Source organism: Lygodium microphyllum, chromosome 5 (genome assembly GCF_053477565.2).
Source record: "Lygodium microphyllum isolate KBCC chromosome 5, Lygodium_microphyllum_v1.1.10, whole genome shotgun sequence".
In the NCBI taxonomy this organism is placed as follows: Eukaryota; Viridiplantae; Streptophyta; class Polypodiopsida; order Schizaeales; family Lygodiaceae; genus Lygodium; species Lygodium microphyllum.
Genome location: NC_141139.1, coordinates 42,197,396 through 42,269,484, shown reverse-complemented (window position 1 = coordinate 42,269,484; position 72,089 = coordinate 42,197,396). Strand labels below are relative to the sequence as shown.

At 39.5% G+C, this 72,089-nt stretch overlaps 1 protein-coding gene and 1 pseudogene across 2 annotated transcripts; both read left to right on the top strand.

The window, feature by feature from the left end:
* Nucleotides 1-15,410: 15,410 nt before the first annotated feature.
* LOC148035737 (chitinase-like protein 2 pseudogene) lies at nucleotides 15,411-16,132 on the top strand (annotated as a pseudogene).
* Nucleotides 16,133-19,395: 3,263 nt separating this feature from the next.
* On the top strand, nucleotides 19,396-59,788 carry LOC148035736 (uncharacterized). 2 transcript variants are annotated; one of them, XR_015690865.1, is made up of 5 exons: nucleotides 19,396-20,007; nucleotides 20,794-21,022; nucleotides 57,735-58,447; nucleotides 58,890-58,947; nucleotides 59,086-59,788. XR_015690865.1 is itself a non-coding variant. In XM_087677754.1 (3 exons), exons 1-3 carry the CDS (start codon nucleotides 19,693-19,695, stop codon nucleotides 58,124-58,126), a joined length of 936 nt encoding a protein of 311 aa, XP_087533880.1. In that variant the 5' UTR covers nucleotides 19,396-19,692; the 3' UTR covers nucleotides 58,127-58,519. The 2 variants fall into 2 exon arrangements, 1 of the variants encoding a protein (XP_087533880.1); XM_087677754.1 differs by lacking the exons at nucleotides 58,890-58,947; nucleotides 59,086-59,788 and having other exon boundaries at nucleotides 57,735-58,519.
* The last annotated feature ends 12,301 nt before the right edge of the window (nucleotides 59,789-72,089 follow it).

Below are 72,089 nucleotides of genomic sequence, written 5' to 3'. Positions count from 1 at the left end.
TGTAATATTATCCTTGACCTTTGTCACCCAAAAGTATTGCTCATACCTTGGTGAAGAGGTAGTGTGACTTGCATACCTTAACACAAAATAGAGTTAGCTGAATTGGAGAAGCATTACAATTTTAGGATAAGAAAGTACCTAGGATTGATCCATGGTTTCCAATTGACTTGGTTAAATACCATTTTTTGTCATAATGAAAGCCTTATAACATTCAAAGGAAACATTCTAGTTGTTAAAGAAAGTTTTATTTACAAAACTTGAGATAAGAAGACCAAAGTTTACATATGAGCTTTTCCAATTAATACTAGATCTAGTAACGTCAAGTGTTTCTTTTGATATTAGCAATGTTTCATAGAATGTTTGGGAGAGAAAAGTTATAAATTCTATCAAAGAAGAGCTTAAGGATGTATTTATTAAAGGAGTACTCTAAAAAAAGGAATGAACCACAAAATTGAGATAGTTCTTAGAGTGATACTTGTCAACATTCCCTTGTGTAGCCTTAAGGGGCAAATGAGCTCATTGTTAGGTTGCATGGAGTAGAGCATTACCAAGCTTGACTTGTTGCAATTTATATGATTATTCTGCACTTTTTCTATTGGTTAGTGCTCGTTTTGCATTATAGAAGAGGGTATTTTGAAGATTGTTTTTAAGACTCGATATGGCCATTATTAATTCTTATGGTTGACTTCATTAGCTACCTTTTAGCAAATGTTGAACTATGTAATGTCTCCAACTAACAAGCCCTCAGTGGCATGATTTTAGTGGCCCATCAAGAGATAATCCTAAGTGGCAATGCCTAGTACTCCTTAGAATAATGTGGGGTTTGTCATATAGATTCACTTGAATCTACTTCACAAAGGTTTCAACCATAGCTCACAAGGATCGACCTATATTCGGGTTCTGAATTTGATGCTAAGGCCATCTAATAGCTTATCTAGCATCTATTAGCCACTACATTCACAAGTCAACTCGAACCAAAGTAGGTCAATGTCATTCTTAGTTTATAGTGAGTGAGAAATGAGGGGGAGTGATATGCATTGACCCCTCTATCTGTAGGGTACAGTCTCAACTCTAGTCCCCTAAAACAGAATTGATCAAGATCAAAGATGATACACTAGGTAGTTAAGTGTTCAACCTTTTCCTAATTCTAGCACCCTAAAGGAAAACTCTCAACTCACCAAGACCCATCCATCCATAGGATGGACCCATCAGGGATTCCACCCTCTCACTTTTCTCTTAGTTATCTAATTAACTACCACACTTATGTTTCAACACATAAAGGTAGCTTCCTTAATTAACATTTTAGGGCATTGGATTCCTTCACATAAATTAATCCACAACATAAATATAGTATCAAGCATTTTTTTAAACAATCAAATAACGTGAAGATTTATCTGCACCTTTTCTAAGGTGACCTACTTGGTATTCCATCCCTTAATCTGGGACTCGTGCCCAAATCTCATGGCATACAATCCACCAATCTGCCCTTATCTAGCATCAAAGCCTTCTAGGAAGTCCAGCCCAAGCTTGTAAGGAGACCCAAGGGATTTTTGGCTAGAGCCCCCCTAGCTCCCTTGTCAACGTCCTCTCTGTATAGAGAGACCTCTCACATCTAGGGCTAGTCCTAGTCTCCAGCATGGTAAACCAGCCTCTTAATGAAGGGCTCCTACCACTAACCTTGGAGGAGGTTTAGTGCGTAACCAAAAATCCACCCATGAGGGCACAAGAACTTTTTTACAAATACACAACCAAAAAAATGGACCTATCCTCAATAGCTAGGAAAACAATCCTTTTGCAAAAGAAGATGCAATCCATAGCAACTTGTTCTTCCTTAGAGTGCAATCACATAAATTGATACACATCATTCTCCTAGTACTTAAATCACATGTTAAAATAATACATCTCTAGCCTTTTCTTTATATCACAAGCTATTTTCCAAACTGATTCAACACTTTATCATGCACAACTCAAGTGTAGCTCTCTTCATTCAATCCCTATGGATAACCTTTACTTTCAATGAGTTGTCGTTTCTTCATGTGATAGTCATGACCAATTTAATACCATTTGGACTCAAACTAAATATAAGAATCATTTCCATAGAAGACAACTTGTGTCCTTTCCCTCTTAGGATTAAAATTAGAGGACAAATTTTCTTCCTTTTCTATTCACTCACATTAAGTAGGGTTTAGAGCATGCATATACCCATACGAAGTTGAAGTCCATAACCATTTAAGAACTACAAATGGAAGAGCTCTCTTTGATGGTCCTATCTTTGTTAAGGTATATGTCATTCCTTCCTAGATCTTAAGCTTTATCAGCATTGCCCATTACAGCATATGCTATTACAATGGTGTGGTAACAAGATGGTGCCTGCTCCCAAAAAAATTACCTAGGGTTAACTTGAGTTGAGCAGCCTAATTTTAGAAGTATTTCCTTTTAAAGAAGAGTTTGTGGAGTGGCCTAATTTTAGAGTTATTTTATTTAAAGAATAGATACTTTTTTAATACATTTGCAAAAACATCTACCAAATTCTTCACCATCCATACATGTTCTTTGGTGCTAACTCTTTCTTTCCTTTTGGCCTTAAGTGCATCTCCTACATTGGATTTTTTCCATCTTATGCTATACAAAGATACACAACATTCACTGTTGTTGCAAACAAACTTCAATCAGATTTTGAGTTCAAGCACACTCTAGATGGGGACTTCCTTCTTTCAAAGTCCTTAACTATCTCAAGTCCCATGATTCAACTCTTCAAAAATTTTGATGAAGGCTTTAATGATTTGAAAGTGAAACCTTTTGACTGGATTTCATGTGGAACTCCTTTGTTTTGCATCATGCTCTTTAAGGTTTCAATGTATGTTGCCTTCTTGTACATGACTTCTCAACTAAAGTAGTGACATGAAAGAAATCCAAGACACATTCAAAAATTTAACCAACGAATACAGAAGCAAAGGCTTGAGGTTTCTCATGGCAGACATTGAGGAGGGTCAAAATGTAGTTCAAGTTAGTATACTATTGGCATTGCAACATGATAATAAGTAAAATGAAATATTGGACATCAAAAGTAAATCATTTATATTGCAGTATTTTGGTGTTAAGAAGGAAAAGCTTTCTTATATTATGGTCCAAGGCATGGATGAGAAGAAGTATATTTTGGAGGAAGCGAAGGCTTCACAAATTGGGTCTTGACTACATGACTATGTTGTAAGTGCCAAATTTGATTTGTTTTTCTTTGTTAACATTGGAGTCCTCCTCACAATTTTTCATTTCTAGTTTGACATTTTTCGACTCCACATTTGCTCAATTATGGGTTTCTAGGAAAGAAAAGTGCCGAGTTTATCAAATTAGAGTCTATACCCAAATTTAATGATGTAGATGTGGTGTGGTGGAAAATTCACTTGATGACATGGTCTTCAAGTCCAAGAAGAATGGTATGTTGATAGAACATTCAAAAGAACTTGATACACACATAGTGCTATGAAATGGGAAAATTGTGTGTTCTAGGGTGTGGGCACGGGGGCAACCATGCGGTTTATGCATGGGGCTTGCATGTGCATAAACATGCATATGAACATTGCATGTTCTTGCTTGTGTTGGCCAAGCTTTTAACATGGTATAGAATGCATTTGTCCAATTTATATACTTTTTCTTATTTGTCATATTTTTTGTTCATGTGAAATTATATGCTCCTATATGGGCATTGTAAAAAGCTAGCACCCATTTTGGAGGAGGTTGTTGTTTCATTGCCACTACTAGAAGTGGATGTTGTGATAGCAAAATTTGTAAGTCTTCTACATGCACATTTTATTTTGAGAGGTCATGTTTGGAAAATTTTCTCATGCTCAATGTGTTTTAAGAAGATGCATTAATTGAGAAGCGACATTTTATTTGTAAGAAATTTGATCTTTATGGCTTGAAAGAGGAAAGTCATACCATATTTCAACATTGGAGCATTGTAAAGTCTAGCATCTAGAGTGAACTTGTGTAATCAAAGGTTGATTGATATTGCTAGTTGAAGGGTCTTGAGGGATGGTCATGTTGAAGGATCTTGAGGGACAATCGTGTGAAAATCACTTGAACCAACTATTGACATTACTAATTTTTCATATTCCTATTAATTTATTGCAGTTCACCCTCAAGTTTCCAATATTTGATGGTAGCTTCTTTGGGTGAAAGGTCATAGCCTATGTCACTATACCATGTAACATTAGTATGATATCAAAGGTACCATGATACATTTCCTCTTGTTCTTATTTTACAGCACCTTGTTCATCTCAACTCAAACTGTTTTAAGTAAAGTGGTCAGCTTATCCACTTGCTTCTACATTTGATACTTAGGTTTGCCAAATCGGCAAGGTCTAAAGTGTGATTATTCATGTGACTACATGGCAATGTATTCAGTCATGTGAATATTCTCAAGACATGGAGAAGCCATGTCCCACATTAAAGCACATGGAGATATTAAGAAACTCACCTGCTACAATAGGTGTGCAACCTTCTCCCCCCATATCTAGCATTCAAAGCTCATTCACCAAGGGAATAAAAAAGGGTATATTGCCCAACTAATTACCTAAGCTATTGCTTCTACACTCCTATGCAAGGTTCTTCAAGTTGTGTCTCCACTTTATCTCACCCTTCATCAATTGGCACATGACTATAGTTCACATGTGTTGTTCCTTAAAAATCTAGTCTAATATCTATATCCCCTTCAATAGGTTATACATGCTGGGAACTTTACAATGTCCTTGAAGTGCAATTTCTTCTTACTTTTCTTTTTTGGTGTTATATGTTTATGTACTTTTGATTATGGACTTTCTGATGCCAAGAGGCATATTTCACGGTGGATTCCGTGCCACGATGGATTCCGTGAGGTTTTACGGTGGATTCCGTAAACTTTGTTGACCGGGACTCATACACAAAGTGGATTCTTTGTGTGAGAAGTTGATGGGGACGCCTATCCTTTTCGGGCGTTTCATTAATTTAGTGTGTACATGGGTGATTCCATAGCGGGTGATTCCGCAAAATACATATTAAATTAATAAACGTTTATGAGTTTAGAGTGCGCACTCATAATAAATTAAGGTTAGGATTGATTTCTAACCAGTTGATTTATTTATGTAGCTGAAGGCTGCTAGGTATTCACTTTTGCCGGTTTAATCGTATTATTTTACTAACAATTGTGAATGCTTCAGTTGATGTGTAGAGATAGCAGCAGTGGCGGAGGAAAGCATTGGAGGATAGCGTGTATTCGAGTTATCACTTATATTTTGATGGGCGCATACCTTAGGCATGGCGCCTATATTTTGTCGCGCCTATTTATTGAGGCGTTGGATATTTATTTATTATTTTGTATGCGCATGGGCGCACGATTATGATATTTGTATTTGGACATTGTATTGGGTATGCCTGACTCTTTGGGCGCCGCCCATTAGCTTTATTTCTATTTTGTGCTAAAGCAAACTCAAAAGCCAAAAGCGTGCTATTTTGTAATTTGGGCTATTATTTGAGCTTGAAGATTATTAATACATAAAATACATGCTTTGTGGAGCGCTCACACAAGCCATGGGGGGAGATTGCACCCAATTAGTCTCTTGTTCATGTTGTGCATGCTTTTTACTTTTGTGCAAAAGTAGAGTTCTTTTGTTCTTGGGGACCTTTCGGCATTCACTATGCAAGCACACAGCATCCGATCTGCGCACCAATGGTATCAGAGCAAAGCTGAGATCGAGAGCTTCCAATCGCTACCTATCTTATGCGAAGGCAGAGCTCTTGGAACGATTGAGCTCTACGGTCAATCTCATCGCGAACGGTCGATACGGGTGGATTCCTGGCGGTCAAGAACCTCTGTTTCCAGCCTTTGATCGCGAAGGACCAGCCTGCAACGGTGGAGGACCACTCCTACATCCTCTTCTCCAAGTCGTCAACATACAGAGATAAGCCATATCTTTCAAATAGTTAAGCTTGAGTTTTAAGCTTTAAAAAGCTTAATTAGAAGCTTACTAAGCTTCAAATCAACAAAACGGCAGCAGGGCGGCATCATCCGAAATTTTCGACGTGAAAAACGCCCCCCCCCCCCCACAATTCGACGTTTTTTATTACTAAGCTTAAAGCTTAGTCCCTTAAGTCCTTAATCACATAAAGCTCTATAAACTCTGCAAGTTTCATAAGTTCTGCAACTTCTGAAGTCAGTCAAGTAACCTGAAGTCAAAACTGACTTGTGCTCAAAATTCTTATAAAGACTGTTCCTGCACAGAAGTACTAAACTGCAAAGTTGTTCTCTGGAAGGTATTGATCGCATACGCAGACTTGCTGAACCAGTTTCGGCACACGCAGAAGGTCAAAACGCAGATTTTTCAAAGATTTCAAATCCCCAAAGCCACACACAAAAATATATAAACCTTGTACACCCGATCTTGAGCTACGCTCATCTCGCTAATTGGATTTTGAGAGTGTGAGGTCTTTTGAAGTTTTGCAGGATGACAGAACAAAATATGGATGATTTAATGGCTGAAGGCGATCTTCATGAACCTACGATGGAGCAAAAGCTGGATTTAATTATGATATAGTTGGACGAAGAACGAAGAGTCCGGCAAGCATTGCAAGTTCAATTGGCCAATTTACAAAGATCGACTATCGACAAAGAGGAACCACAATCTGAAGATCTTATCCGACGTACCATCGATGCGACTCTCAAAACTCAATCCATCCGCAAAAAAACAAAGATAAGTAAAAGAAATTTCAAATTCTGTACTTTCAATAGCACTCGAGATGGAAAAACTGTTCTTGCATTCATCAGTCAGTTTGATGATTACTTTCATGAGGAAACATATGCTAAAAAAGATAAAATCAAGTGTGTCACTAATCATTTATTGGATAGAGCATCTCTTTGGTGGACCGTGGTTTGTAAGAGCATAGATTGTCCCATTACTTGGGAGAATTTCAAGAAGAAGTTTATGCAGAATTTCCTTCCTCCACAATTCCATGAAAAAGCCATAAAGCAATGGGACCTTCTTCAGCAAAGAGATCGTGAGCCTATTCCCCAGTACACCGAACGCTTTTGGAATGCATTACTCCAATTACGCATGCTTGAAGACGTACCTGAAGCGACTCACAAGCGCAAGTATATGTCTGGATTACTTGGGTATTAGTACGCTGAAGTCAATATGTTCAAGCCTGCAACTCTTGAAGATGCAATTTCTTTAGCTCATAACACTGAAGACAAGCTTCGAGGAAGAGACAAGCGTCCACAACAATTTCAAGCCAATGGTAACTATGGATCTAAGCAATTCAATTCAAATTTTAGAAAATTCAATCAAGGTCGATTTCCTTTATCATCTTTTCGTAAATCTTGGGCAAAACCACCTGCTTTACCATCGAATACCAATCAAAACCCTAAGCCAACTTCACAGCCAAATCTTAATATTCCTAGACTTCCTGCCATTGCAAACAATGTATCTAAAGCCAAACCTATAGTGTGTTACAAATGCCACCAACCTGGACATCTAGCAGCCAATTGCCAATCGAAGAAGCCACATGTCCATATCAACTATCTTAGAGCAATGGAAGAAGAAGAACATGAAGAAATGTCTGACTTTACAAAAGATGAAGACAACATTGCTACTCCTTCAGATACTTTACCAGGTATGCCAACTCCACATTCTTTATTGACAATGAAATGTTTAGTGCATGGAAAAGAAAAGATCATTTTGCATGATGATGGTAGTACTCATGATTTTATTTCTGCAAAGTTAGTGAAAGAATTGAAATTACAAATTATTCCTACGCATTATCGCATTAAAGCAGCATTCTTAGGCACAAGGTATAATGGAACACAAAAGGTGCATGATTTAGAAATTCAAATTGGTGAATATATTGAAAGAAGGAATTTTCTAGTTGTACCATTACAGTCCAGTAATATTATTTTAGGTATGCCTTGGCGACATCAGCATAATCCTGATATAGATTATTCCACGCATTCAATTAATATTCATTTTCAAGGAAAACATATTACATTGTATGGTATGCATGCATCTAATGCTTTTCCACTACTTTCTCATACTCAAGCTAAACGTGCATTACGCAAAAGTAGTAAATCTTATCTAATTTGGGTGAATGATCTGCAAGCTAAAGAAAAACATATGCACCCTAGGTATAAAGAATTTCTTGCACAATTTAGAAACTGTTTTGCAGAAGATCTACCACCTGGTTTACCTCCTTCACATCCTGAAGACCACAAAATAGATTTGATTCCTGGTACACAACCACCTTGTAAAGCACCATATAGGTATAACTAGATAGAGCAAAAAGAAATTCAAAATCAAGTTGAGGAATTACTAAATAGAGGATTGATTAGACCTAGTAGTTCTCCATTTGGTGCACCTGTTTTGTTGGTAAAGAATAATAATAATACTTATCGTATATGCATTGATTATCGTGCTTTAAATAAGATTACTGTAAAGAATAGATATCCAATTCCTAGAGTCGATGATCTTATGGATAAACTGCAAGGTTCTGCCATATTTAGTAAAATAGATCTTAAATCTGGTTATCATTAGGTGAGATTAGATAAGTCTGACATATTCAAGACTGCATTTAGAACACAATTTGGTCATTATGAATTTTTAGTGATGCCTTTTGGATTGACTAATGCACCTGCTACATTTAGTAGAATGATGAACCGAATATTTTTGAAATATCAGCATTGTGTTATTGTATTCTTTGATGATATCTTGGTGTTTAGTAAAAATGAGAAAGAACATTATGAACATCTGTCCCTGGTTTTCAAGTTGTTGAAAGATAATCAATTGTATGCTAACCCGCAAAAGAGTGAGTTCTTTCAAACAGAAATTGAATATTTAGGTCATATTGTGTCATCAGATGGTATTAAGATTGACCCTAAGAAGATAGAAGCAATATTGAATTGGCCTATACCTAAAAATGTGCATGAGTTACGATCTTTTCTAGGTCTTGCTAGTTTTTACAGGAAATTTGTGCAAAATTTTTCATTACTTGCTTTGCCTTTGACTAAACTTCTAAAAAAAGGTATTGTTTATCATTGGTCTGATAATCAATAGAAATCTTTTGATTTATTGAAACATGCATTAACCCATGCTCCTGTATTACAACTCCCTGATTTTAATAGACCATTCTTTTTAGTAGTTACCGATGCTAGCGGATCTGGAATAGGAGCTGTACTTATGCAAGATAATCATCCCATAGCCTATACTAGTTGTAAACTGAAACCTTCCGAACTTAAATATTCCACATATGATAAAGAATTATTAGTTGTGGTACAAGCTTTAAGACAATGGAAACATTACTTAATGGGTTCTAAGTTTATGATTAAGACTGATCAACAAAGTATTAGACATTTACTTAGCCAACCTCAAATATATGACCAACATATCAAATGGGCAGCTTTTATTCAGAGTTTTCATCCCATTATTCAATATCAACCAGGTAAAGAAAATGTAGTGGCCGATACATTAAGTAGAAGACCCACCATTCATAATATCTCTGTTATATCATTTGATTCTCTAACTCCTATGAAATATACTTATCATCAGGACATGACTTTTCATGCTGATTGGAATAAATTAGTTGGAAATAACTGGATTCCTATTGATTCACTGTCTTATAATGATGGATTCATGTTTTATGAAAAGAGATTATGTGTTACATTTCCATTTAGATCTTTTGTTTTGAATGAGATTCATTGTCCTCCATATCAAGGTCATAGAGGTATCATATATACTTTACGTACATTGACTGAAGATTTTTATTGGCCACATATGGACATTGATGTATCTAACTTTGTTTCTGAATGTTTGATTTGTCAAAGAGTTAAGAGACATCATGGTAAACAATATGGATTACTTATGCCTTTATCTATTCCCTCAAGACCATGTGAACAGATTTCTATGGATTTTATTACTGGTTTACCTAATACTAAAGCTAACCATGACATGATTTGGACTGTAGTAGACAGGTTTAGTAAACAAGCATATTTCATTCCATGTAAGAAAACTTTAACAGCATCTCAGGCAGCACAATTATTTTTGAAAACTATTTTCACTAATCATGGATTACCAAAAGTTATTATTTCTGATCGTGATTCTAGATTTTGTAACAACTTTTGGATTACTTTGTTTGCTAACCTAGGAACAAAGATTGATTTCTCATCTGCATTTCATCCTGAAACTAATGGACAAACAGAAGCTACTAACAGTACTACTCTAGATCTTTTACGTGCTTACACTATTTCTAAACCATAGACATGGGATACACATTTGCATTTACTACAGTTTGCATATAACAATACACCACACACATCTACAAAGAAAGCACCGTTTGAAGTGATTTATGGTTATAGATTGTCTACACCTGTTGCATCATTATCAAATAGAATTCAGAGTGCTGATGATATTGCTACTATGCACGCTACTATTTTTGATGAGGTTAAAGGCATGATTGCCAAAGCCCAGCAATCATATACCAAACAAGCCAATAAAAAAAGACAAGCAATGAATTTCAAAGTTGATGACTATGTTTGGTTGAGAATAGAAAAACGTAGATTACAAAGTGTAGATAAACACCCAGTTGTGAAACTAGCACCTAGATTCTATGTACCATTTAAGATCATTCACAAAATCAATGACAATGCATTCAAGTTAGAATTACCACCTCACTGGAAAATTCACAACACATTTCACATTAGTTTATTACGACCCTTTAGAGGCCAATTATCTGTACACCCTGTTTACGAAAACCCACCTTTGTTAGATGAAGAGATTGAAATACTTGAACCTGAAGCTATCATAGATACTGACTTTATGACCACTAGAACTAGCCGAAGATATTCTAGATATTTAGTTAAGTTTAAGAACCATCCTATAGAGGAAGCCCAATGGATGCATGCTAGAGACTTAAATGCTTTCCCTACTCTGTTAGCTCCACATTGAGCTAATAGCAATTGAGGACAATTGCTATTCCACCCCGGGGGTATGATGCCAAGAGGCATATTTCATGGTGGATTCCGTGCCGCGATGGATTCCATGAGGTTTTACGGTGGATTCCGTAAACTTTGTTGACCGGGGCTCATACACAAAGTGGATTCTTTGTGCGAGAAGTTGATGGGAACGCCTATCCTTTCTGGGCGTTTCATTAATTTAGTGTGTACATGGGTGATTCCATAGCGGGTGCTTCCACAAAATACATATTAAATTAATAAACGTTTATGAGTTTAGAGTGCGCACTCGTAATAAATTAAGGTTAGGATTGATTTCTAACCAATTGATTTATTTATGTAGCTGAAGGCTGCTAGGTATTCACTTTTGTCGGTTTAATTGTATTATTTTACTAACGATTGTGAATGCTTCAGTTGATGTGTAGAGATAGCAGCAGTGGCGGAGGAAAGCATTGGAGGATAGCGTGTATTCAAGTTATCACTTATATTTTGATGGGCGCATACCTTAGGCATGGCGCCTATATTTTGTCGCGCCTATTTATTGAGGCGTTGGATATTTATTTATTATTTTGTATGCGCATGGGCACACAATTATGATATTTGTATTTGGACATTGTATTGGGTATGCCTGACTCTTTGGGCGCCGCCCATTAGCTTTATTTCTATTTTGTGCTAAAGCAAACTCAAAAGCCAAAAGCGTGCTATTTTGTAATTTGGGCTATTATTTGAGCTTGAAGATGATTAATACATAAAATACATACTTTGTGGAGTGCTCACACAAGGCATGGGGGGAGATTGCACCCAATTGGTCTCTTGTTCATGTCGTGCATGCTTTTTACCTTGAGTTTTGTGCAAAAGTAGAGTTCTTTTGTTCTTGGGGACCTTCCGGCATTCACTATGCAAGCATACAGCATCCGATCTGCGCACCACTTTCTATGGTCCTTGTCATTACATCATGTTCATGTGTTTATTTTGTTTTGTTTTGTCTTGTTTTTTTAAAGGGGAGAAAAAAGATGATTTTGAAACTACCAATGCTTGAGTTCATCCAAGTGTTTTCTCCTGAATGAGATAAATGTCATTGACAAGAAGTTTTCTTAATTTTTGTGCTTCTAAATGTTTTAATTAACATAGGGTCTTGATAAAAAAATGCAATTTTATTATTAATCACTTTTGCATGGTCACTTGAATCTATATGAATTCATGTTTAAATACTATTTTGGAGATGTAATTACTGGCCTATGAGAATGATTAAGAGAGAATGTTGAAGGGTGGGAAAAATTTGATGCTTGGAGAGATGAATCGTGAAAGAATTACCTAGAAGAACCAAGAATTTCATGATTTGGTTTCACAAGGTAGGGGTGTCCATGGGTAATGGTGGCCTTTGGTGAAATTATCTTCAATGATCTTAAATAAGCATACACATACATCTGGCCCATCTAGATTGCACATTGCATTATGTACTTTGGCCCATCTGCTTATGCAAATTGCAACTATTGCATGCAATGCCTATCAATTGATCACCATGGTTTTCTCATTAGGGATGAAAACAATACGAATCAAAATTGTTATTTGTTATCTTTATGTACATTGAGGTCCAAAGCTATCTGGGAATATTTATAGTGCATATTCATTGTACAAGGTCTACAATGTCAATATAACATTAGACATTTGGAGTAAGTCCTTCTACATTCTTTATTTTCTTAATGTTGAGCTATGTTGCCAAAACTTAACCTCACCCACATTTGAACTATGCCTCTAACTTGATGATTGTGATTCTAAAAGCTGATATATTGAGGAATGATTGAGAGAGTTGGTTGTTCTAATGAAAACAAAGTTTAACAATAATACTAGTGAATGGTGATATTGTAGGATACTAGATTGGCGACTTTGATGTTGAGAGTGTTTCCTTCCTTGCCCATAATTATTACATCAGGGAACTTACCATTGACCGAAATCATGAGTTGGTGTGGCAAAGACAGATAACATTTGCATATTGAATCTAGAAGAAAAAGATAGGTTAAGTTGGGCTAGGGGGGAATAAGGTGCAGTGATATTAGAAGGTAAAGTGAAGCCCAAATACTACAATCACATCAATGAAAAGGCTACAAATTATGCATTACCTACCATTATTAGTATTTCACATCCGATTGCATTGATGTATTCCATCATATAAAACACTATTACTACTATCATTAGCTATATATCATACAATGGAGCACTGGTGTACATTTGATTGCATTGCACATGCTGAATATCCTGTGAAACTAACTCCTCCACATTTAGAGGACATTGAATCTTGAAATGGAAATGGAGCTAAATCAAATCGAGTTAGGCCTTCTTTAGGTCCATAAGACAACACTCATACAAGAAGACTTGTTCCTCCATAGTTCCCACTTGTATCCGTTCATATTTTAAAATGCATGTATGAAGATTTAATCGTGTGGTCTATATTTAGACTACAAAGAAGTCATGCATGTCAAACTATTGCATTATGCTATTTTATGTGATATCAATACTATAGTCTATTTGATGTTCAGTGTAGGGTTAGCAATCAATCTAACTTCTAATCAAAATACTAGACATAAGGGGGATGCTTGATAGCCAACACTAAAGAAAGTTGCCATGATGATCTATATGAGCTACTAAGCTGTAAGACCATGCATGATTCTAAGAGCAGGAGGCCAACATGCAACACATACACAAAGAGTAGCCACAAATAACATTGTGAATCATCAAAGCTATGTCCAAAGCTTCTCCCACATCCATCTCTAAGTAGAATCCTAACTTTGTCCATGCACTTTCTAGTTTTTGATTATTTGTACTAATAATATAAACTACTATAGATGATATTTCACTTCTAACTACTAGTAAGAGTTTACGTAATTTTTAGCAATAGATATAGGAGGGGGCATCGATGTATGGTGGGGAGTACCTTTCATTGAGTAGATATGGGGACAATTTGGCAATCATCTCCCACCACTTTCCCTGCCCCCCTTTCATCCCTTGCATCTTGCTCTTACATCCATAGATCTAATACATGGGAAGTTGAACACAAGTGTGTATGCCATAATCTCTTCCATTCATTTGCTCCTCCATTCTTAAAACCAATAGAGTTGCACCTCCTCCATTGTAGTTATGCAGTGTCTAGGAGCTATGCTTAACTGCTTGGGTTGTACCTTATCCATTGAGCTATGCATAGTTTTTAGGGTTTTTGCATCCAAGGTATGTAATAATGTATATGTTTCTTAGCTGGAGTAGCCGCATTTTAAAATCTCCTTGAAGAGCATTTTGTGACCTCTTTTGTCATTCTTTGTTTAATTATTTGCTCTAATCTGTTGGACTAAGCCAATTGCTTGCTTTTCATATTATAGTTGTAGCCACAATCCTTCTCTTAGACACATTCATGAGAATAAAATCATGGAATTTTTTCTGTAGTTTCCTCATACATGATTTTTCATTTTCCCTCCTTCCCCTCCTATTCTTTCAATTTGTATACTTTGTTCATCCATTCATCCATCCCCTCATCTTGCCTTTGAACATGTGCAACAATTTGTTCAAATACTTAACTGCCTACATTTCCCAATCCCGCAACAATGTTGACATTTTAGGAGAGCACAATGAAGGGTTCATGGGGCTTGCTTTTATTGCTTTTGATGCTTTGCTTATGAACTACACATCCATGTCTATGACCACCGCCTTCAATCCGATGTGCAAGGAGGGCAATAAGTGCATGTTGAACAAGACCCAACAATTTTGAGATGCTCTTCCCTCAAAGTAATCAGCCCATCACTCGTGCTCTAGGTTTATGGGACTACCACTCCATAACATTAGCAAAAATGCTCGAGCCCTTGGGATTCTACACCATTGGCAATGACAAGGTCCAAAAAATAAACCTTACTACCTTCTTCACCCCTGTTATGTAGCATGAAACCACCTATAAGTTGTCCTAAACTTTTTGGTACACTTTGGGGTCTACTCTTGTATGTGTATTTACACATGTGAATTCTATACCTACACATAAGCACATAAGAGTTTGGATGACAGTAAGGAAGGCATAAATGACATAGGATGTGCGACTTGAAGTAAATTATTGATGAGGAGTCCATTATTTGTATTCTTCCATTATCCCTCTTCAATCTCTTTGCTCAAAACCAATGTGATTTTTAATAAGTCATGCAAAGATTTTGCATGTAAGGCTCTAGGGGCACAAACTCAAACACTTCAAATGATGAAACACTTTAAACACTCCATGTCAAAGTCATTCTAGTATCTACTTCGATCACAAGCTGGATGGTTTATGATTTGAAACACTTATTTTGATATATTAAAATGATTGGCATAGAAGCAGAACAATTATCCCATCTAGTCTCACACGATCATCATCACTTCCTCACTAAAGATTCTAGGAATTGCACTGAAGGCTACAATCTTAAGTGCCTAGATGTTTGGTGCTTAGGGGAATTGTCATTATCATCACCTTAGATGTGTGGATCTTTCCTCAAGAGGACCTTTGGTTCTCATGATGTTGTTATAGCAACATGTGCTTTGATAGAATCAAGAAAGAATCACGGTCTATTTCTATGAGCAACGTGTTCTATTATGACAAGTGGTTGGGTGGTCAATGGCTCAAAAAGGCCCATTCACATGGGCCTTGTGCTACAAAGAAGAATTAGGCCCTAATATCCTCTATTGTGGAAAGAGCTTTTTGTCTCTATGTTGTGTACCCAGTATCAACTACCATGGAGGACGGGGTGCCTTGCCACTCTACTATAACTATAACTATAACTATGGATAGGCATGCAAGTACTTGAAGCTTGATCTTCTACATCACCTAGACTTTGTTGCATCTGATGCCACAATTGCTTTCCAATTTTACATTTGGAACTTGATGAACCCCATCAAAGAGAAGTAGCCCTCTTTCCATGAAGCAATGGCTACAAAATGGAATCCTACCAAGGACACTTACAACCTACGCCACCCTAGCTTAAAGAATGACCATCAACATCTTCAATGGCTTTATAGAATGTTGCCAAGGAGATGACACCATGACCATCAACAACATTTCTCACTACTCCACATTCTTGAACTACCTTGGGGTGGGATGGGCCATACACAAGATGTGGGCCATAGAAGGTTCTCAATACATCATTTGACAAGTCTTAGGGGTATGCGAGCAAGGAGAAAATAGAGAGAGTTATGTTTATTATTTGCTCCCCTTCCTCTTTTTATTTTGAATCTTGGACAAACTTGGCATAAGCAAAGAGTTACTTTAATGATACCCATTATTACATGTTTGGGACCTACATCTTGGATTTTGAATATATGTACTTTATGTACATTTTTGTTAAAATAATGGACAACGAAATAATATGTATTTTCTATACATGCTTGGAGCTATGCTCTACATTTTATGTAAGCTTTTGATTTTTTTAAAAAAGCAAGTTTTTACATGCAAAATGGTTGTGCCATTGGGGGAAGCAAGACACAAATTCGAACTCATGCACCCGTTACAGGCAACCCACACTTAAACCACTATGCCATGACCCAATTGGCTATTAGAAGCAAGATTTTTTGTTCTTTTGATCAAACCCATTTTCAAGATTATGTAAGCTTGTGAATTTTTTTTTGTCAAAAGAAAATACCAGTGTGCATTTAACAAACTCATTTTCATTAGCCTCCTTCATCAAAGTATTTATGAATAGTCTCCAATAAAAGTTGGATATCCTTCAACAATTTCTCCTACATGTCCTTTGAGTTTTGTAATTGTGTTTTGGTTGATGCACAATTGGATTTGCAATTGCCCCTCTTTGCACCACTACAATCTTGTGAAGCTTGTACACAATGGTGATGCTAAGAGAAATAATTGAGCAAGTACACTCTTGGTTTGGCTCTTGAAAACTAGCATTTGAAATATGTGACTTAAAATGCATGGCAAGCATGGTGTATTTGACAATTCTTAGTATCCTAGTAAGTTTGTTTGGAATTATCACGTGTCTAACATGCTTTTTGCATTTATAAAATAGATCAATTTGCCACCAAGGTTGGGGTGAAGGAGATGTATGTTTCTAGGTACATTCAATGCTAAGATTCTATGTATGAGGTGTAGGCATCTTTTTGGTATCCTAGGATACATGTATAAAACACAACAGATTGATGCCAAGCTTGGGAAGAAGAGGTTTCAAAGTATATACAAAGCTAAGGTTCTATGTATAAGCTCGAGGCGTGTTTTCAATAGATTGGGATGTGTCATGAGTTTTGCAACTTTAGAGACAATTGGACTAAAATTGAAATGTATGTGCCAAGCTAAAATTGTTTGAATATACTACTCATACTAGGAAGTCTAAGAATGCTTAAATTATCACAAGTGTAGACTACCTTGGCCTAATACATCAAAGAATGGTAGCTTCTATTTGGCAATCTCTTCTAATTCAAGCATCATAGATCAAATCCATGAAAAAGTACAATGAGATTAAGCTAGAATTGAGCATCTTAACTACATTATTGACCTCCCTGGTTGTGGAATGTACTTTGAGTGAGGTTGAAGCATTATTTTGAAATATGCCAATTTTATCTATAGCATTGTTATCGGGTGTGGGCAATTTTACTCACAAGTTGTTGAACATGGAGCAACATAAGAGTAGAAAAGCTATGCTTTAATGAGGCTCTTTGGTTGGATCCCAATTTTGCATCCTCCCTAATGCCATCCACTGCACCTTCAAGTATGTGGATTGCTTAGATCATCAAGTGGGATTACAAGCTGTCATACATTGTGTAGAAGGTCATCTAAGGCAAGTTTATCAATCAGCTTGATACTAAGCTTGTTGAGAGAAGAAGCTCAAAGAGAGATGTGTAGAGATGGAAAAGCATGCAACACCTCCTCATAAACTATGTAAGCATGGTCTATATCCCAAAATTTCAAAGAGGCAATAAAAACTATGTAAGCATGGTCTATATCTCGAATTTTCAAAGAGGCAATTAGTGCAAGTTGGTAAATGGTAATGCTATTGATATGAAGCAATCTAAAATATTCCAACTTTCCTAAGAGGTAACTAGTTTATTAATGCTAAGAACTACTTAATCAATAGTATACAGGTTACCACATTGCAATCTAACTTAAGGTTTAACCTAGGTCATAAGGTAACCATACAAGCTTCATGGAATGGATGCTTAAGAGGTGAGAGAGTAGCCAAAGCCTAGCTCAAACCAAGGTGAAATTTAATACTTAATGGATATGATGCTAGAATTGCCACTTACTTTCATTACAAACTCTATAGATATAGAGTTAAAATTAACAAAATAAGGTTTTGAAAATGCAAAATGTGACCATAGATGTGTGATCCAATGCAACACTGTTAACTACAATGTGGTTTTCTCCTCACCCTCTACCTTCATTTCTACACTTTTCTTATGAGTAGTGTTGACTTCAACATGGCTTCCTCCTCATGCTTCTCCTTCCCCTTCTTCTTCTTCTTCTTCTTCTACTTGTGCACTTGCTTATTGGCTTGCCCTAGTTTTCTTTTGCTTTGTTTAGCATGTTGATCTCCCTCTGTGTGATGATGTCTTGTATACTTCATCTCTTGCACAGCAAGTGACCATTGTTGTAATTACATCTAGTAGCAAGCATACTCTCATATCTTTCCTCCATGCTTCTCCCTTTTCTCCTCTTTTCCTTGAGCTCTTCTAGGTTGGTTGCTTCATTATAAAGCTTTAAACCTTCTTGAGGGTTGGGAGTTTTGCTACATCTACTTGAACAATAATGGCATCAAAGCGTTAGCCACTCCCTATGCTAGCGAGAGAAGGCACTCCTCCATCAATTGTGCATTGAGCTCATACTAAGCTCGTTTGAGGTTAATCTATTCTCAAGCTCATACAGTAATTACCTATGGAAGCATCGCAAAGGGTGAAAAGCTTCAACGGTTGCAACATTGCCTACCTCGCATGCTTGCAAGCCTTTACCAATGGGCCAATGCTAGTTTCTTGACATTTTAAGGTACAAATAGTATGTAACCAAAGCAGTTGACTCTTTTCTCATTGCCCAAATCAATAGTAGAGTCTCCCTAGCTCACATTATTAAGTGATCGATAAGGTGCATTGTTTGCATATGCAACCAATAAAATGACTTATGTGTTTATTATTTTTACTTTTTTTACAAAGTGTGTCCTTTTGATCTGTAGAATTGTATTGCGCACATATTTGTCTACATAGGGAAGAGTTGGCTGTCCATCACTCACTGCGACCCTAAGGCTTACTATTAGTTTAATTAGCAACAGGCAAGGCTGATTACTGCTCAACAATACCAATTAGCAACAAGAGAGACTAATTACTTATGAGCAAAGTGTTTTCTGGGGATGTGGGCCATAGGGGTTGGAGAGCTTCTCGCCATATCAGCATCATGATCTTATGTGATTAGGCCTGGGCGATTCGTCGAGACGACTTAGATCTTTGCCTATTAAGCTTTTTATCCACTAAGGTAACTGCCTCGGCACAAACCACAGTGAAGAAAACCCGGCCCCCGCGCCCCCTCTCTCACGGAGACACACACAGACACACACAGACGTACACGCACACACACACAACATACGCGCAATCACCTGCACGTCTCCGTGCTCGGGGCAGGGGTCGATTTCCGCATCCTCATCACTGGAAACGCACAGGAGGCTCCCATCCTTTCTCGCCTTGGCATCCGGCAGCGCGCGCATTGCATTCGGGAACCGGCCTTTAGGATGTTCGGAGGTGGAGGGAATCGGAGAGACGATGGCTTACCTGCAATAAGCAGCACCAACATCTTCTCTGCTCTCGAGAGCCGCCGCAAGAAGAAGAAGACTGATAAGGATAAGAACAGCTCCAAGGACTCCTCCTCTAACAAGGATGCGCAGCCCGCCCCGCAGGTGTGGACCCCTACCCCCGTTGCCGTCAGTTCATGGGCAGACTGCGAGGAAGACGATGACGATTACTTCGCCATGCCTGCTCTGCCTCCGATTTCGGATCCAACCGCCACAACAACCGAGGCTACGAATGAAGAGTTGAGCCAGGAAGATGTATGTGCACCACAACCCCGTTGCGTATGCACCAATTCTATTTTCCATAGATTGCTTCAGAATCATGGACGTAGTCTGTGGGGTGCATTTGAAAATCCCTTTTCATTGGAAATAGTCTATTGCATAAATATCTAGATAAAGTCAAAGCTCTGAGCTATGAAAATTAGTGGTTGTCACACCTCAGGTAAGTTACGCAGTATAATATTGCCTTAAGTTTCTGTTTTGATGCCTCAGTTGTGGATCTCAAGGAAGCTGGAGATTTGGATTGTGCTTCCAAGAGTTGGCATGCATACAAAACATGCAGGGAATGGTGTATTCCTTAGTTATTACACTGAAAGGTTTACTGTCCTATGATAATGGCATTCTTTAAGATGCTGTTTGCACTTGAGGGAGAGGAATTTGAAGATAAATAGAGAAGAAGGGTACTACCCTTGTCATGGATAAAAAATTGCACATAAAATTACAAGGTCATTACATGTATACTGTGTTTGGAGGATTATGGAGATTATGATGGTGGGAAAATGAAGATGCTCTTTTGCAGTGACTGCACATCATAGTAGGCTTGGTGTGGACTTGATGTTTAGCTTTAAGCTTTGTCATTCTTTCTTCCATATATCCTATCTGTACTAGGCAGCTTCCATCTCTCTCGTGATTGCATTTCCATTGTTTAGAACAGCAAAACCGAGTTGTTCATCTGAACTGTTGTTTTTTTCTCTATGTGGGAAGTTCATGTCTTTTAGGTGTCGACTAATTGTGAAGTGTCATGTCTATTTCTATATTCGGCAGAAAAGTGAAGGGGATGAGGAAGTTGAGGAGGAGGGAGATGAAGAGAATGAAGACGAGGAACCTGCTCGATCTCCAAAGCAGCCCCTTGAAGTGAGAGAGGCCCCTGTTTCGGCTCCTACTGCCCGTGAGCCAGAGCGTCAGCTGTCAAAGAAAGAGCTGAAAAAGAAGGAGTTGGCTGAGCTTGAGGCTGTTTTGGCCGAGCTCGGCCTTAATCAGAAAGCTGATAAAGGTGATGTTTAGTGGTGATATTTTGCTCCTCAAGCTTAAAGATGTTTTGCTTGTTTCCTTTTAAAAGCTGAGTAACAAATGCGTATGATTATTGGTGAAGTAGGATAGGGAAATAATTCCATTTTCGCTATTAGTATAATATCATGGAACAAGGTTATCAAACATGCTTTAATTACTAATTATTCACCACAAAAGATAAGGGTCATGATTTTGTATAATAGGTGTTTGCTAGGATATAGAATGAATTTAGTTGGTACGAAAATGTTAATGACAAGAATTTGCTCAGCCTTTAGGGCATATGGTAGGGCATAGTCCCACCCCAAAGTAGCCAAGGCATCGGTTAATGGGTGCATGTTACTTGCCCAAGAACCTACCACGACTATACAAGCAATGGTTAGCTTATCTCGGGAGTCCAAAGGGCCACTCCAGAGAGGCCAAGGCATTGGATGAAGGGTGCTTGTTGAGTGTATAGTGGCTTACCATGACTTGTCAAGGCTATGCTTAACTACTTTGAACTGTTTTTTTTTTTTTGTTTTTGGGAGGGGGGTTTTTGATGTAACAATGCCCATGGGGGGAAAGAGGGATGGTTGGCTCATTAATCACAAAATAGGAAGCATGTACAAAGTCCCTTGCAAGGTTATTGATGATGGAGTGGTGAAGAAGTATATGGAGGTATGATGGTGATAGAATCATAGGTGGAGATTGCTCGGGATCCAATGTGAGCAAGGTGCTAATGGATGTTCTACAAAATGAGATGCATAGAGTAATGCTACATGATGAGGATGTGCATGTAGCAAGGTGCTACTTGGAGAGTGTCCCTAGTGGGGGAAATTGTTGGCTCATTAGCATGTACAAAGTCCCTTGCAAGGTTGTTGATGGAGTGGTGAAGAAGTATATGGAGGTAGGATGGTGATAGAATCATAGGTGGAGATTGCTTGGGATCCAATGTGAGCGAGGTGCCAATGGGTGTTGTACAAAATGAGATGCATAGAGTAATGCTACTTGATGGTGATGTGCATGTAGTGTTCCTCATGGGGGAAATTGTTCACTTGGCCAAGTGCACTTTTATAAAGATGATGGTGATCATAAAATGCTAAGGGAAGATACAACATGAAAGGGTTCATGTCAGAGATGAGAAGACAATGCTAAAACCTGAAGTTACCAAATGAAGGGTAGAAACCCCCTATCAACTATGGATGGTAATGTTGAAAGGTGAAGGAGGACCTCATGTTAGGTCTTTGTGTGGTGCTGAGAACCAAAATGATGTTGTTTGATGCAGAAGGTAGACTTATAATCCCTTAGCTGGAAGAACTAAAGAAGAATCAACTATTTGGACATGGGGAACAATATTTGTACTCAATTTGGGAGGAAAATGCTGCACTAAAATAGGGCTCACTCTGTATATACCTATCAATGATACCGTGTGAGTGCATGAAATGGAAGTAAAAAATAGAAATTGTAATGCACCTATTGCATTTGTGGACTTGCAGAGGTTGGTTCAGGGACACAATTGATGGTTTGTGCTTGGTAGTACCTTCTCTTTAATTCAACAATCTTATAGATTTAAAGAATTAACGTGCTAGGCTAAAATGATAAGCAAGATTGTTGAGATTAGAGGATGACAAGGTTGTGAGGATCATTGGAAAGATTGTTAAGATTGCAAGGATTGTTGTGAAGACCCATCTTGATTGGGAGGGTTTATGTGAAGATTGTCATGATTGTGATGTGGATCACGAGTTGGATTCCCCCTCTACTCCTCATGCCTCTTGTCCCTCTTATTTTTGAGTCATCTTGTTTTTCAGGTGGACATACTTTCTTTTACTGTTTTTTCTATTGGAGAGTTACTTTCTTTGCTAGGAGGCCCCTTTTTTGGCTGGGTGACAGGTTTTTAGTCTTGTTTTGACGGAATTTATTGCGGCCATATCTACATTTTGCAGATTTTTCCTTTTGGCTCGACATCAAGTCGTCTCTCTCATCTTAGATACTGTAGTCGTCTCTCTCATCTTAGATACTACTACATTGCTCTCTAATTTGTATAGGGACAGACCTCGTACAAGTAGAGGACATCCCAGTGGTAGCATTTTCTTTGTTTTCTTGCAAGTATTTTTTGAAGGACATCTATGGCCGATGTGTATGCTTTGGGGGATCATATGGTTTGAGACGCTTTAGACTGACCACCACCCTCTCTCTCTTTCTTGTTATATTCTTTTGGGGCCACTAGTCCCTAATTGACATTGATGGCATCTCCTGAGCAGGTGCCTATTTTACCTTCTCTACTTGCATTCGACAAGCTGCATGTGATAAACTATCCTTTATGGTTGTGTTGTATGAAGTGTCTGCTTGATGACTTTGACCTTTGGGATTTTTTTACTGTCTCTCTAGTTCGATCTATCGTGGATCCTCACGATGGTGATTGTAGATTTGACAACTTTACGGGATGGTTGAATGCCAGAGCCCACTCTTTTTTTCTTTTGAGTTGTATAGATTTCATGCTTGTGCATATTAGATGAATCCGTACCGTTGCAGAGGTTTGGTAGAGATTGGCATCTCTCTATTGGTTTTAAACATTTGGGCATTGATTATCTCGAGTTGAAGCTATGATAGCTTTCTATCGCAGATTCCCCTATGAGGAGGGATCACATCCACAGGATGGAGGAGTTATGGGGTGGGCTTGCATCCCTTGGTACGGACATTTCTTTGGAGGACCTAGTTGCGACACGTTTCTCATATCTTTTGTTATTGATATATGATGTATTTTGTACCAGTCTTCTCACTTCTCATAGCTGGGAGACTCTCACTTGTTGGGAGGAGCTAGTCCAATTGGTGCTTAAGCAAGATGCACGTCATAGCGAGACAGATTCTTGCGGAGCCTATACATGGGGCCTTGCTTATGCGGCTTTATCTATAGGTAAGGACAAGCCAAGGAGAAGAAAGGGAAGAGGAAGCAATTGGAGTCATCTTCTGACTTTGATATAGATTTTGTGGGAAGTGTAGAGGATATCCCATGTGTCCTTATTGTGGGAAGACCTCGCACCTTGAGGAGAAGTGCTGGAGGATATACCCTCACCTTCGTCTGGGAGTGAAGGGTGGATCTACATTGAAGCCTTCGTCTACCTCTTCTTTGTCACGTGATATTACCACTGAGTTTGTGTATCTATATATTTATCAGGTAGAGGAGCCTTCTTTGATTGTCTGTTTTCTAAGCAGCCTTGGCTCATTGACAGTAGTGCATCGAGTCATACGACTCCCCGAGGTGATTTGTTGCAGGATCTTTGTTTGTTATCATCATTGTTGGTATTATCTCTTCGGTGCCTGTCAGTGGTGTTGGCACCTTGCCTCTATTGTCAGACCATCCATCAAGCTTTATTTTTAAGGTTCACATGTTCCTGACTTGGGCTTTCCTATTCTCTCAGGCTATGGCCTTTCCAGTCTTCTCGAGATGTGCGTTGTCTTCACGGAGACGGCTGTCTTTGCTAAGGATTTTTCTATAGGAGTCATTTTCCTGAAAGGTTGACAGGAGAGGGGTCTATATATGCTCCATTTCTCTTCCATTTTGTAGGGCCCTCCGAGGCAACATTCTATTGCCGCATTTGTTTCCGATTATGCACCATTTATCGTGCCGGCTTCATCGCATCACCCATCATCTCTTCTAGTGGTTTCCTCATTATACCTCCCATTCCTTTCAGAGGGGGAGGATATTGGTGATGAACTTGTGGATTTCCTAGCCCTTTGTGTTTTTGAGGGGGCTTTCTAGGATCGTGAGGAGTTTCTTTAGGGTTTCCACTCTACTTTGGGCCTTTTTCTTTATGTGGTGAACTCTTTTCTTCGTTATCAAGCCACCATCCCCTGCTACTTGGTTCTTGGTTCCTGTTGTTTCTATGCAGCTTATGGTGCCTTCAATAGTTCCTTGCTATTGTCTCATAGTTGGGTTAGAGGCTTGGCTTACCCGTTCTTGACAAGAGTTTTCAAGAGTGATTTGTTCAAGGCCTCTTCATTTCTATTGTCCTTTGGTGGCCTTTCATTTGATTGGATTTTTATATGGAGAGGGGTCTTGCTCCTTGGCTGGCTTTCTTCATCGATGGACTTCATTGGCATTGGCACTTTTTGTACCACCCTCGAATTTGCATCTCCTTTGGCCTTCTGCCACATCTAGGATCTAAGAGGGGGTGTTAGCGTTCGCGTGTCTTGTGTGGTCATCTTCTACTTGTGAGCCTTAGTCTAAGTCAGACAAGAATGTTTGGAGCTCTAACATTGTATTTATTTGTCATTTTATGTGCTTCAGGTACCTTAGATGGAGGGCACAACATTAGCACATTTCTTTTTGGACTTCTGTCCATTTTAGGGTTTTAGGGTTTTATCATTTTTTGCCTATATATAGGTGGCCTGCCGTTCCACTTTCATTATCTATCATTTATCCTTTTTGTATAGCCAATTCTCCTCATTCTCTCATCCCCTTGTTACCATCTCATGCCCACACTGACCTGTAGACTTGCGTATTGGGGTTGATTATTGCAGCCTTGTATCTTCATCCACTGTAGTCACATTGTTCCTTCTCTCTCTCCTGTGTCCTCTCTGTCTCCTCTCCATGCTCACTTTTCTTTCCATTGTGCACTTTGTTAGATGCTGCTTCAAACAAAACCACCACTAGCTACCTGCCGCTTAGACCTTCAATTGGTGTTTTTTATACCAATCTCTAGCCACTAGAGAGCATTGCCCTACTGCAAGTATCTTTGCCCAATTACCACCCTTTGGTGTGTAGCTTGAGATGACTTACTTGGAAGCTCCGCCTTGGTCTTCAATATTGTCCTACTTGCTTTATTTGTTTCTCTCTTCCTACTGCACTTGTACCTTCTATTCATTAGGCGGTAAGAGTGTTGGTTAGTTAGCTTGTTCCTATTGCTAAGATGGTAAGAGTGTTGCTTAGCCTATTGCTATCGTCATTTTTTGCAATGCTATTACTACTTGCTAACCAGTGCATAACCCTTTAAATTGCCCAACTTCCAGGCTTTTGTAAGAACGCTGCCCAATTGGCAGATCTTTGTTATAAATAACTTGACTAAGCGCTCAGTTACAACAATTAACAAATTCACAAAACTGAAAATGCACACTTTACTACTTTAATCTTGAGACTTGGACATTGGATACCCTGTTGGCTCCAAAATTGGCTCCTCTTCTAATATTTCTTTTAACTTATATTGCAAATGGATTGAGTGCAACTAAGATTCTCTGATCTTCTCGGCTAATCCAAGTGCCTCTTGTTAAATATGACCAAGAAGCCTCCAAACCAATTTGCCCCTTGGTTTGCTTGGGGATCAGCCTTCACCCTATTCCTTGAAAGACAAATTCAGCCCCAAATTTGATATTGGCTGGTTGGCCTCTCATAGTTGCCAAGAGTTTTCGAAACGGCGAAACGGAAACAGGCAGGAAACGGCAGAAACAGAGTTTCGGTCCCGACAAGAAACGGCGAAAACAATTTAATGGGAAAAACATGTAAAATATAACAAACTAAATAGTTTCATTAACCATTGTATACAATTGACCATTCAAATCCAAAGCAAAGATGAATATCATTTGATTTCTCCCACGGGCCACTTGGCCCTCTAGAGTCTTTATAAGTTCATAGACTCTTAACTATAGTCCACAACAATCAATTATTAGAGAACACTAATCAAATTAAAGTTCAAGGGAGATTACACAGTACACATGCACTTGCCACCATCCATGTGTGTCTATATCATTTCAAAAAGAAGAGTACAAGATACTGTGAACATGTGCAATCATGCATGGATAGTGGATCATCAAAGCAAAATATCAAAAAGATAAAAGAGTTAAGGCTCAAGCCTCGATACAATCATAAATAGCTGAAATGTCTAAAACGTGTCTGGAATCTAGACTCTGAAGTGACTACTCATCATCTTGATCCTCGGCCTCTGCATCACTAGTAGATGCACTAGAAGTAGAATCTAACTCAGAATGAGAGCTAGTAGAAGAGGGTGAGGCTGCAACTGCTGAAGTGCTAGCGCCATCCCGTCGCGAAGTGGTCCTTTGTGAAGCTCGTGTGCGATGGGCAGGAGTTGACATCTCCTCATACAACATGGTGTAGATATCCAACTCCTCACTAGGAATATTTGGTATGTCTTTCACACTCTCTATGTCTACCTTGTCGACATTCACCTGGTGAGGTTCAGGAGAGGTAGAGGTGTGCTCAAGAAGGCGAAGGTTGAAGGAATCGATTAGGCACGGAGATCGAGGCAGATAGTCATTACGCGCAGTGAGAGAGACAGGGAGAGTGCGAGAGAGCAAAGCATAGAGTGAATACGTTTTTAGGTACAATGACGAGTGTGTGACTTTAGGTTTTAGATAGATATATGTATGAAAGTACAATGTGCTAAGGGTGTGTTCACACTCGTGCCCATATAAAAGGCACGATGGCCCTTTATTCCCAACAATCTCCCACCTAAAGGCAATGTGCCTTAAGAGGAGAAAAGAACCAGCTAAGTCTAAGTATGTACAAAGCTGAAATAAATATATCTATCCAACTCCCATCATCTGTCGGCAATGAGCAAACCGCTCTGTTGGAAGACCCTTCGTGAGAAGGTCTGTAGGATTATCATCTGTATGCACTTTGACAAGCTCAATGCTCTTGCTGTCATGTACATCTCTAATGAAGTGATACTTCACCTGTATGTGCTTTGTCTTTGCATGAAAGACAGGATTCTGTGCTAGCATGATAGCACTCTGACTATCACAATGGAGAACAGGTAACTCCGTGATGCCAAGCTCTCCCACTAGACGTGAAAGCCATAAAGCCTCCTTGCATGCCTCAGTGGCAGCTACATACTCTGCCTCTGTAGTAGACAATGCAACACACTTTTGTAGTATGGAGATCCAAGAGACTACTCCTCCTATGAAAGTAAACACATACCCAGAAGTGGACTTTATGCAGTCCGCATGACCAGCATAGTTTGCATCTGTAAAGCCAACAACTGATGCTTTCTGCTTTCCAAAGCAGATGCACAACTCCTTTGTGCCTTTAAGGTATCTCATAATATCTTTCATTGCATTTCAATGCTTCTTGCCAGGGGTTGCCATGTATCTGCTAACCGCTTCCACTGCAAAAGCAATGTCAAGACGTGTAGCAACCATAGCATACATCAAATTGCCAATAGAGCTGAAGCATATGGTATCTTGGCCATTTCAGCCTTCTCATCATTAGATGTAGGGCTGTCCTCTGCACTGAGTTTCACATATGGAGGCAATGGAACCCCAATTGTTTTCCTCCCCTCCATATTGAAACGCTGCAAAACTTTGGAGATATACTCCTGCTGAGATAGATAGAGTAAACCTTTAGATTTATCTCTGAGTATTTGCATGCCAAGAATGTGATTTGCATCAACCAGATCCTTCATGTCAAAGCTGCCATGAAGACTTTGCTTCAATGAATCCAAGGCATGAGTATCCTTGCCAGCAATCAGCATGTCATCAATATACAAAACCAAGATAATCAGGCTGCCATCTGCAGCCTTCTTGGTGTATAAGCAGTGATCCACTTGACTTCTATGAAAGCCTTGGGATTGCATGAATGTATCAAACTTATGATACCATTCTCTTGGTGCTTGTTTCAGCCCATACAAACTCGTTTTGAGTTTACATACCATTTGTTCTTTCCCTTATTCAACAAACCCTTCAGGCTGCTGCATATATATGTCTTCGTGCAGATCACCATGTAAAAACGCAGTCTTTACATCCATTTGTATGAGCTCCCTATCCTCAATTGCGACCAAGCCCAAAATGGTTCTCAATGTAGTCATCTTGACTACAGGAGAGAAAATCTCATCAAAGTCAATTCCATGCTCCTGCTTGTATCCCTTTGCAACCAATCTTGCTCTGTACTTTGGTGAGGAACTAGAAGTGACCTTCATTTTGTAAACCCATTTGCATGGAAGGGTTTTCTGCCCTTTAGGCAACTGCACCAAGTCCCAAGTGCCATTTTTTTCAAGAGATTCCATCTTTGACAGCATGGCTTTATACCATTTCTTGCTGTCCTGTTTGTCCATTGCTTCCTTGAAGCAAGACGGTTCACCACAGTCTGTCAACATGACATACTCAGCCACATTAATTGCATCAGGAACAAATTTGTCAGGTTGTCTAGTAGCCCTAGACGATCTCCTAACCCAATGGTCATTGTTTGCTGGCTGTTCTTGCAAATTTCCATTTTCAGCATGCTGTCCTAGCATTTCAGCCTGCAAATCAGCATTAACTGCTTGCTGTCCTGGCTGTTCCTGCACATGTGATGGGTCATTTTCATGGGCAATAGCTGGCTGATCATTTTCAGCATCATCTCCTGCATTCACAGGTTCATTTACAGCAGGTATTTGCTGCTGTACAGCGGGCACATTTTGCTGTCCAAAAGGTATTTCTTCCCGGAATACAACCTTACGGACCTCCTCAGTCTTTTCGGGTTGTTTGTGCATGCGATCTTCCCGGAAGATAACGTCATTGCTGCACACTATTTTCCTTTTCTTGGGATCCCACAATTTATACCCCATTTCACCCTCATCACCATATCCTAGGAAAATGCATTTATAGGACTTTGGCTCAAGTTTGCTGCGTTTTTCTTTACGAATGTGCACACAAGCCTCGCAGCCAAACACTTTCAAATGAGCATATGAAGGTGGCTTGCCCGACCACGCTTCTTGGGGAACTCCCCCCCAAAGACCTGTTTGGTGATCGATTAATCAAGTGAATGGCTGTTATAACAGCCTCTGCCCAAAAACCATGGGGTAATGCAGCATGAGATAGCATCGTATGGACCTTATCCTGTATGGTCCGATTCATACTCTCTGCAACTCCATTTTGGGGTGGATTATGAGGGGCAGTGAGCTCCCACTTTATCCCTTTGCTGTTACAAAATGCCTGAAAGGCTTTGGACACATTCCCCACCATTGTCAGAGCGAAGACACTTAAGTGTCTTATCTGTTTGATTTTCAGCCAATGCCAATAATTTTTTAAACTTGTCAAGCACTTTATCCTTGCTATGAATGGGGTAAACCCATACTTTCCATGCAGCATCATCGACAAAGGTGACAAAATATTTCTTTCCCCCTAAAGATAATCCTAGCATTTGATATACATCTGAATGTACTAACTCTAGAGGAGAAGATTTCAAAGAAAGAGACTTTTTGTGAGAAGTCTGTGCATGTTTGCCATAAATACAATGATCACAATGATCAAAATCAGCATAACGAAGACAAGGCAAGTAACCCAAACGAGAAAGCACTTTCATTCTTGTTTGACTTATGTGTCCCAACCGGCCATGCCACAAAGAAACACTTGGTTGCTCGGTCAGGGCAACAACATGGTCACGCACATTAGATACATGAAGTGGATACAACGTATCACTCTTGCAACCTCTGGCAATAACCCTAGATCCTTTACAGATCTTCCATTTTCCATCACCAAAGGTGGTATGAAAACCATCATCATCTAGTTGCCCTGTGCTAATTAAGCTCTTCTTGAGCTGAGGTACATGCCGTACATGTTGAAGTGTAAAGACAGAGCCATGCTGAAACTGTAATTGCACACTGCCAATACCTGCAATCTCACATGCATAGTTGTCTCCAAGATGGACAACATCATGTCGACCCCCTGTATATGCGGAAAACCACTCATGATGAGGGGTGACATGAAAAGAAGCACCTGAATCAAGAATCCAGGTATGCATGTCATCATCTGTATTTGTAAGTAGAATATGTGCACCAAAATGTGAAGAGACAAAGAGTACATCACTCCCACTGTCACTGTCATGAGTGACTACATTCACCTCTTCAATTTTTACACTGCTTTTCTTAGGCTGACTATCCTTCTTCTCTTCCTTGCAATCATCTGTCTTTTTGCCTTTTCCTTTCTCTTTCTTCCATTTGTAGCAGTCACGTTTAAAGTGACCCTTCTTGCCACAATGATGGCATTCAACATCTTTGCCACGTGATTTATTGCGTCCCTTGCCATCATATTTGCCCTTTTGCTGTGATCTGCCCCTAGTATGCAAAGCACTGGAAGACTTGTTGGATGCATTGTTCTGCCGATTCATCTCTTCCATAAGTAGAGCACTCTCTACATCAGCATACAAAAGAATCACATTAGAATTGCTCATAGCAGTCCTGAATGTATCCCAACTCTCTGGTAGGGTGCAAAGCAAGAAAGTAGCCTTAAATTCCTCATCAATCATAAATTTCAAGGCAACCAGCTGTTTGAAAATGGAGTTAAACTCACTCAAGTGAGTAGACATTGCTGTACCTTCTTTCATATGCAAATCCATAAGCTTTTTCAGCCAATACACTTTACTTGCAGCGCTCTTCTGTGCATACAGTTCTTCTAGTCTAGTCCATATAGCATATGCAGAATCCAAACCTTCAATGTTGAAGAGCAAGGCATCAGAAATCGATAGCTCTATGGTTGAGCGTGCAAGCTCATTCAACTCATCCCAATCGTCTTGATCCATGTCTATTGGCTTTGCCCCTTTAGTTTTGATCGGCTTTGCGTGCTTCTTTTGTAACAGGATATTGTAGCATTGTTTTTGCCACACTGCAAAATTATGTGCGCCTTCAAGCTTCTTTATATGCATCAAATTACTGCTGTCATTGCTGCTAGCCATGGTTTTCAGCTCAAAAATGACCAAAAAACCAGTAAATGCAGGCCCAAATTGTCACCCAAGTGACCAAGGTACAAACAAGTACCAATCAGTAATAAATGACCACGCAGAAGTACAAATTTCAGATCTGTAATTCAGTTTTCAGTAGCACCAAACCAGTCCTAAAGCATTATCCAACTGATTACAGCTGTTCCAAAGGGCATGTGGATCAAATTACATGAGAAATCCCAAAATTTCAGCTGCAATTTCTGTTGTACGTGTACCCATGGACATAAAATTTGACACGAACGGTCAAAAGCCCCAAAATTTTGTGCTCAAAAGCGTCAAACACACATTTGCATTTCCTTTGTCACGCATAGGGCTGTCCAATTTTGCCAAAATGAAGCAATTTCAGCAAAACCCCCAAATTTCACCAAGTGTTGATGTCCAAATTGCGCGGAATTCAACTTGCATATACATAAGATGACCAAATGCTGCACAAATTTTGCCCAAATCGCAAAAGCCCCAAATTGCATGGGGTCCAATGTGCCTCAATGTCGAGAAATTGGGTCAATTTCAGCCCAATTTGTGCATGTATATGAAAAGCCCAAAATGTCGGGGACAAAATGTTACAAATTCCTGCAATTTTTGATACAAATATCACTGTTGCATCCTGTGTGCATAAAATCTGGACAAATCCCCAAATTTTCCAAGTCCCGTGTGCACTAATTTCAGTGAAATTGAAAGAATTTCACTAAAAATGTGAAAAGCCCCAAAAATCCCGGGCAAATGTGCACCGACTTTGCAATTTCTGAGTCAGATTGTCCAATTTTGTGTTGAGATCCCCAGATTCGAGAAAAGCCCCAAATTTCTAAGCCAATTTTGCACGGATTTGAAGTCTTGTGCTTACGTGCGCGAAGCCCTGTCAGTGGGTGAAGCAATTTTCAGAGAAAAAAAAAGTTGAATTTTTTGAAGAAAAAAAATGACGGGGACGGGTCCGTTGACCCGCCAGGCGTTGCCTGACAGTTACGCCCGCCGGCTGGTCGCGTTCGTCAGTGTCCGATGCAGTCTCGTTGCGTGAAGCTGTCGCGCCCTGCTATAGGTCTTGTCGCGCCACCTGATGCCACGGGAGCTGTCGCCTGCACGTCGGAAGCTATCGCCAGTCGCTGACCTGTCGCATTCCTGAAGACTGTCGCCTGCAGCCCGTTTCGTCAGACCTGGTCTGGTCGTTGTCACCAGGCTGTAGCGCTGGACACGAAGTCCGTTCGTCTGCAACTGCTGCCCGTCACACGTGCTACTGCCCACTGCTGCCCTCTAGTCCACGCTGGACCAGCTGTGACTAGCTGGACTCACCGCCTGCTGGCCAGTTTGAAGTGACTGTTTCCACTCTCCTGTCTGCTGACATACAAAACATCCACCTGCTGTACGTGAGCTGGCTCTGCCTGATGACCGTCTGCAGCACCTTACGCTCTGATACCGGTTTGAAGGAATCGATTAGGCACGGAGATCGAGGTAGACAGTCATTACGCGCAGTGAGAGAGACAAGGAGAGTGCGAGAGAGCAAAGCATAGAGTGAACACGTTCTTAGGTACAATGACGAGTGTGTCACTTTAGGTTTTAGATAGATATATGTATGAAAGTACAATGTGCTAAGGGTGTGTTCACACACCCATGCACATATAAAAGGCATGATGGCCCTTTATTCCCAAGAAAGGTTGCAGTGACAAAAGTCCAGCCTCTCCAACTAAGATGTGCTAAAACGATTCCTCTTCTTTGTATGGAAGAGGGCCCAAGTGCTCCAATTTCTTTCATATGGGCCTAAGCTGCAATCTTGTGAAAGAACTCGAATAGCAAGGTGTTTCTGTCACGATCCACAAGAAAAGAAATTTCAGATTGCACAACATTTCTAATGCGCAATCTATGAATACTAAGTGCTTAAAAGCTAGAGCCTCAGCCTAGAAGTTACTAGGGTAGGTGCAGATGCCCCATATTTCTCCCACCAAGACACAGGCTGCAACTGTGTCTCTCGAAGCTGGGTTGTCGAGCGACCAAAGGAGAGGCTATGGTTACGAAACAGGAGAAGCTCATCCTCAAGCTTCGTGACCATCTGCAAATCTCTGTCTGCCCACTTCTTAAAGTACTCCTGAATACCATTCTCTAGCTCATTATAAGAGCCAAGCGGCTGGGCCTCCAATGCTCCATGGAAGCCTTAACATCAGCAGGTACATGTTCCCTTGGACCAATGTCTTTATTGGGCACATGGGCAAGATGATCTTTGATCCTTGTGGCTGCTCCTCCTCTTTGAATGCGGCAATGATTGCATTGCCACCGCTTGGAGTCACCACCACCTCCGTAAGCTTGAACCACTGTAACATGACTCCATGCTTGATCCCACCTGAATCCTGAGTTTGCTGGAGAGAGAGAGAGAGAGAGAGAGAGAGAGAGAGAGAGAGAGAGAGAGCAACTTGCAAGTGCCAAGGCCCAAACTCCAGTGCCCACGATTGTGTGTATGCACTGTGTGTGTGTGTGAGTCGAGAGAGAGAGAGAGGTTAGAGCTTGAGAGGGACTCATGAGAGAGAGAGAGAGAGAGAGAGAGAGAGAGAGCAGGCCAAAACGCAAGTGTGTGCAGAGCCCATGGCTGCCGGCAACATTCGAGAAACGAGCATGCGCAGGCTGCAGCAATTTTCAAATCGAGGCTCTCGTTTTTTCACGTGGGGGCTAAGAAACGTAGGGAAAAATCGCCTAAAAAGGCTTGCAAAGAATGCGTTGAAAAGTCAAAAAAAGGAGGCGGGTCAGAAATGGCGTTTCTACGTAGCAGAAACGGCAAGAAATGGTACGCCGTTTCTGAGGGCCAGAAATGGCGTTTCGTGCAACTATGTGGCCTCTTGAGTCCCCTTGAAATTATTCAATTTTAGTTACTGGAATTCAAGTCTTAGGCCCTCAACTTTGAGCATGCATCTTGAGGCAATTGTCAAAACCTTGATTTTTGCTGTAAATTAGGGTTTACAACAATAGAGATTGATTGACATCTCTTCCTTTGATGGCTCAAAGTGCTGGAAAATGTTGAGACAACTTGAGAAATGGCTAGGGGATGAGAGAGAATTCTATAGAGAGAGAAATTTCAGAGTTTCATCGTGAGAAATGTTGTATGCTACTGCTACCCTGCTCAAACAGCTATGAAAGTTGTCACCTTCAGCTTAGGACGACCAGAAAGACTGCTGTCCCCTCCTGTATGCTGTCATCCACACCACCAGGTCCTTGAGCTACTGTCACCCGCTTGTGGAGGGCTTCAAATTGTTGTCACATGATGTAGGATTGATCCTTGGTGGCTGCTAATCACATTACTAGCCTCTCCTTGCTCTCTAACAGCCTCCTACTCTCTCACAACGGTTAGAATAAACTTCCACCAGCCCCTAAAAACGTTTTTCCACTAGTATGGGTAAGTTTTGCCAAGTGGCAGCCTTCTAATCCCAATTTCTAGCATTATCTAGCTTATTAAATTTAATTTTTAAAATATTAATTTTGTAATTAACTTAATAATTATTCTACTGCTTACACAATTAATTTCACTAGCCAAAAATTAAATTGGCTAGGCTAATTTGTCTTCCAAGTATCCTCGAGTAGTTGTTGAAGCAATTGTTGAACCTTAAACTGGCATTAATTAATTAAATTGTAACGTGCTCGCCTATCGGCTGTCCGGGCACGTTTTTAGCGATCCATCGAGAGACGAATCTAAGCGACGCTGCCCGATACTCCCATGAAATGTTATGAGGTTTGTCGCCTAGGGTTTCTTGAGTCTACCTTGCAATAGAACGTTCGCGCCGAACCCACTGGGATCGATCTGAAATTTGGGTTCCTAGTGGTCAAGGTCTCTCGATAGTATTCCAGTGTTAGGTCTTGGACATCCTACTTTAAGTAGAGATACCCAAGCGGAAGCAGATCCATGCTGCACTTGGTTCAAAGAGAATGGGAAATGGGAGGGATGCGCCACTCAACCTCTCTACCCGTAGGGTGCATAGTTCCATTCCTGTCTCCTAAAACTGCATGAATCGGTGTACTAACCTAACAATTACTAAGGATCGGTTGTTGGTAGAACCTTGTGAGAAGCCTCCCAATTCTTTGGGACCACTTTGCCGTAGGAAAAACCCATCGGGGGTTCCGCCCACCCGCTTCCCTCAATAGACGTTCTTTAGTTATTTAATTAGGACCTACCACATTTATATGTGACATTTAAAATCAGCTTCCTTAATTAAAACTTTTAGGAAACAGGGTTCGTTCGCATAATTTACAACACAGACACGAATACAAAGCAAGCAATCTTTCGACAAATAAGTTCCTTTACTTATCTTCAGGTTAATCTTTGTCTCCTGTCCATACAAGAGAAATTATATATCCCTTTTGCCTTGTAGAAGTAACTAGTCCAAATCACATGGCACCACAATTTTCATCCTTTATCTAGAATAAGATCTTTCAACGCCACAGATGTTGGAGCCACGGAGGTCCTCAACTCCGTTCCGGACTTGGCAAGGGGTGTTCAAAGCTCCACTTGACCCATAAGCTGCCTAGGGGAGAAATACTATTTCCGTGGTTGGTCTTTTTACCACTTGACCTTCGGCTCGTGAATCGAGCAGTGCCCTTCTCAGGTTGATCCGTAGTGCGATCTTGGAGGTGATCCACGTGCAAAAACCTTTCCTTAATTAATCATTTACGAATCAAGCACAATCAAGGCAGTCAGCCTAATATTACCTTTCAAGAAAACATTTCTTTATTCCCATGACAATTTATCCTCACAGACCCTTGCCATGAATTTACCATCAATCACAAGCACTGGGAATAATCATCCAAACGACAATCCAACAATCAATTGAATGTAAAAACATTTAGGGTGTTGTTCGATGAACCAATAAAACCAATTGTATTTCCAAACAATGCAAGAATAGACGCGATAACATATCCATCCGCATATTCGCTTTCCCCTTGGGATCAAGAGCAATACTATGCAAAATTTTACTCAATACTTTGGCTAAGGCATATACCAGGGTCTCATACAACTATGCAAAAATGTAAATTCTATTGATCACTTACATTGATCGACAACCCAACATTCTTCCCAACAAGTATAAAAGTATTGGCCTTTCCTTTGACTTAGGGTTTCTTATCCCTAGAGCTCTTCACTTGCCTTTGAGGCCTGGAGGAGTTGTTTGTACCTAGCCTACCTAGCCTAACCCTGAATTGGATTGATGAAGGTAGTAGTTATCAGACAGATCTGAAGGCATCTTAGTTTTAGTCCTTATGATCGTTGTTTGTGCTAACTACGCACATCTTCAAGATCCCAATCTATTAAATACGAGTTATTGGTTTGTGATATTAGTAAGAGTGTGGGCAAAGATCTAGAGTTTGTAGGATGAATTTCCTCTAGACTAGATTACTTACCATGCAATCCGTAAAGCGTGCAAGCTACAATATACTTTCGGTGTGGTGAAAAACAAATCTATTATTTACATGAAAAGGGGAGTCGACAATACCTTGGAATCTTATATGTTGCTTATGCTGTATATGGACTTTATCGCATAGCAACTAGATGCAATTTACTTCTCTTGATACATGCACTTCGCAAACCCTATCTTCGAATATTTGGGATGAAATCTATCATTTTCAATGACCTATTCTCGTGTGGCATAGTATGGCTCTGATGTGTCCCATGCGGAAATCAAAGCAAGCAACTAACAACTTAGAAATGTATTACTCACATGTGGTACTATAGTTGTATTGGTGGTGATACCCTTGTCCGAGGCTTCATTGCAGATTGTGGGATTGCCACTCGCACTCGAGATACTTCGCTTGGGGGACATTTTTTATCTTCCTTTCTTCTAGGCGTAACCCCAGTTGGAATTTCAGTAGCCTCTTGTTCAAGTGGATGACAAAAAAGGAGGGAAAACCCGCAGGATGGGGATTAAGTTCGCAGGGAAGGGAAGGAGCGTGTGGTCACCCTCTAAGGAGGGGAAGAGAAGGAGAACCTTCTAGAAGGTTCTAACTTCTCTCTCTCTCTCTCTCTCTCTCTCTCTCTCTCTCTCTCTCTCTCTCTCCGTCAGCGTGCCGTTTAGGCCTCTTCCTTTCCTTTGAGGGGGGGGTTTATAATGGGGGAGAGGTGGGGAGGAAATGGGCTGGTGGTTGTGGTGGTGTCTCCTCCACCCACCACCTGTCAGTGAGCATGGTGATGGGGAGTCTAGCTGGGGGTGGTAAGCCGTGTGGCTTGCCCCTTGGGATCATCATCCTCATTGTGGTCGTCGTTTTTTTCCTCTTCGTCAGCGTCATCTCCTCCTTCCCTCTCGTCATCGTTGCCTTCTTTCTCCCTCCGCTACGTGTTCGGCGATGACAGGGGGGGAGGGTGATTAAAAAAATTCAATTACCTTTAATTAAAAATTTGGGGGGGGGGGTGGGTTTTATGCGAAGGGGGTGGGCGGATATATTACATCCTCTTCCCCTTAGAGAATTGGAGATGTCCTCATCTCGGAAGAAATTAGGGATTTCATTCTGGAATCTGTGGGGTAGGACCCATCACACATTCATTGCGACACTTTGGTCACTCATAAGCATACAGTCTTTTGAAACAACTACTTATTGTATTGGATATATTCGAGTTTGGATTACAAAAGTTTATTGTAGTTGCATCTCACGAGTATCTTCTAGGTTTTTCCTAGGTATTAGATAATTTCCTAGTAGATTTTGGATTGTTAAAGCTTGTACAACTTCATTCCTTGTAAGTTTAAGTCCTCTTTGAGTGTTGTTGGGACAATTGACGTGGATATGTCCAATGTTGTGGCACCAGGAGTATCGGTGTTTGGGGTGCTTTGGACATTCCCTTTTGAAATGACCTAACTCCTTGCAATAGAAACAACGTGGAGCTTTATCACTTGGGGTCACAAGATTCTTGGTTGTCTTTGGCAGGATTGTCTTCTTTAGAAATCCCTTTAGTAGATCGAAGTGATCCTTTTATCTCGGAAACTTTGTTTCCGAATTGTCCTCTTTAGATTTGGACTGAGATCCATGGATAACTAGCTTTGCTTGTAATACCAAAGAATACTCCCAAGCTTTGACATTCTGGCAAGACCCAATCTATTTTGGTTAAGAAGAAACAACTTAAGAGAAATTCATCGTAAGTTATACTTGTCATCCCTTGCTAAAGTATTTCCGATCTCTTGTAAATTCTAGGCTCAAAATTGATGCAACTCATATCACTTGGGTTAACTGTAGTTACAAGAGTAAGGTTTATTCCAATCCACGTTGTATTACATGTCGATAAACCTTTTAGGATTTCTAATCATCTTGAAGAGATGTAGTAGATTCTAGGTCTTCGTCTTCATCTAATTCCTCTATATATCCAAAGACTGCACTTGTGTAGCTTTGTTTTCTTGAAGGCTCAATATCTTTTAGACTTAAGTCAGGGCAGTCTGCTTGGACATGCCCTAGCTCATTGCAGTGGAAGCATCGATGGTTGGGACATCTCCTACGGATGTGCCCTATCTCTCCGCATGTGTGGCATCTCTTGTCCTGATCTCGGGAATCATCTTTGTCACAATTGCTCGATTTAAGTTCTTGGATGATTGGCTTTGCTCGAAGTAATGCATCTTGCAAGTTTGTTGGACGCATTGCTCCAAGACAATGGTTCAGAGGAGTGTTTAGGCCATGACAAAACTTGGATACTTGTTGCGCAATATCCATAGTTGGCGCATATTTTAGTAGGGTTATAAACTTTGAATAGTAAGCTTCCAAGGTTAATTCTAGCTGCTTGAGCTTGAAGAATTCATTTATCCTCAAACTTTGATAAGTTGGCGGAAGGTATTGTCCGTGTACAACATCTTTTAGCTGAACCCAAGTGATAGCGGCTTCAGAAACACCTTGATCACCTTGATCTTTGCACCATTGCTTCCACCATATCTGAACCTGGCCAACTAACTTAAGTTTGGCTATTATTGCTTGATTGATAGAAGCAGTTCTTGCAGCAGAGAAATAAGCATTCATCGACTTAATCCATGTTTCTGCCTCCATTGTGACGTCTATCCCTTTTCCACCAAAATCGGGTGCCTTAATTTGCTTGAGAAGGAATTTCTTCTCTTGTATGTCAGTATTCATGGGTGCAGAAGGTGCCTGACAATCAAGCCATGCCTTAGGTTATTCTGTTCAGGATATGTCTACGAACCATACATTAATCAATCACATATCATTACGAAGTTTCGCTTTGATGCCAATTGTAACGTGCTCGCCTATCGTCTGTCCATGCACATTTTTAGCGGTCCATCGAGAGACGAATCTAAGCGACGCCGCCGGCACGTCGATGGAATGTTATGAGGTTTGTCGCCTAAGGTTTCTGGAGTCCACCTCGCAATGGAACGTTCGCGGCCGAACCCACTGGGATCGACCTGAAATTTGGGTTTTTAGTAGTCAAGGTCTCGTGACAACATTCTAGTGCCGGGTCATGGACATCCTACTTTACGTAGAGATACCTAAGCCGAAGCAGATCCATGCCGCACTTGGTTCAAAGAGAATGGGAAATGGGAGGGATGCATCGCTCAACCTCTCTACCCGTAGGGCATAGTTCCATTTCTTGTTAGAGGTAGAGTTATCCCTTGGATAGGCAGTCGGACACGTCAGCATAGTACGGCAGTGCCATGTCAGCACAGTACGGGAGAGGACACGTCAGTAGGCGCTATGTTAGCAGTGCAGTCGAACAATTTACTGTCTGCAGTCGGACAGTTTTTACTGCAGTCGGTTGCATTATGCAGCTGACCTGGTGCTGGTATTTCCTATTTTTTGGCTATTTATAGCCAGTTTGTGGCACACTCCAGCATTCAGATTCAGATTTTGATCTTGAGATCTGTTGACTAAGGCAGACTGTGCTCGGGCTGACGGAGATCGAGGTCATCAAGTCGGAGACACACACATATATTTCCTTTGCCCCCATGTATATTTTTGCTCTCTTATACAACACAATACAGTGCAGATTTTCTGCATTTACACTCCTTTTCTCTCTCTCTCTCTCTCTCTCTCTCTGTTCACTCTCTCTCAGTCTTTGTCCTACGCTTCTGCATCGTTGCACTTTGACATGGTATCAGAGCGGTGAAGATGGATTGATTGAGTGCTGAACTTACGTGAAGAGGAGATTTCAGCGTGACACAAGGCTGCATTTCCAGGATTCGAGGGCGAGTGGGAGGGCTGCGCATCGGATCAAGGTTGAAGCGAGTGTGGGTGTGCGGGAAAGGAGTCCAACTGGTAAATTTGCTGTAGGTTATTGCTGTTCGAAGGGGAGGAAGGCTGCATTTTAGGCCTTCCATTGCAGATTTTAACTTTTCATCGCCTCTGGCGGGTGAAGAAGGTTTGGGTAGTGGAGGAACCAACCTTGGAAGGTTGCGTTTACATAGTTAGAGGGGGCTGATTTTGCGTTTGTGCAGGCATTGCAGACTGATTTGGAGTTCCAGGCGATCATGGACAGGAAGGTGCCTGTCCTACCGGCTCTTCCATCGGATCAGAAGCTTGATGGTGACAATTACCGCATGTGGCGGGTGATGATGTTGGCCATTTTGGAGTCTTATGATTTGTCGGAACTGGTGATGGAGGAGATTAACAGGCCCTCGGTGAGAGATGAGTCCAAACTCTCTTCCAATGCTCTTGCGGAGTTGACCAAAGCCCAGTCTCATTGGGACAAATTGAATGCCAGGATTCGTTCATTTCTTTTTCTGTCTTGCACCACAGCCGTGATAGCTCACATGGAGCACTTGACGGTGGCTCGAGAGATATGGTTGGGCCTCGACGAGATGTACAACCGGATGACCCCGATGAAGAGGGTTTCTTTGGAGGTGCAGATGCGGACCTTGTCCGTGAATAAGTCTTCTTTGCTTTGGGAGCACATCAACAAGCTTCGACAGCTTCAGATGCAGGTCCAAAATGCGGGGAAGCCTATTTCCTCTGAAGACATGGCGATCACTTTGTTGTACGAGTTGCTGCCACGATGCGATACCTTTTATTCCGCTCTTATTGCCTCAAAGCCGGAGTTGACTCTTCGGTGGGAAGAGTTGGTTCTTATGGTCTTGGACCAAGAGGAACAATTGAAGGGACAGAATGCTTCCAAATCGGAGGCTTTGGTTGGTCAAGCCTCTTAGAAAAAGGGGAAGGACCAAAAGAAGAAGAAGGAGGACAACAAATCCAAGAAGGACAAGGAGAAGGAATCGACTTTCCATATTTGTGGTAAGGCCGGTCATTGGAAGAAGGATTGCCTCGACAAAGACAAGAAGGACACCAAGAAGGATTCTGGAGCAGTGTTTGCATCCTCGGTGTTAGAGGTAGAGTCATCCCTTGGACAGGCAGTAGAGTACGGCAGTGCCACGTCAGCATAGCATGGTAGAGGACACGTCAGTAGGTGCCACGTCATTAGGCGCCACGTCAGCAGTGCAAATTGACACTTTACTGTTTGCAGTCGGTTGCATTTAATACAGCTGACTTGGTATTGGTATTTCCTATTTTTTGGCTATTTATAGCCAGTTTGTGGCACACTCCAACATTCAGATTTAGATTCTGATCTTGAGACCTGTTGGCTGAGACAGACTGTGCTCGGGCTAACGGAGATCAAGGTCATCAAGTCGGAGACCATAGATATTTCCTCTGCCCCTGTGTATATTTCTGCACTCTTGTACATCATACTACACTGCAAATTTTCTGCGTTTACATTGTCTCCTTTTCTCTCTCTCTCTCTCTCTCTCTCTCTCTCTCTCTCTCTTTATGTTCACTCTGAGTCTTTATCCTACGCTTCTGGATCGCCTGCACTCTGATATTTCGGTCCCCTAATACGGCATGAATTGGGGTTTTAACCTAACAATTACTAAGGATCGGTTCTTGGTAGAACCTTGTAAGAAGTCTCTAGTTCTCTGGGACCACCCTACCGTAGGACAGATCCGTTGGGGTTTCCGCTCACCCGCTTCCCTCAAGAGGTGTTCTTTAGTTATTTAATTAGGACCTATCACATTTATATGTGATATTTAAAATCAACTTCCTTAATTAAGCCTTTAAGGAAATAGGGTTTGTTCATGTAATTTACAACACAGACACGAATATAGAGCAAGCAATCCTTTGACAAACAAGTTCAAACAAGTTCCTTAACTTATCTTTAGGTTAATCTTTGTCTCTTATCCATACATGAGAAATTATACATCCCTTTTGCCCTGTAGAAGTAACTGGTCCAAATCACATGGCACCACAATTTCCATCCTTTATCTGCAATAGGATCTTCCAATGCCACAGGTGTTGGGGCCACAGAGATCCTCAACTTCGTTCTAGACTTGGCAAGGGGTGTCCAAAGCTCCACCTGATCCACAAGCTGCCTAGGAGTGAAACACCATTTCCGTGGTTGGTCTTTTTACCACTCGACCTTCGGTCCATGAATCAAGCAGTGCCCTTTTCGGGTTGATCCGTGGTGCGATCTTGGAGGTGATCCATGTGTGCAAAAACCTTTCCTTAATTAATCATTTATGAATCAAGCACAGTCAAGGAAGTCAGCCTAATATCATCTTTCAAGAAAACATTCCTTTATTCTCATGGCAATTTGTCCTCATAGATCCCTGCCATGAATTTGCCATTAATCACAAGCACTGGGAATAATAATCCAAACGACAATCCAACAATCAGTTGAATGTAAAGCATTTAGGGTGCTGCTTGATCAACCAACAAAACCAATTGTATTTCCAAACAATGCAAGAATAGATGCGATAACATTTCCGTTTGCATATTCGCTCTTCCCCTTGGGATCAAGAGCGATACTATGCAAAATTTTACTTAACACTTTGGCTAAGGCATATGTCAGGGTCTCATACAACTATGCAAAAATGTAAATTCTATTGATCACTTACATTGATTGACAACCCAACATTCTTCCCAACAAGTATAAAAGTATTGGCCTTTCCTTTGACTTAGGGTTTCTTATCCCTAGAGCTCTCCACTTGCCTTTGAGGCCTAGAGTTGTTGTTTGTACCTAGCCTAACCTGAATTGAATTGATGAAGGTAGTAGTTATCAGACGGATCTGAAGGCATCTTAGTTTTAGTCCTTATGATCGTTGTTTGTGCTAACTACGTACATCTTCAAGATCCCAATCTATTAAATATGAGTTATCGGTTTGTGATATTAGTAATAGTTTGGGCAAAGATCTAGAGTTTGTAGGATGAATTTCCTCTAGACTAGATTACTTACAATGCAATCCGTCAAGCTTGCAAGCTACAACATACTTTTAGTGTGGTAAAAAACAAATCTATTATTTACAAGAAAAGGGGAGTCAACAATACCTTGGAATCTTATATGCTGCTTATGTTGTATATGGATTTTATTGCATAGCAACTAGATGCAATTTACTTCTCTTGATACATGCACTTCGCAAACCCTATCTTCAAATATTCGGGATGAAATTTATCATTTCCAATGACCTATTCTCGTGTGGCATAGTACGGGCCTGATATGTCCCATGCGGAAATCAAAGCAAGTAGCTAACAACTTAGAAATGCATTACTCACATCTAGTACCGTAGTTGTATTGGTGGTGATACCCTTGCCCGAGGCTTCATTGTGGATTGTGGGATTGCCATCCATACTTGAGATACTTCGCTTGGGGGCCATTCTTGATTTTCCTTTCTTCGAGGCACAACCTCGGTTGGAATTTCAGTAGCCTCTTGCTCAAGTGGATGGCAAAAAAGGGGGAAAAACCCATGGGATAGGGATTAAGTTCGCGGGGAAGGGAAGGAGCGTGTGGTCACCCTCTAAGGAGGGGAAGAGAAGGAGAACCTTCTAGAAGGTTCTCTCTCTCTCTCTCTCTCTCTCGCTCTCTCGCTCTCTCAGCGTGTCGTTTAGGCCTCTTCCTTTCCTTTGGGAGGGGGGGAGTTTATAATGGGGGAGAGGTGGGGAGGAAATGGGCTGGTGGTGGTGGCGGTGTCTCCCCTACCCACCACCTGTGAGTGAGCATGGCGATGGGGAGCCCAACTTGGGCCGCGGACTGGGCGAGGTGACTTGGGGGGTGGTAGGCTGTGTGGCCTCCCCCCTTGGGATCATCATCCTCATTGTGGTCATCGTCTTCTTTCTCTTCGTCAGTGTCATCTCCTCCTTCTCCCCCCTCGTCATCATCGCCTTCTTCCTCCCCCGCCACCTGTTCGACTATGACAGGGAGGGGAGGGTGATAAAGAAATTTCAATTACCTTTAATTAAAAAGAGGGAGGTGGTTCTTATGCGAAGGGGTGGGAAGGGATATTACATAAATACTGCTTAGTCTCTAATGTCACCAGTGACATTAGTGACCAATAAATTTGTCTAGGCCTAGATTTGACACCAGGTACCAACTAGTATCTGTTAGCCATAACTTATTACAACTTTTGCCTTTGACACCCACTGCATCCTCTGGGTCTTTGGTTTGTTACCATGAAATAATTGCGATTTGCATCACATGTGCTCAACAACCTTGCACATTTGATTAATAACCTAATCAACCTTGCACATTTGATTAATAACCTAATCAAATGTTATTGACAAGATTAAAGCATCTCAAAATTTGATGTCCTTGTGATACCTGTCAATAGCCACTTGTCTATAACAACACCATCTTTTAACTTGCACTAGACTTGTCATTTGTACTTCTTTGGGTTTTTCTTATCATAAGTAAAATATCATCTTCCATTGGCATGTCAAAGTATTGGATCACCATTGAAAAGTTCTTAGGCTTTGGCTTTGCAATTTGGAAGAATTAAAACCCAACTTATCCTTATATGGTGCATGGAGGATAGTTCATATAAGAGAACTAGAAGATGTTCGAGGGAATCCAAAGCTCCATCAAGAGTGGATAGAAAAAATGAAAGCACTTTGGCAATCATTAGGCTTGGTCTCTCTAATAATCTTCTTCATTATCTGATCTTAGCAAAACAGTCGAGTGGAAACTCTTGATGCTACATTTGGGGCAAATATAAATACAAAAGTTAGTTTTAAAAATGCAACTTTTTAATATTCCATATAATTGCGTAGAAACCTTCAAACTGCATTTAGATGGTCTACTTCTCGAACAACTTACCACCCTTTGGAGTTGTTTGGATGATGATGACAAGAAGGCTATACTTTTGAACAGTTTGCCCAAGGAAGACAGTGAAATGTCCAATGAGGAAATGATTGCCGTGCTTATGGACGAGGATTGACAAGACAAATATAGAAATGATTACGAGAGTATTTTATATTAAAAACCACTTACCAAAATGTAGCTATTGCAGAAGAGTTGGTCATACAATTGATCGATGTTACAAGAAGAAAGGAAAGGTCTAAACAATATGACTATATCTCTAAAAATTCCATGTTTCAAATAACAGTGTGGGTTGCTCCGTCCAAATTCTAAATCCTCAATGGTTTCCCGAGTAAATTTTTCCTTTAAGGCTCTAAAGGAATGATATCTTCTTCTTTTTTTTTTTCCGTTTGGGGGGGGGGAGGGGTGGTTTGTAACCAACTCCCATGGCCTCTAAGTTGAGTTCGAGAGCCATACTTGGGTTTGGGCCTCTACTATGTGCATGATGCCTTTGAGCCTTGGTGGCCTTTGATTAGCCTTTGTGCCATGCACCTAAATATCATGCCCGACTTTGAGTCCCCAAGCGTGTTGGTAGAACATGCCATATTCCAGCTCTAGTCACAAATAACCTTTCTACTTTGTATATTTGCGCTCAAGAATCTCTTACAAGGGACTAGACTTGCCTCTTTTGATTTAAGATCTTCCCATTTTCTTTTATGTTTCAGGCCATGGATTCAGCCACCCATGATCCAAGAAGGGGTTTGTTAGTTATTTATAACCTTTGTGTGAGCAAACATTATTGTAAGTGTGTGTGCATAGGTGTGAACACTCCGCCGTACTCATGCTAAGTTTAGTATCCAACTTCCTAAATACCGCAAGCCAAAATTGACTATCAAATTTTCTATCCTGATCAGAAACTATATTTGCCGGAAGGCCATACAATCGGTATATGTTCTCTATGAACAATCTAGCCTATTCTGGTGTTTTAACATCAATTGAAGTTGGAATAAACCTAGCCATTTTGGTTAACCTATCCACAATCACCCACACAGAGTCGTGCCCCCTCTGTGTTCTGGGTAATGCAACAATAAAATTCATGGAGATACTCTCCCATTTTCCTGAAGGAATCTCTAATGGATGGAGAAGTCCTCCCATTTTCAATCTTTCAGCTTTATTAACCTGGCATTTATTACATTTAACCACATAGTCAAGGACGTCCTTATTCATTTCAGGCCAATAGAACTGCCGTTTAATAAGACTATAAGTCTTATTAACTCCTGGATGTCCTGCGCTAGGGGTATCATGACACTCAAAGAGTATCTGGCGCCTTATTTCTTTATCTTTCGGGACACATACCCTACCCTTGTAGAGTAAATAACCATTATCAATGGTAAAATTCTTCCACTTGAATCTGGTTTGAGCAACCCCTGATGCTCCATTTCTTTGTTGAACATCCTCAAATATTCCTTCCTCAGTGGAGGCACTTTCATTTGGATCCCCATTTTTTATTGCTTCCCATATATTGGAATATGCCGGATCAACTTGGCATTTCCCTTTTAAAGATTCAAGCAAATCGGAAGTGAACTGAGTAAAACTCAATTCATTTATGATAGGCATTCTGCTGAGTGCATCAGCTACTATATTATACTTTCCCTTTCTATATCTTATCTCATAGTCGAACTCTTGGAGGAGTTCGGTCCTTTTGGCTTTACGCCCTTGTAGATCCGGTTGGTCATTAAGCCACTTAATGCTTTCATGATTCGACAAGATCAAAAGTTTGGCACCGTATAAATAGTGCCTCCATTTCTTCATTGCATGTATTATTGCATACAGCTCCCTCTCATAAACAGAATAATTCTGTTTTGCACGGTCTAATTTCTTGCTTTTAAAAGCAAATGGTCGACCTTCTTGTAATAAAACCACACCTATCGCCTTATCAGTGGCATTGGCTTCAACCACAAACGGTTAATTGGGATCCACAATTAATAGTACTGGAGCTGTAGGAATAGCTACCTTAAGTTTTTGAAAACTTTCATTTTGGTCTGTTCCCCAATTAAAGCTCTTTCCTTTCCCTTTAAGTTGGTCTGTCATTGGAACAACTATTTTGGCATAATCTCGAATGAATCTACGATAAAATCTAGATAAACCTAGGAAGGTCTGCAGCTCTTCCAGGTTCCTTGGAGATGGCCATTCAATAATTGCCCTTACTTTTTCTGGATCCATCTTGATTTCCTCTTTCGAGATAATATGCCCCAAATATTTGACCTCTTGTGCGAAGAATTCACATTTAGTTTTCTTCGCATAAAGGGAATGTGTTCTTAACAGTTGGAATACCAATTGTAAGTGTTCCATATGTTCTTCTCTTGATTTACTAAAGATCAAGATATCATCCAAGAAGACTACTACAAAATGTCCTAGATAGGGCCGTAACACACTATTCATCAGCTTCATAAAGGTAGTTGGTGCATTAGTGAGGCTAAAAGGCATCACCAAAAAATCATAATGCCCATATCTAGTACGAAATGCTGTCTTTGGAACATCTTGTGCCTTAATTCTTACTTGGTGATAGCTTGATCTTAAATCTATCTTTGTGAAGAATTTTGCCCCTTGTAATTGATCAAAAAGATCTTCCATTTTGGGCATAGGAAATTTATTCTTCACCGTTATTTTATTAAGTGCTCTAAAATCAACACAAAGTCGCATAGAATCATCTTTTTTCTTTACTAATAAAATTGGCGAAGCCCAAGGTGAATTACTGGGTTGTATAAATCCTTTATCAAGGTAATCCTTAATTTGTCTTTCAACTTCTTGGTGCTGTGTTTCACTTAATTTACACGGTGGTTTAGAAATAGGGTGTGTATCCTTATTTGTATTAATTGGGTGATTTATATCACCCCTATTTGATGGAAGGCCACTTGGTAAATCAGAAGGAAACACATCTTTAAATTCATCTAACAAACTACTTAATTCATTATTTACATTCAACTCACAAATATAAGAAAATTGTTGCTTTATATTACAGAAAGTAAAAGTGTTTTGTACAGGAAGAGACCATAACATATATACCTCATAAACTTCCTTCTTTATCAGCTTTTGAACCTCAGTGGAACACAACAAAGGATTATCAGATACTTCATGTTCACCTTGAATTACAAAAGTCTTACCATCCCTTTCAAATTCCAGTGTATTATGATGATAACTACGTTTTAAGGATGGTTCCAATCCCCATAGCCACTCCCTCCTAAAGCAATATCGGCTCTTTTTATATTCTTAATTTGGAAATCAAGTTTATCTTTATATCCTTGGATCTCAATTTCCAAATTGGATACCATTGTATCCCATATTTTATTATCTTGACCTTGCATCATACGAACAACATATTGATGCCCACTCTTTTGTTGGGGAAGTTTCAATTTTTTGACAAGTGCATAATTTATGAAATTGTGGGTAGCAGAGTCATCAATCATGACTCTAACCCTCTTTCCAGCTATCAATTTATGCACTCTAACTAAATCATGTGGCCCAAAGGTAGGCTGCCACATAGAAGTTGACATACAACACCTGCGTTGTACATCCTTGTGCAAGACTTCTAACGATTTATACCTTTCATGCCCCTTTAATTCTAGAGTCTACACTACATGGATTTGTTTTTCTTTTCCTTTGCCCTTGTCCTTATCCTTTCCTTTGTCTTCCTCCTTTTTCCTTTGAGGGCAATTCCAAGCAGCATGGTTAGGGGATAGGCAATTGAAACACAACTTTTCTTTTTTGGCCTTATCAAAGTCATTTGGACTTAATTTTGGCCTTACATATTGGTTCTTTTCAAAAGGTTGTTTCTTGCCCTTAAAAAATGGCATTTTCCTTTTAAATTTGCCTACAAATTTTGAGGTTTTTAATTCCTTAGACTTGGGCTCCGTATCAGTGAGACCAGTGAGTGTACCTAGACGCGTACTATCTTCATTGATTAATGCAAATTTAATTGCCTCTTTCAGCGTCTTAGGTTCCTTTTTACTTCCTTTTTACAGGTCTTATCTAGTCCCCTAATGAATTCTCTTGTCTTTTGAAATTCATCTATTCTTTCCAATTTGAGGATTATCTCACGATATTCCTCCAAATATGTCAGCAGGGGTTTTTCCTTTTGTTTGACATAATCCCAATCTTTCCAATTTCTTTCCATTTCATTTTCAAGAAGGAATTCTTTCAAAAAGACGGATTCAAATTGAGCCCAAGTTTCAGGTATTTTATTTGCCTCCTTTAAAGTTCGCCACCATTTATATGCCTTTGGTCCCAAAGTTAAACTAGCCTCCAGCGCTTGGAGATGTGGTGGAGTATTTTTAAGTTTGTGTAAATCTTCCCATTTTTGGAGAAAATTAAAGATAGTGTCTTTATTTCTATCTTTTTCCTCCCCGTGAAACTGAGGGGGTTTCATATCTTTTAGAACTGGATTATCCCTCAACTTGTGGTGGGGTTCCTTAGGATCTCGCATAGTAACATCTAAATCTTTCGATAAAGATGGGATATCCAAGGTTTCTATCTTATTTTTATCCCTTTCTAGTATTAAAGTTAATTGAGATTTTATTTCAGTGAGTGTTTGAGTTAAAAATTCCATTTGAACCCCCTGTGCCTGCACACGAGCAGTTAGATCATCAAATTGTTCTCGTGTGGCAAAGAATTCTTCCCACTGTTCTTCTTGCATCTCCGTTTCATGGGGATCTACCATAGGGTGGTCCCCAAAACTAGAACCTTCCATTACTCCCTCTTTCCCTTTGTCTGCCATGAATACACTGTAATCGGAAAGCAAAGATAAGAAATTTGCATACAAAGTAAAGTACTTCCCTGGTTATAATAACAGGGCAACTGTTGATGGTGTTATTAATAAGCCCGAAGAGTGAGGGATAATTTTTATCTTCCCGAACGAAGCCGGTCACCCTGGAAATGAAGCTTATTGGCAGAAACGACTAGTAAGAAGGGGACTAAATATCCCCCTTCCGAATGGTAATGTGAACCATCAATATGTCTTCTATGTAGAGGACAGGTCTCACTGACTTCAGTCGGCTGGTGACGGATTTGACTCCTGGCTTCAGTCGGCTGGTGACGGATTTGATTGCCGTTGTATTACTGCTCTCCGAAGACAGTCGTGTATGACGTGTGGTATGTGAAGTACCGTCTCACACTATACGTCTCCCTGCGGCCAGTGTAAACGGATGATGGGTGAAACAGATGATAGGTGACGTGTTTGTGAAGTCGCTTGGCCCTCGCCTTAGTCGCCTGACCCTCACGCCTTAATCACCGAAAAAAAACTTCATGAATAACTGACGGAATCAGGACCTGCTGGCTGAAACAGGACCCGACGGCTCCAGCAGGATGCGATGGCGGCTCTGATACCAATGTTATATTCAAGATGACGATTCAATGAAGAGACTAGTATGATGAGGAGAACGGAAGAGTACTCAGTCCGATTCTCAATAGGGGCACGAGATTTGTTTTTTCCTCCCAGCCTTGCCTAGTTAATTGCTCGCAACTCCCATCGTGATCCGATTGCCAGCCATCATTTCTTGGTGAGTCCTACTATTCCTGGACTCTCTTTAATTCTAGGCTCCCCTAAACCCCGTTCGGGCGCCCAAGGCTCCCGGACGGTCATCCCTCGTGCTTGTTTCCCGTAATTTACCTTATTAATATAACACCCCGACCCCACACAGTTGAGCTAAAAATGCATTAGCTTCACTTAAAGAGCCCCAAAACATGCTTAATTCAAGAAGAAACCTTGTTTATTTAAAAAGAAATGTGTTCCTAGAGAGTGTCCGTATCCCATAAGCACAAACCCACTTGGGAGGGCCCAAACTTTCTATAAATAGGTATGTTGCCCTCCATTCAGCCCTAATCTCATTTTTGTAGGTTTTAGGTGTTTTCAGCTTGCTGCCCACACCTGTTTGCAAAGGACATCGCAGTCCAAGCTTTCCATTGCAGTCTTCACTCATTTGGTGCCTATTTCCAGCCCCCTGTCATTAGTTTGCTGCTGTTTCCAGCCAGGTGACTGCTGTTGTCCGTCATCTAGCTGGCGTACAGCTTTCCACGTTAGTATACTGTTGCGTTTGCAGGCTCCAGCTGCCACCTTGTAGATTTTCTCTCTCCTCAAGCTGTCACCATCATCTCCTCAGCCTGTCGCTGCTGTTTTCTCTCTCTTGCAGCTTGCTTTTGCTGTTTTCTCTCTTCTCATCTGTGTTTTTAGTCTTTCTCTCTCCTGCACTGCAGTTTGCATCAGATCCAGCCTTCCTTGGTTGTGTTTGCTGGTGTTTGACATCTGGAGGCTGCCTTTTGTGATTCGGGATTTGTTCGGAGTATGACACACTCTCCAGCTCATTACCCTTGTCCTGATCCTTGAGATATAGGAGTTCAAGGTACAATATTCATTCATTGCATAGTGTGTTTGTTGCACGAGCATTGTATATTCGATAGTCATATCATTTCATTCATTCTTTGTGTTCATTGTCTCTGAGTTAACCACTGTCCCCCCCCCCCCCCCCCCCCCCCCCCCCCCCCCCAAAAACACCAAAAAAAAGAAAAAAAAGGGAAAAAGGAAAAAAAAAAAAAGGAGTTACATTGCCATATAGCTGGACTCTTTTGGGATAGCAGCCTGGCGAAAGCCTTTGGAGCAGGGGAATGTGGCTGGAATTAAAATATGGCAGGTGTGGAGGCTGGGCAGCATTGATGGGGAGCTGAAACAATTGGGGTTAATGCATCGACAATAATGGGCAGTGCAGCAGCAGTCTGCATTGATTGAAGGTGGAGTACAATGAAGACAATGATGAAGAGAGGAGAAAGAAAGTTGATGATGATGATCATGATCAAGGTAGGAGAGTTGGTGAAGGAAAGTGGAGACAAGGGATGAAAGTGGCAATGCATAATGATTTCCTTTTTATCTCATTTTAATTGATTTAATTTTTTATTGATACTGTTTTAAGATTCAGAAACATGCATGAAGATTATCATTAAATAAGTGGCAATTTCTCGGTGGCATAACACTGTTCAGTCAGGCACTTGCAAATAGCAGCCATATGTTGTTGATTGTCATGTGAACATGATTTATCTTTGACTCTTTGGGAAAACATTGCACGAGTTGTGCTAAACATGGGCAAGCCTGTGTGCACATTTAATTCATTCAATTTAAACGAACCTTAATGTGAAAGTTCCATTTAATTCATCAATTTTGACATGGGCTGAAGTTTCGGGCCAAGACACTTAAATATAAAAAATTGCCAAACAGTTACATTTCAAGGACAACTTAATTACATAATCGAAAAGTGGAAAAAATGGGTGGAAAGTAGGAACACACGAGCATTCTTTGATCAATTGTGGCTTTATCAGGCTGGATCATGACATTCTTAGATTAGATTGCACCTGGGAGTGCATATCGTTCTTGTTCTGTGCTGATTGTGGAAAATTCACTGTTCATGACCTGGTCTGGAGAGTTGATGACTTTCTCTAGGGCTGGCACTGCTATCTTGGGCATGTGATTGTCTGGTCTTGTTGCTGGCATGAGCACCTATGTATGTTGCTGACAGTTTCTAGAGCACTTATGATTTGTTGAAGACTGAGATCAGAAATCCAGTGAGCATGATTTTCCGAACAGTTATACCAGTAATTCAGTAATGATAAAGGAATATTGGAAGGGGTGCCCGCCTTCGGGGCCAATCTTTAGTTGTGTTGTGGTGTAGGAGCACTCTAGCTTCATTGTTTGATTTGTTTTTGTGTTGCTGAATTTCAGTCCTTAAGATTAAGTGCTTGCAAGTTAAAGTCTACTCCCTTTTTTACTGAAGGCTGGTTTGAAAATTACTATTGTCGGATATTGCTCATCTTCATCAAGGGGTGAGTCTGGTGGTTTGCACAAGTACAAGCATTTAAATTCTTAAATCCAACCAAATAGAAAAGTATTCAGCAGTGATGGCTCACAGGGAATAGAGTAGGAATTTGTCTAATGGCTGCAGATCTACTGGATGGGATGTATCTTTGTATGTAGATGATGTACTTGATGTATTGGAGCATGGTCCTCCAGTTTATGGAGGTCAGATGAATGATGTACTGGCTCATTATATGCTTCAGAATCTAGGCATGAGGACAACTGATGAGATGACGATACCTTATTCAATGCACAACTTTAAAGCCCTTTTCCCATGTTTACTGGCTAATGCATCTAAAACACACCCTACAATGCAAGTATGTGTGTGTATAACCTTTGTCCTGAAGATGAAATCATCCTCTTTATTAATTGTGAACTTGCCTCTGCCTTACTGGATTGTAGGTTTTTGTTTTTTTCATCTACCCTTCCAAATGCATTTTTGGAAGTCCCATCTTTCCCATAATCCACATAGGATCTTGCAATTGCCATAGTCTAGACGCACAGGAGTATACATTCTTGCAATTCAGTGTCATTTGGAACTTTACCTATCTTTGAGGCTTTCAATTTTTAAAAATAGTTTTTTGCTCCAGAATTTGAGATCAACGGTTTGATACATGGAACTATACATTCAAGTGTTAGGTCTTGATGGATTACTTGATAAATTCTTCCTGCATGCACAGGAACTGAACCAACCGCAATGAATTGAACAAGAACAGAAACAACATAAAGATACAATTTGCCATGCTAACAAGACACATATCTATCCACAAGTTGTTTGTAAAAATCCTACTCTTCACATGGACATGTGAAACTTGCTTTGACTTGAGAGTTACAAAATTTGACTCTAGGACTCTGTTCGTCCATTGCAAGAATGATTTCTGTTCAACAAATGTGAACATCAAATACCTAGTCTATATGCACATGAGAGAGCTATCTTAGTTATCATTTAGTGACTTTGTTTTGCAATGATGCCTTCAGTCAGTGGGCCTCATTCCAATCAAGACTAATCCAGGGCTTGATGATCATACATTAGAAAAACAAGCAGAATTGTGATACTTCTGATCAACCTTAAGTTTTCAGTTGTGAGGATATGTGCAAAAATTATTTTTTAATTTGGGGGCTGCAAATTTGGTTTTGTTAGTGTCTGCTGTAAAACCCAGACAAAAGTGCCTCGATTTGGTCTTCACTGGTGTATTAGTTAAAGTAAAACCCATATCTCAAAACCGACAGTTCTTACTGGTCCATTCTTTGAGCTTACTGATTTCTTGATACTTCAGGTTACTTGCACTTGCTGAGAGTTAGCAGACTTTTCTTTTGTTGGACTCTCAAGAAAACCATGTCTCTTTCCTTCTTTGAAGGTTTGAGCTGTCCTCTTAGGGTTAGCATAGGACTTTTGTTGGTCTTGGGCAGCCCTAATATCTTATCGAATAGCCGCAACTTGTTCTTCCATATCCTCTGGCATCTTTAGAGGCCTCAAATAAATTTAATATAGAGTTGCAGACAAGAAATCTTGTCTATACAGGGTAGGGAAAGGTTTCATTCCAATGTTTTGATGATAGGATGTATTTTCTGCAAACTCCACTAGAGAAAGGTAATCAATCTACCTCTCAGGCTCTTGTTTGCTCTTAGGATATCCTCAATGACTTGATTGACTCTCTCTGTTTGGCCATGAGTTTGGGGATGATAGGCTTTGCTAAAGCATAATATGTGCCAATAGCCTAGAAGAGAAGTCCAAAGTTTGAAGTGAAGAGAGTGCTTTGTCAAAGACGATTCTCTGGGATAGCCCATGTAGTTGGAAATGCTCTTTTCTTACTGTGAGTGTTTCTTTCACATAGGAAGCTTGGATTACTGTTTTGAGTGATCACTGGTTTTGATTTTATAAGAACATAATATTGATAAGAGCAGAGGGGGGAAAATATATGTAGAACAAACTAGACAATCAACTAGAGAATGGCAAGGCCAAAGTATTTTGACTATTGATTGCTTGAATATGCTGCTGGAGTGAAGGCTTTATCAATGCCCTAGTAGTTTGCCAAATTACTGATTTTGAAAGCGTAAAGGTTGCTGATGTCCAATGTGCACTCGATGACCGGGTTTTTGAAAACCTTCAAAAGAAATTTGATCTCATTTGCATGACAAAGCAAGCCATCAAGCAAGTGTGTTTGTGAAGCTTGACACACACAAGAGTGTGGTCTGTCAATAAGGATCATGTGAATCAGGGGCTATATAAGGAATTGTGAAGGTTGATACACCAAAGCAAAGACACCAAAGAACAATTAAGGTGTAGACTGACAGTTCTGGGTTTGTCTTTGTAGGAATTTATTTCTAATTATACTGTGCAATATCACTTTGTTCCTTGAAGAAGGAAGACTTCCTAGAGAACAGTAGAAAAACTGATGCATAAGAGAGAATCAGTTTCAACGTGATCTGTCTGTAGTTTTTCAATACGAAGTCTCCATGAAAGGTGCTGGTTTCTGGAAGCAAACCTTTGTACTTGGAAGGGTGAGAGAGCACTTTGTTTCCCCAGTTTTTCCCCTTCTGCATGGTTTCATGACTATTCAAGTTGTCAAGTCAATGTGCTTGATCTCCTCTGAAACTAGGATCATTATCAGATAACTCCAGGGAATTTGGAAGTTATAGGAAGTGTCTTCATAAATAAACTTGGGTACATTTTTGGCTTCAATTTGCTTTATCACCTTGGCCTTCACCCCTTTGGAAAGTAGTCCACTGCAGTAAGCATGTAAATCTCTATCTGATGTCATCAGTAAGAGTACCAATTGCATGAAGACCCACCACTCAAGCATCATAAGTAAAGCCACATTCCTAGCTTCAGATGTAAGCACTCATTTGCCCATCTGTTGGCATTGCAAATGTGACTCGCTCCAGTGAGAAACATCTCTTCTAATGCTAGGCCAAATATATCTTTTAACAAAATGAATAGCCTTGGACCCATCCATAGGCCCTAGACATCCGCATGATTTCACTGTTGACTGCAAATGAAATTTTAGGAGCTTAGCGACCTTTCCAATAATCTATATTCCAGAAAAATGTGTTTGCATTTCTTTCACAATTCATGATATGTGGGATTGTGGCTACATTTTAGCCCTTTCTTCAGAATTCATGCTATCAGAATAATCTTTCTTTGCTTTCAGTATGCGAAGAACATAGGATTGCGACTTCTTCAAAAGCAAAAGTCCAACAACACAAATTTTTGTTTCTTAAAACTGGAGTGTAGTGCCAACTTGGGGTATGTGTCCAGAGTCAACTCCTGTAATCTATGAATGTATGTGACCACCTGGAGGAGAGCCACAACCACCATGGGGGTGCTAGCTCTGCTTGCACAATCTCATCTGGCACAGATAGTTTACTGCATATCATTACACACACATGCGCGCGTGCACACACACATCCATCAGATACACACTGAATATCCTCTCAAAGAGCTCTACCGTTAGAATCTGATCAAAGCAGGCTACCAACACTAGCTTTCCTCAGGCGGTAAATCTGCCCTGTCCTGACATTTGTAAAAGGCCAAGATGGCCTATAAGACTTGAACACAGTACAACTAAAGATGATGTCCCATCCAAGAATAGTCAACAGAAATGCCAATGAATGTATCGTATTGTAAAGAAACCTATGAACAGAAAAGATAAGTCCTATGACTAGAAGAGTAGAGATGAGAGATAGCTTGGTTTCATATTTGCTGAACATCCTAGTATCTCTCACATTGGTGCTGCAAAAAGCAATTGAACATTGAGTGGATGAAGTATATTGGCAGGTATCTTCAACACATATACACACATACACATGCACATGTGTGCATACATGCATGGACTACCCAGGTCTGTGGGTTGACAACACAGTGGCTGACCAGTAGAGTAGGCACTTGATTACAGAGAGAGAGCAAGTTGCATTTTTGTACTAATAGCATGTGACTTCTTTTGGTTTCTCTGTTTTACCTATCTAGATGGCTTTTGATATTTGCATGCTGTCCAGGTGGCCTCTTGTGCATCTGATTATTCTTTTATTTCAGAAACCTGTACGAGAGAGAGAGAGAGAGAGAGAGAGAGAGAGAGAGAGAGAGAGAGAGAGAGTGATGATCCATTCATTGCTAGCAGAGTTGGAATCTCCTGTCCTTGAAAAGGAAGTGGATTCAAACCTTGATGTTGACAGTCAAGCAGAAAATAGAGCAGTGTCTACCGAGAGTAGAACCAAGCGGCGCAAAGCTGCAAAGCGGGAGAAGTCTTTCAAGGAAGGGAAGAATGAAGAGAGCACCCAGGATACTGCCAGTGTACCCAAAGATGAAGATGAAAGAGGAGAAGGTGACTCCAGGCCTGCAGATCCAAAGGAGCTATTGAAAAGGATGGCATCAATGAAGAAAAAGAAATCTTTCAAAGAAAGTGATGGACCTGCCAAAGCAGCTGCAGCTGAAGCAGCTGCTAGAGCAGCAAAACTTGCCGCTGCAAAGAAGAAAGAAAAAAACCATTACAATCAACAACCTGTTAGGTGATGTGCTGGGTGATGCCACGAAGTCATCAGCCAAACTCTCTGTCCTACAGTTTCAAATACGTGCATTCTGTTTGCTCACAGATTAGGGGAAATAAGACAGGTAGCTTCCTCCAGGTTGAATGCTCATCTCAACCTTTGCATATGGCTGGTTTTTTCACAAAAAGTCAAATAGAATGGTGGGCTCGTCTCGAAATGATACATGTACTATGTTGCTTTCAAGGTTCTAAACTGATTGTTTGAAGAAGGTTGGTCAGGGAATTTCTTAACAATATATCTCTTGCATACAGAAGATTGTGGACAACCAATCTGATGCAGTAATATGGTGAGAACCTGGCTTGTTTGTAATGAAAGGCTTTTTATTTTTAGAGGGTTATAGTCTAATACTTTCTCTTGATTTTTTGCTGCAATATTTGGAGGTGTTATATTTTTGGCATCATAATTTTCAAACTGTTTGTATTCATCATCAATATCCTTCGTATCATCATCATTCTTTTTGTGTGTTGGTGAGGGAAACTCCCTGCACAAAGTTTTGAATGCAGGCACTATGCTCCAGGTATTTTGGGATTAAAACCTTCAAGGTGAAGTCTCAAGAGTGAATTCATACTTGCTTGCATAGTATGAAGGGTGATTGTCTTCTAGGCTTTAAATGTATTAAACGAATCACTGTTGTTAGTGTGGGTATTCGGACTACCTTGCTTTGAAGTTCAGCTCAAGGATACTTGAATCTGGTTCTGCCAAATTCTGAAGTTGTGATCCTTTTGCAGAGAGGCATTGGTCTGAAATTATATTGAGGTTGGGTTCTTGTGCACAAACCAGTCAATGGTAGGTAAATGTTTGCTTTTAGAAATCTCTTGCAGCTGCAAATATCAAAAGATAATCTCAAATGTAATCAATCAAAAGCTCTTGCTTGTTTGTTGTTTTAATAAAGGTGGATGTTTTCTGCTCCTGAGGGGTTAATAGGGAATATTATGGATGGACCTTTTGGTTGGTTTGAGCAGAAATCTGAAAGTTACCAGTATCTATTATGTAATTAAGCAAGTGTGTTACAAGAAGACCTGAATTCAAATGGTGGGTACATGCCGCAATGTCTTGTTTTTCGCCAGTTTGAATGCTTTGAAGCTATTATTGAAGAGCTATGGAGATTAATTTATCAATTGTATAACAGTATGGATAGCTGACTTTCAAATGCCCATGGAGTTGCCAGGGATTTTGAGTATGTCCAAATCTCTCAGGGCATTCGTTATGCAAGCTGGGTGGTTTTTGATTCTTTGAAGATTTAGGATGGGACATGCATGCTGCATGTGATTAGTATGGGTTGGAAGGGGAGCCTGGCACTTACCAGTTTGGCTTGTATCCAAAGTCATTAACTAGTGGCACACATATTGGTGCTATCCTTGAGGAGGCATACTACTAAAGTTTATGTGGAGAATTTGTCGTGGATTGATCTCACACCGATTAAATCTTCATGTATAATTTACTTGAGAAGATGCTTAATGACTTACCGTGTCGAGAACTTTGAGGTAGGGGCTTGAAGATGTTTGTGCACAGTAAGATGGTAATATCACTGTTTCTACGAAGAGGCACGAAGTGTGAGAAGTTTCATGCGGCATGTTCATACAAGGTGAGGTGGTATCATGTAAGGGGATATTATTTAAGGATAGATCAATGGAGCTTAATTTGTTTACCATATGTGCGAGTTTATGGGTGGATTTAAAGAATGGCACTGCATAATCACTGTAGTGATGGTTGGGTAATTAGGCTCGAAGATTAACGTTCACAGTGCAGGGGTGGGTACATTGTGGGCATGTTAGATGAGATGGTCTTGTTAGGGGATAGGATTTGAATAAGGATTTGTTAATGGAGCTTAATTTTTCACCAAATGTGTGAGATATGGGAGGTTTCAGAGGATGTTTTGGATGTACTCCATAGTAATGTCAAGTATTATGCTTGATGACTTGATGTTTGAGGTAGGGGTGACTACAGACATGTTATTAGCAATTACTTTCAATTGTTCACAAGTATTGATGCTTACAATGTAGAAGGTGGCTAGAATGTTCAAAATGGACTTGAATGTGTAGATAGCCCGCCGTGTAAAAAATGTTTACAATATACATTAGGGATGTTGGCAAAGCTTTTGGTTCCCGTGCTCATTATTTAGTTATGAGTGATGTGCTTAAGTTGTAACTTTTAAAGCAAGAGCAACCATACTTGAAAGAACTTGATGTTGATGTACTATATGATACATATGCCACTTTCATTGTGGGCACCTATGTTTTGGAATATCCTTGCAGCTCAATAGAATGCATGTGTGTGCGATATTATGTGTGTGAGTTTATTGGTTGTGTAATGATGATATATGATGGATAGAAATAGTAGGCGGGCATGTTAACCAAGTCAATGCAATGACAATGCAATTTGGAACAAATTGACCAAAGCCCTTATTTTGTTTCATTAGTTATAGTCTACCACATGAATTGTCTTTTCATTAGACAAATTTCAAGCTCATTTAAAGGGTCTTCATGATGTAAGAAATCTGGCATCCTAGAGCCCAACTAATTTACATACATGCGAATGCAAAATAAGCATGGTTTTATTAGAACATGACATGTTGAAATGCATTAGTTCATTAGAAGGCGAAGGTGGTTCTAGACTGTTCATATATAAACATATTAGTTTACAAGAATGCTAAACTTGATGTAGCTTGATTTCAAATCTTGTAGTCAAAATGTGATAGATCTCAAGGGATGCCTCTTTAATTATATCTCAATTAGCTTTGATAACCCTACTCTCTAGTTGCTACATTGTATGCTTTTTAAATGTAATACATGAATGCCCAAAAGCGGGGACACCGTCTCTACAAACGTTAGTTGAAACAATGGGTGAGAGCCATGTTGGCATTTTTTCTAATGTGTCAGTACGAAGCCTACAAGGTGAGTAATTAATGGAGCTTGATTGTAATTGGATATCTCAAGTGGGAAAGAGTTTGAAGTCACACAAGCACATGAACATAGGTCTTCCCATCAAGATGTGAACCCATATAACTTCATGATTACAAGCACAAGTGTCAAACCTCTAGGCATCATCTTTCAGACATTGTGTGTTCTTGATTTTGGTGTTTTATATTCATCATATTTGAGGCAACATTATATTTGGTCCAATCTATATTGCTTACTATATCTTATTGTATCCCTTGCCTATTTGAAGTGGAAGAGGTGAAAACACATGAAAAAATTGCACAACCCACCAAGGGCCTTGAAACATGTATGTTACTTGATGCATGAAGATATGTGCACGTGGATTCAACCGTGGCTTCCATTTATTGGTCATTTAGAGTGGTATAATCCCTATCTTTGCTATTATATATAGTAGACCTGTTATATACATGTCTCAAACAATCTTACTTTAGTGATTGAGACTCATGTATGCCTCTATTGATGCTTATTTGGTACACTGATGCTTGGAGGATGTTATGGTGATGCATTGAAGTGCTATTAGATTGATTTGAGCTGAAGTAGCTTAGTGGATGTAGGGTTTTCTTGTTGTGATACAATTATACAACAAGTATTTAACTAGGAAGGTTGTGCCTATTGAGGTTTGATGCCATTCACGTATACCACTTGGATCTATTGACGTTTATCATTGATGCTTAGACTTGCATATGATTACGATATGCTTTGGTACCTAGATTTGAGCTACATTTGGTGTCTTGTAGCTTTGCCTATATGCTTTACTTGCTTTAGTGATGGTCAATTATTATAGGTTTGAAGATTTATTATAGGTTTGAAGATGTATTGATTGATGGCTTTGGGCATTTAGATGTTATGTACTTGATGTACAGATCCTTGCATTGCTCTCTTACACTTTGGATACGCTTTAATGGATGTGCTTTGGTATATTTACGTTAGAGCGTTGGATCATCTATGCACTTGAGCTTGGTTTATTGAGACATTGGAACTCTTGCCTTATATATACATGCTCTCTTCGATGCTCTTGGAGGTAGTTACGCTTGTTGCTAGTGGGGTGATTTGTATTTTACATGCTTTGGACACGGACATTTACCTCTGTTAGTAGGATGTTAGTGATGTATACGTGCTTCTCGGTTATGTATTGAATTGAGCTTTATTACTCTCTACTTAGTCTCAAATACACTCAATTGTGTATTTGATGGATCTTTGCACTTGTTATTGAGATCTCTTATATATATGATGCCTATGCTTATGGGATATATTGTTTATTGACACTCTGAGTCCGTGATAGACTTTGGTACTAGTAGTCTATGCTCAGTTCAATGCTAGTTGCATTCTTTGTATCCTGGTTGTTACTTGGATATCCTTAGTAGTGGGAGTTTGCTGCCCATAGTTGGTTTGACATATACTATTGTCTTTATTTTAGTATTGTTGTAATTACATTTTTAAGTATTCTTTTAGACAACAAACCTTGTACTTTGGCACTCTTTTGATTGTAGGTTGTGGACAACTCGTCTCATTTGTTCCCTTCCTTTTGCCTATTCTTTGGAATAAATTTTGGGGCCATTTTTTGTTGAATTTACAACAAGTCATACTCTTATCATTTGCAGATGCTTGCAATCATTATGATATGCTCATTAGGCATTAGTGCTATTTTCAATATTGAAAAGCTTGATGGTAATAACTTCCAATACTAGAAGACATGAATATGGAAAGTCTTGGTGCAGAAGCGGTAGGTTAAACCATTGAAGTTACATAGCATTAAGCCAAAGCTTTATGATGCAAAGGATTGGACATAATTTATTGAGCTATGCAAATCAACTACAATTCTATCATTATTAAAGTAGGTGTATTTTAATATCATTGACACTAAGGGTGGTGCTTATGCACTATGGAAAAAGATTTGTGATATTTATGACAAACAAAGTCCTGCATCTCAATTATACTGGTTGAAGAAACTTGTGGACCTTCGCATGAAGGAGGGTATGGCTATATCTACTTATTTGAACGAGTTTTATTCCATTTTTAGTCAGCTTGTATTGCAAGGCATTTGGTTTGAAGATAACATTCTTGCTCATTACATTGCTTGAGTCGTGGGATACCTTTCGTATTGCTATGAGTGCTCATTCCCCTGGTGGTAGTTTTAAATATAGTGATGTAGAGAGTGCTCGATTTATAGAAGAGGTAAATAGAAAGAACATTAATGCAGCCTACACTTCTCATGCATTGATTGTTAGAGGTAGAAATGGTGGTAATGGCAATAATAATCATGGTAGGGACTCCCAACATAAGTCTTAGTGTTGTGGGCAATCTCATAGTAAGTCCCATGGCCGTAAGTTCTCTTTGACACGTCATTATTGTGGGTAGCAAGGTCATATTAGGTTGTAGTGCCATAAAATGTGCAAAGTTTGATGATTGTAGCATTGTTCCTATAGTAGGATAATGCAAAGTCTGCCTTTGTCTTTTCCTGACAGGCTTGGCATTAGGCTCTAGGTTGATGTGTTGTTGGCATATTGTGGGATCAATCCCCTTCATATCTTTGTACGACCATGCAAACACATCTAAGTTCTTCTTTAGTAACTCATACATGACCACTAGCTCTTCTTCTAGAAGATTTATATCCACCTTCAAGTGACGTTATACCCTCAACATCCATGATAGTTAGTTGCTTTTTACCTTCCACTTCGCGGATGAATGTCCCACGGATGGCTTATGGGTATAGATCCAACTCCTTCAAGGGTGTAGTCTCCTCTTCTGATGATTCACTGGACCATAGCATTGTCCATAGTAAGTCCAATGTAAAGATTGAAGAAATAAATGTAGTACATACTAAGTTTGATGATGAATATATCTTAGTTGCTTCATCTTTTGATACTACTTAGTTTATCGATGCTTCATTTACTTACTCTCAGTGTTGGCTACTTGATTTGGGGGCTTCTTTCCATGTTACCATGCATTGGGATTGGGGTTGGTTCCATACCTATTGCAACATTACGGGTTCTGTGAGATTGGGAAATGATAATGCATTGGATATCATTGGCATTGGGGATGTTAGATTGCATTTTGCTTTAGGAAGCTCTTTTGTTTTACATAATGTATCTTTTGGTGATTCTGTATGGAACATTACTTGTGGTCGCCTAGTTTTTGCTTGAGGTGCCAAGACTGGTAGCCTCTATCCTTTGTTATATCTGGGTCTTTTGGCTATGACTGATTTACCACATGTACCTTTATGGCATTGCCACCTTAGGTTTATACCTTTGAAAGGAATGAAAGTGTTGACTCGTTTACAGTATCTTTTGCCTCTTGATTATTGGCATTTTGATTCATGTGATCATTGTCTTTATGGTAGGCAGACCTGTAATTCGCATAAGAAGTTTGGTTCTACGCACATGGATGAGCCTTTGGATGTATGTGGCCTCATGATCTACCAATCATTGGGTGGCACAAAGTACTTTTGTAACATTTATCAATGATTATTCACAAAGATTTGGGCTTACCCTATTAAGTAGAAATTGGATGTTCTGGCTACATTTCAACACTTTTTTTCTCTTGTTGAAAACCAATTGGGATAGACTAAAATGCCTAAGGTTTGACAATGGGGGTGAATATGTCTCTAAGGCATTTCAGTAGTTTTGCGATGACCAAGATATGAAGCGTCAATTGATTGCTCCATACATCCCAACCCAATGATGATATTGGAGAGTGCATGAATATAACTATTGGAGAAAGAGTTAGTAGTGAGCTTAGCCAAGCATGCTTACTATAATATTTTTTGGTAAAGATAGTTACTAGCGTCGTGTATCTCATTAATAGATTCCCATGCACTACTCTTGGTTGTTAGGTTGTAGAGGAGATATAGTTTGGGAAACCTTCATTATATGCTCATTTGCGAGTCTTTGGATGTGAGACTTTCTACATACTCCTAAAGACAAGTGCAATAAGTTGGATCTAAAATTTGTCATATGCATCTTTCTTAGATATGGGGATACAAGTGAGATGGGCTATCAACTTTGGGATCCGTAGGCTTGGAAGGTTATCTCTAGCCATGATTTGATTTTTCATGAGGAGGAGATGCATAAGAAACTTGAGCAAGTAGTTGAGGTATGCACAATGGTCTTTCAAGAGGAACCTCCTATTATAATACAACCAAGTACACAACTTGCAGTTGATGTAGCGGTGTAGGATCCGCATATTAGATTCACATCCTCCTAATTGCTATGAGCCCTTTGTGGATTATGTCATAATGATAGACTTTAATGAGATCCTTATCTATGAGGAGGCTATGCATAGAGGTGATTCTCATTCTTGCATGATGAGATTTGCATGCAACAACCTAAGGGCTTTGTAGAGAAAGGCAGGGAACATCTAGTATGCAAATTGAAAGAGAGTCTTTATTTATGGGCTTAAGCAAGCACCTAGGGAGTGATACCATAAGTTTAATACTTTTATTGGATATTCCTACAATGACATGTATATGTGTTTATAGACAAAGAAGACTCGTGATGGTAACTTTATTATATTGGTGCTTTATGTTGTTGATATGCTTAGATTAGCTAAAAGTGCTCATGCTAAGTTGGATACTTTAAAGACTTAGCTCAAAAAGAGCTTTAAGATAAAGGACATGGGAGATGCATCACACATACTTGGCATGCTCATCACATACAATTGCTTCAAGGGACTTCTCTACTTGTCCCAGAAGGAGTACATCCATAAAGTAAGCCTATTGATTATCCTTTGCCTTCTTATGTGAAGGTTAGTCAAGGAGATTGTTTGTGGTTTCATATTTAGGGTGGTAAGCCTATTGCTTATCCTTTATCTTCTCATGTGAAGGTTAGTTAGGGTGATTGTCCATAGTAAGATGATGAGAGAGTTGAGATGGCCAAGGTTCCATACGCATCTGCAATGGGCAGTTTGATGTGTGCAATGATAGACACTCGTCTTGAGATAGAGCATTTGTAGTGGGATTTGTGGCATGCTCTATGGCTACACTTGGCAGGCGATATTGGGATGCTATGAAGGATATCATGAGATAATTGAAAGGCGCAACAGATATGTATATTTGCTATGGTACCTCAGATATAGGAGTCATAGGCTATATTGGCTTCGACTATGCAAGACATGTAGACAATAGGAAGTCCACCTCTCAGTATGTCTTTATCTATGCTAGAGATGCTATCTCTTGCATGTCTAGGGTTCCAAATTGCATGGCCTTGTCTACTCTATCAAGGCTGAGTAGATTGCATCCATTGAGGCTTGCAAGGAGGCCCTATGGTTAGGCCGTTTGCTTATAGATCTTGGTATGCCTACTATGACTCCTATACTACATTCAAATTCGGTGAGAGCCATTCATTTGGCATTGAGGTCTCAAAAACACCTTGTAAGCGATCCTAGGAGAGAGAAAACATTTTAGAAAATAGAAATTTTTAGATTTTTAAAAATATTTATATATTGGTAAGTAAATATATCAAAAATTGATGTTGTGATATTCTTGTGGTCACATCAAACCTAGAAATCTAGGCCGCCTAAAGGTCACAAAGATTGTCATAATGAAGATCTCACTCATCCTCATTAAAGTGAAAAATAATATTCAATTTTAATTTTATTCGACGTTTGATTAATTCCCTCCATTCTTACTCCCTTCTTTCTTTCCCATCCTTACTAGTTTCTTCTTCGTTTTCCTTCTTATTTCTAATTCACATAGTTTTTCAATCCAATCTTCTAATCACATCCTTAGCTATGGATCAGTCATCCAATGATCTCTGTAGCTCTAGTAAAAAGTCTCTCTATCATCTTTATATTGAGTTGGATAGTGAGTATGAATCAATAAAGAAGAGAACAAAACCCATTACTATCATAGAGTCTATGAAACATATAGTTAGATTTGAAGGAAAGAAGAATCTTGATCTTTGGTTAGATGGCAAGCTATATCCCAAAGATCCTAGTAAAAATATAACTCTACCTTTCTATAATAGCTCTTCATTGATGAGGTTCATTGGTGATGGTTATAATGGGTTTCTAGGTTATACACTTAACTTGGTTGCAGAAAAGGATGTCCTTAGATTGGAGAACCATCTTTTATCAAAACATAACAACGAGTTGTTGGAGAAGCTAGAGGGCTATCAACAGAGGATTCATTCGTTGGAGAAACACATAAAATCTTATCAACAAAAGCAAACTATTTTAGGCCTTCGAAATTGACAAAAGGCTCTTAAAAATATTGAGTCTCAAATGAGGAGGAGATGGTTGCGGTAAAAGAATCCAAGCAGTAAGGTACATTTTTTTACTTTAAAAATATTAAATATAACTTAATTTATAATTAATTGTATTGATTTGTGATGTTGATTTTGTTTAGGTCTCTTTTTCAACCGAATGCAAGTGAAAGAGATTATTTAAAAGCATCTCAGTTTTATTATCATCTTCTTCCTTCAGTAGTTTCAAAAGATATTTTAGAGAAGAAGAAATTTAAAAAAGGCAAAGAAACAATGCTTGGAGTCATTTATAAAGAATCGTTCTTTGGATAGTGAGTTAGTGCAGAAGACACTAGATAGTATTGGTATTAGTCGAGATGCTTATATACAACTTTTTCAGCTTTTAAAATCAAATATGAAGCAAGGGAAAGCACACAATTATATACTTCCAAGGCCATATGTGGTTAGAACTATTAGACAGAGAGTGAATAACAAAGTGACAGAGATTCTGGGTGAGCCTTTTCATATCAAGGCTAGCTTCAAGGGCAAGAAAAATGAAGTTGTATTCAATGAATTTAATAATATTTTCCTTGACTTTTCCACCCTACAATGTTTAATGATTAGATTTTATGACTTGTCACTAGAAGATGCACAAGGAGTGGCTAGATTTGTGGTTAAACTCGATGAAAGTGAGATTTTGAAATGCACAAAACTAGAGAGGGACTTTATTACCTTGATGAATAGAGCACTTTCATCAAATCACTACAATCACTCAATGTCATTTAGTGTTTAATAGGAATACAACATCTGGTGGCTAGGAGCATTCGAAGTAGATGTAGAGGATTTTTATATATTATATTGGGTTTTTTATTGAACACCAATACTTGATATTATTAAGAGACAAGAAGCATGAGAAGAGCTATTTGCTGAAGGATTTGGGAACTATAAGATTGAGTGGCACATAGCTGGTGATTTAAAGACACAAATGTATGTGCAGTGTATCAAAGGGAGCCAACTCCAGATCTCCTTGCCTATATTGCATGTTCCCAGCCATCGAGTTGAACTCAAGAAATTGGAATAGAGCTCCCTCTAGGCACAACAAGGATCCACACTTTAAGCCAGTCCTAGATAAGTGAACGCTCATATATGTACACTTCATACACTTTTCAGGATAATTGAAAACCTTGTTCATCTTTATATAGGATTTGCATGGAAGTTGAAGCTATTATTAGCTAAAACAGATGCTATAACAAAGATTGAAAAAGTCTTATCTACAAATTGGTCTACATGGTGGTAATGTTGTTATTGAACCAGATCTTCAAAAGTCTAAGGATGGAAATTGTGTCCCCAAGAAGCCATCTATTGATGGAGTGAAGGCTAGAAGGTTCTTAGGCTTTCATGGGAGACTTGGTAAGATAAACTCTAGGAATGGTGGCTCAACTATTAGATACAATTAGTGGAAGTCCCTAATGCAGTTAAGGATCATGCTGATAATAGACAAGCTCAGAATAGAAAAGCCAATGTTTGGAAAACACTAGATAAAGTATTATTTTATTGTGATAAAACAAAATGAAATGGTGATGATCTCAAAGACTTCAAAAACTAATTGAATCTTTTTAAAAAGGCAATGACAGAAGCTTGGGGTAATTAACACTTCACTCACTATATGGTAAGAAGTTTGCATATGTATGTCTGTTTATTATCTGACTCATACAAGGTTTTTTAATTGACTTTCTTTATTTGTTAACTATGCATCACATTTTATACAACCATACTTTATATTTTATCAAGAAATATGGATCTCTATTTGTTTGGTCAATCCAAGATATGGAAAAATCACATTATCAAGCAAGAACAAAATACCCTAGACACAAGACATGGAGGTGGAAGATACAAAGCAAACAATTTATTGGAGATCTTCCAATGGTTCTACAAACAAATGTGGCACAAATTCAAGCTCAAAGATACAACTGCATCATGTAATACATCATCTCTAGTAAGGACTATACAAATTTTCACCCAAAGAAGAAAAGAGTGATATTTAAACTCTTGTGCAAAGCAAAGATTTTCAGAATGGTTACAAACTAGACAAAGAGATGGAAAAAGATGGGTTTCAAGAAACCCTTGACATCTTTTAGTCTGACTCTGTTGTAGAAGAGTCTCCAGTTTCAAGGAATTCACTAGGTCCTCTAGAGGAATCTTTTGTTTCATCCCACTCAATGAGACCTCTACATTTCAGGAACTCTTGTTTCCTATAGCCTGGAAGGAGCTTCAAATTCTCGGCATCTCCTACATGGGAGAGTAAATAAGAGCCAAGAACTCCAAAGTATCCTGCCCTAGATCCACTATATCCAGACATGAAGCCAAAAACTCTTATAGCTTCTTCATTCTCCACCAAAATTATCTTATTTGATCCTCTATTGAAAATTTGCGATCCAATAACCTTGGAGATAGCTTTCAAAGCCATCATTGTTAGGCTTGGAGAGCTTGACAATGATGGCTTGGAGAGCTTGACAACCTGCTATGATAAATTGCAACTATTTGATTATTTAAGCTTCCAATATAATGACCAAGGCCTTGACTTTTGCCAAGCTTCAATGGCCTTGAGCCCTTGGCTCTTCCAAGAAAGTTGTCTGCATCTTCAATTTCTATCAGCACAATAAACCACAATAGTATAAGATGTCAATAGATAAATATCCAATAATATTTTTCTATAATGCATAACATACTCTAATATAAACCACAATGGATATCTTAGAATTATCTTCCATACCTTAGGGTTTTCATATTCTTCAAGAAGACTATCATCATAAAGATTTATTGAGCTATTTGGTTTCTCCTCTAATGGAGACTTCAGTTTCTCTTCATACCCCATATCATCAATACTAAGTCTCTGCTAAATTTGTAAAAACTCTTCCTCTGTATAGGTAGCCCTCCTTTTTCATATTCCATGATTTGATTAATACATGAATGCAAGGCTATAGAGCTGTCTTGAAAATTCTCTCCCTCAACATCAAGACTTACTAGCAACTCCTATTCATAACCTATAAAATTCTTATCATTTTGACCCCATGCTGCAAGGATTGCCAAGCAGTAATCTTCTCTAAGATAAAAAAGGTGTTGGATATCATTTAGCAATATATATCTCTTTTTGTTGATGAGGTAATTGGAAAATGTTGGGACACATTCAAGAGGACCTATTTCAATATCTACACTCAACTCTATCTCCTTTTCTTCCACTTTTGTAATGTTCTCACTTTTAAACAAAGCAACATCAAATCCCTGCACTAATTGGTTCTCCACATCCTCTTGAAATATTTCCCCCTTCTCTTCAACCTCTTTATCTTTGCTTGCAATATCCTCTATCTTCTTCTCTTATATTGTGTCTAAAGAATAACTATCCATATATTGAAGATATAAAAGAAATCCAACATCCTTCTGTACAAGAAGACATTGATGCTGATTCTGATGAAAAGGAAAATCTTCTTCCCACTTCTTAAAACCTTCTTTGCAAAGTTGTTCTAGTAGCATTGGTAGCTTCCACTACATCACTGTAATGAACAAATCCCTCAATCTCTAGGCCTTCAACATGTCTATCATAAAACTCCCTATAATCCTTTAGTTTTTCTTCAAGATCCTTCAAGATATTTTGCAAAGCAAAAGGAACATTAAGCATATATCTGATGTAAACAATTTGGACGAATTTCTAGTTGCAGGGAGGAAATCAAAGAGCTTCTCATCAGAGGTATCCGCTAGATCCTCTTCCTCCATTTCCTCTAGAGAAAATTTCATTTTAGTCATCCTAATTACTCACAAAACCAAATCCTAAAAACAACAACACAAGTTTAGAGATACAATATACGAATTCACATTTTCTCACATTTAAATTTTTTGTCTAAGCTATGTATGACATGCTCACTAAGAAAACTTGAGCAAGGCATCAGTGTGAAACTAGAACAATGAGCCACAATGACAATTTATTTCATTCATCTTGGATGTCTAAATCCATATATCATACTCCAAATTTACAAATGCTTGGATAACATAGCATACATGTTAAATTGTACAAAACAAAACAACCAGAAACAGACGGCAGAGCCTAAGTAAGTCTTTGCTATGCTGTTGTATTTTAAAGAACGATTTGGATTTTAGCAATGATTGCCACAATACATTATGAAAGGTAAATTGACCCTTTGGGCAGTAGAGCAGGCATAACATTTCGTGTTTCATTGGGCAGACATTATTCTAGTTGGAGGATTTATGTAACAATTTTAATGATATTTGATTCCTCCAAATACTCATTGAACTATTTTCCAAGATTGCAAAAAAATAGTGATAATATAAGTTTGTTACTTGAAAATAAAATTGCTTCCTTAATATAAATGGGCCTTGTTGAGAATACACTTACTTTCGGCTTGCAAAGCCTTGTTGAGGATATGTTTGTGGATGAGAAATCAAATTGCTTGGAAGAAAATTGCATAAACACGAGCTTGGGTTCTTATATATATATGTCAATAGTTACCATGCATTTGTTCAGAAAAGTACCATGCACTCGTTCGAAGTGCTGTATTTAAAGTGAAAATGAAAAGGCTAAAAAATTCTCTTTTACACCCGAAAAGCGATGCCATAAAAGCACTATCATATCCAAAAACGTTAGTGACATGTGGCACAAGTTTTGAGGCAACAATGGTCTACGCGGTGCACATGTCAAGTTAACTGCTTATTATAGTAGCCACACGTGTGAACAAAGGTCATTTTAAAGCCAATTTTTGGACCACAAAAGCATTTTTTCGAAGACCAAGCTCTTTCC

Excerpts from the sequence above, each read along its gene's own strand:
- LOC148035736 (XM_087677754.1), top strand. The coding sequence starts at position 19,693 with ATGTTCGGAGGTGGAGGGAATCGGAGAGACGATGGCTTACCTGCAATA. Across the intron at positions 20,008-20,793 it reads AAGAGTTGAGCCAGGAAGAT|AAAAGTGAAGGGGATGAGGA; the intron begins GTATGTGCACCA and ends TATATTCGGCAG. Across the intron at positions 21,023-57,734 it reads TAATCAGAAAGCTGATAAAG|AGTTGGAATCTCCTGTCCTT; the intron begins GTGATGTTTAGT and ends CATTGCTAGCAG.